Consider the following 72,089-nt stretch of genomic DNA (forward strand, 5'->3'; position numbering starts at 1 on the left):
GCGATAGCCGTATTACAATAGCTGGGACTTTGGTTCATCACTTTTACTGCCTCTGCCAGACATATGATAGCTCTGTGGTTGCCAAGGTCGCTAAAAGTCCGTTTGTCGATTACATGATCGGACAGTTACGACCTTCTTACTAACTGCCGATTTTCTACCTGTAGTCTATCGTCCACCGATTGTGTTCCGAAAAAAGGATCTTTAAGAGGAATATCCGCAATCAGTCTCGGTTAAATTGACCGAGTAGCTTTTAAAAAGCTATCAGTGGGGTGGAGTTAGTAGAAAGTCTCGATACGCGTCCTTTTCTCTCTCGTTCTCGCTCTCTCTCTCTAAGCTGTCCTTTCATCGTTCTGTATTGTCAAATGTCCGGCTTAGATTAATACTGTCCTTGGGAAAAGGATAGGAACGCGATCGTCATTTGTAATCCGCATCACTCATCCAGTGGCCTGTTTAACTTTGACCGGTGGAACAGTCCTGAGTCAACATCGGTGTCGTGTAGCTATAAATTCACCGTCCCTTTCTATTAAGAGATTACAGGAATCGCCATGCATTCCATACATCACCGACGTTTCAATGGAATGTGCAAAGAAGTCCAAAATAATTTAACTTCTTCCTCCTCCTTCATTTATCCCACTAATACGCCAGAGAAGTTTTAACTACCCTTCTACAAAGTGTAGTACCTTTGTAAACGACAAAATTTCTACATAACTTTTCTTATAAATCCTTCTCTTTCCCGATTAATTCTTTACGCAAAAGAAAGAGAATAAAAATTATTTAACAAGTTCTTTCTTTTTATTTTAACGTTTCTTCCATAAAAATATATCTCGCTTCGAAACTATTATATAATATTTTTTAGTTATAATATTCCTAACTTCTCACAAGAAATAATATACTTAAACGGGCGAGAAATATATCTCAGTAGCAAAATACGTACGCGAAACTTCCGATATTTAAATTTGTTTTTCCAGAAAATCGCATCATATCCACAGCCATATTTATTTATTTATGCGGCCAACTGAGCATTTCCGTTTACTATATCAGACATTCTTATAGGCTACGTGTTATTGCCGTATAGTGTCGAGTGTTTATTCGCGAATTATCTTCTTTCAGATAATTCAAAATAGTTCTTTTTAAGTTGTATTTAATTCAAATCAAACTTTACGATTTCAAAAATTATAAATCAATCGAATAAATTCCCGGATAAATGTTTTTAATTTAAAAGAATGCGAATCTTTAAGCACGTCCTTGACGTCGGGTGAGTTTAAACAAGCGTTATACAAGAAGCCTAATAAGAAAACTTTCGATGAATTTAACTAAATAAAAGATTAATATGACATTAATTATTTTATTAAGTCGGTAATTGATACGAGAGAATTTACACTTTTCCTCAAAACACTAGTTTTTTTTTTTTGTTTTTTTTTATTAAAAAAATATTAAAATTTCACCTATTATCTATTCTTATTTTCTTAAAATATTTATTATTAACAGCGAATTAAGTCATAGTAACGACTCGAAACAATAGCCTGGTCATTAAAAGTAACAAATGGGCGATTATTATTCTATACGACATCGAGCGAATTAAGCGACGTGTAGGGAAGAAATATCGAAAAACGGCGAGAATAGGTCAATTCGGCGGTTTATGACGATTTCTGGATTGGGAGAGAAGTACTGTCCGAGGGGGACAAGCGCTCCTTTCAAGATTTATGTGGGTCTATTTACGGGATGCTTTCCTCTGGGCCACGAGATTGTAACCTACAATACCTGGCAACCACCGCATTTCGCTTTTATAATTTAGCTTACGCGCTTCACAAATGCGTTTTTACCTCTTATGATGAATGCTCTCGAAGCTAAAATTAATAGGCCTATGATATATTGTTTAATTCGTCGGCTCTCATTATAAACAGAAAAAAAAAATTATATGAATATATAATTCAAATATAAAACTATCGTTAATATTATAAGGAATAAACTTATTAATTTTTACTTAATGGATATACTTTCCCAGTAAGAAGAAGAAGAAGAAGAAAAAAAAAATCCAATAACCTGTTTTCCAAGTCTAAGAATTATTCTTTTATATTATAATTAAACTTATAAATTATATGAGATTTATATACCTGTATACTGATCACAATGGGATAAATAGCATTAATTTGATAAGAAAATTCTCAGATTTTCTTAAATTTTACATATACTGTAAGTTCTGAGAAGGTATCGCTATTATTATTTATTTTCGTTTTAAACAACGTTTCGGTATTGGCCTACGTAATTATCGGTTAAAATGAATGGATTATAATAAACTTAAGTCAGCGATTAATATCAAACCATAAGATAAATATATTAATAAGTAGGCCTAGTTGCGAGAGAGCGCCAACAAATATGAAAAAAGGTGACAAGGAAGAAGTTAGAAACTCGTATTTCTTTACGATTGGTTTAAAATATATTTCCGGTTTTATACATTCTGAATAAAGAAATACAGCAGTGATGATATAAAAGTAATTCGGCATAAGAAATGCATTTAATTTAATATATTAACACTATGAAACGATATTATTAAACTTAAAGGACGGCAGAAATCGTGAGTATAATGATTTATTAAAATTAATTTATTTATATTTTAAATTATAAAAGTTAAAAATGTAAATTGTTATAGGAAAAAGTTACCCACTTCAGTTTTTCCAGATAATGATTCGGGTTTATTCTAGCAAAAAAAGAAATAAGATTTAGTTTCTTATTAATGAAGTTATCATTATAAACTATGTGGATTGGCAAATTTATGTTCTTTATCAATCTCGATATTGAAGGAGAAATTAAACTATGGTAAAATTTTTATCATTTATTAATTGATTCGATCAGTTAGATTCGATTTATTGATTAATAAACAAATCACCGTTTCGAAAAGTTTACACAATCTAATTGATCTTTTCAATTTGTTTAATTACTACAATTGTGGTTTTGCAATTATTAGAAAATTAGAAAAGTCTATTTTTACGAAATTGTCTTCTCGTAAAATAATCTACTTTTACGAGAAAATTTTCAGTCATTTTTTCCCTCTTTCTTCTTCTTTTTCTCATTCCAACTGAAATAATTTTATAAATTGATTTTAGTACACAAAAAAAATTGCTTTATAATTTAACTATTTCAATACCTTGTATTATTTTTAAAATCTTAAAATAAGCCTTAGTGGTTAAGCCATCAGAAAACTCTCATAAAAAGGTAGTTACGGTCTACGGGTTTCTTTTTCTTTTTCCTATTATACATAATTAATAAATATTTTTGTAAATATATCTATAAATTTGTTTTGTTTTTTTTTTGAAACTCTTCGTCAGATAGTAATTTTAAATTGGCCGATTTTAAACGGATAAACACAAAATAAACATAAATTATTAGTCTAATTCGAGCGAATCTGTTGTTAAATATTTTCATAGAAAAAAAGAAAATAATAATAATGGAATCAATTTTTCGTTCGGGATTTTTAATTTACAATTAACGTATGCATTCAATGGTAATTTGTATTAACGTTCTTCGGGGTGTTCGTTTTAAAGTTACATCCCAATGCGGTTTTATTGGACTGGCGATATAGATCTATTCTTGTAATGATAAGGTCCATACATACCGCCGTGCCCGTGGACAAAATGTCGATAATCCAGGGATTTTAGAGAAAAGTCCTTTCTTTCAGCTCGGAGGGCTTCTTTCGTGTTTCTATCCTCCATTGAGTTCGTCCATTTTACGAATACGGACTAGAATATAGATAAATTATTACAATCGTTATCCAATATAACGTAGAAAATTTTTACCGACGGAATTGCTTTCAATTAAGCGCATTTAAATAATGATATTCGATGAATAATGTAAAAAAATTTTTTACATAGAGTTCCAATCGGGATTTTATGCGCGCTTCAGGCACACAGGGTTGTTTTTAGAAGAAATGTTGTTAAATGAAGTGAATATTGGTAAAGTATTGCTGTATTGATTGTTATGATGGCGAAAGAAACTTCCAAGAGGAAACGCTTGCTTTCTTTTTTTTTTTTTCTTTTTTTATGATTGACAAATCGCTTATTTGCATCCACTTTCTGACAGCAGCCTTTCAATTAGCCTGAGCGTCGTCAGAATGTCCAAATGACGCATTCTTTGCAAAGCTTATCGGAAATGAAAATCGTCATCCTTCGAAAAAAAAAAAAAAAAAATAGGTTTTAGCTGGATTTTGTCGTAAAATCACGTTTGAATCAATTCATTTTGCCAGCCGAAAGAAATATTTTCATTTATTTATAACTTCCCATCGCCAAATACTAGAAATATTATGTTTGTTTATGAAGTAACTAAACAAAATACACCATCAACAAGTTTGTATTGGTTTTTAAACAAATAAGAAATATCGGAATAACTTTTATAACATCCGTTATTATATCTAGGATACGGTTTGAATTATTTATTGAATAATCATGCCGGTGACAATATATTTTCCAATAGATCTTTTTTTTTTTCAAATTAACCTATTTCAAAAATTCAAAATGGTAAATACATCATAAAAAAAATAGATATTTTACCGAATGAAAATTTTAAAAGAATAATTTATATAGTACTGTACATACTTATAGATTAGCCTATATTTTATAAATTTACTTCGATTTTTTTACGTATAAAATCTAATTTTCAAATGTTTAGGGCTTATATACCTAATCAGATATTGAAAATAAACAAGTGAATTACTACGAAAAGAGGAAAATAATTCTAAAAGAGAACAATAAAAAGAAAAAATAAATAAGTAAATTATGATTTTTTAATGTAAAATAATTATATAAATAGCGAAATAATTTTTTTTAATAATAATAAGAAAAAAAAAACGATAAATCAGTTGCGAAAAAGTCAATAATAACGTATGAATATTGTCGCGGTGTTATCATTAATCAAGGTCAATAGGTAGATACCAGAAAGTAAAACTAACGAACTGTACAGACTTATTTGTGATAAGTGACAAATTATTGTTTATTTTCTAATGTTAAGACAGTAATTCAACGATCTACACGTTAAGATAATAAAGCAGAATATAAAACGATGCAGTTTTATTTTACAATGGCACGTTTTTGCCAGCGATGTATTCGATTCGAAAGCAGACAAAAACGAGGAAACGAAACATAAAAGTTGTTAATTGGACAAAGCAGAAGCGTTCAGGCCTCGAAAAGAAAAATCGCTTGATAAGTTGTTTCGGGTTGAAATGCGATTTTTGTTTTAATTAACGGTACCTGCAGGAACCAAGGGGCGATGGAGATCATCGCTCATGCCTACAAGACATCAGACAAAACTGTGAGTTTTTGTTTATGTATCAAAAACACTTCTCTCTACACTCGAAATGAATTATTCGAGCGGAAAATCTCCACTTCCGGCAAAATTCCCCAATCTAATAACGTCGGGTCGTATCCTAATCCGTTTAATCTAAAGCAAAATCCGGTCCCGTTTCGAGCGCGAAATAAAGGAGGGAGAAAGAAAAAAAGCCGTTAAGGTGCGATGGAGGTATAATTATTTACGGTACGGACATTTAATATAAACATTTACAGGAATGTTAATTGATACTGTAAGATAAGCTGCAACATCCATAACGTTTTCTAAGCCGGCAGCAGATTCTCAGATCAGATTTCCATTTTATATCATATAGTCGGAGCAATCCGATATTCCGAATACCTAGCGTGTAGGCGAATTAATCGAAAGATGGGAAAAGTCGTCGTCGAAGGAAATTCTTTAATTCCCATTCGTTGGGGTTTGCGCCACAAAGGCTTAATCGGCCGTGGGAAAAACCGCTAATTCCACTTGTTTATCGTTATGGATCGGAACATTCCGCAGACCGAATATATTGAGCTAACGGTAATTTGGTTTAAAAAGAATAAGAACGAAAGTAAAAGGAAGAGAAAAAAGTATAGTGTCGACGGGAGTGTGCATCCCGATGTTGCTTTTAAAAACGCGAATGCCGTAGTGAATGACGTCTGCCTGCCATAACATTTATCATTAAAAGAGAGAGTGGTGGCTAACACCACCCCGGTTCGTTTGTCGCTCACCTGCCATTAGAGGGCGCGCCAACACAACAGGGGAGGTGATCGGCGCCGTCTTCATCCGCGCGCACTTCGGTCCGGATAACGGGCGACTTTGTCTTCTTCCAACGACCATCTTGGGCCGAAACGTCCGAATTATAACGAATGCACGTGTACTACGTCACCGCATATTATCCGGCCTGTCTGTGACGTCACGGCTGGGCGTCTATCCCACCCGCACTCATTGCGCTTGCGCGATAGTACAAGGTGTCGTTATGTGTGGTGAGGTCGGCACAGTCAACAAGGCGTCATGGTTCGAACTCGTCACTGCTAAGAGGGACAGGGTGGGACATGGTTTCCGCGTGGTCCACGTAAACATCGATACAATCACATCACCATCCGACTCAGCATGGATTTTCAGTCGGCGATGGAGACGTTCGCAGAAGCTTGGGTGGCTGCGAACACCCAAACACCGTTGACAGAAGCAGCTGAAGCTCAGGTTTGTTCAAGGACTAACCTGAATAACCCTCAAGAACTAGTGAGTAGATATGTAGTTAGTAAGACGTCTTTAGTCTTGTAGATACGCTTAGATCGCTGCTTGTAGGCCTGACTTGATATTGTGTTGCCCGGCTCGAAAATAGCTAGGTCAAGTTGTTGTTACCGCAGCAGGGGTGTCTCTTCGCCTGTCTCTCTCTCTGCTCTCGATTTGGGCGGAGTTTTTAAGCTTGTAAATATCCGACTTCGATTGGCAAATAAACAGCCCGAGAAACAGACATCACGCTTTATTGTGCCCGATATCCTGGGCGTTAGATTACTGCCTTCGCACGGATCAGATGTGTCGTGGACGAACGCCGAAATCTTTGTTGTTGTTCGTCTTAACGTTAAGCCGTGGATCGAGATTACCGACTGTTGGATGTCGATTCAAATTGGCCGAGTGGCCCCGCCGTATCAATCCCCCTTCGATCCGGGCTCGAAAAAGTCGATGGTGGATGGGAAAATCGTTATTTATCGATATAAATCCGCCGATTAAGCAGAATTTTTCATTTAGGGACCTACCAGGCGATTCGCTGCTCGCCGAACATCTCAACTGCCTTCGCTTGCTGTTGGTCGTCGGCTTCGCCTGTCCAATGTCCACGTGTGTTTCCGTACGAACGTGGATCGAAACGATTTTATCTCTCTCCGTGCACACTTTGTCCTTTCTTAACCTCTTCACGCTTCTTTAACGTGTCGTACGTCGAAAAATTAAATCACCGACTGTAATTAACGCGTTTTTCGCCCTTCTAACCGTTTGTTATGAGTTAGCTAATAAAATTATCCGGAGATTATCGAAGATTAGTTTTGTATGCTAGATGTGAGCATGCAGTTTTGTCTTTTCGTTTCTCCTATCTCTACCGGCGTATTAATAATCCCTAACTAAATATACCTTTTTCTATATCCTTATCCGTCATCTGTTGTCTGTTTTTTGTTATGTTTCCATAGCCGGGTTTTGATTAAAAAAAACTTTTTATATATTTTTAATCTGATTAAATTCAAGCGTTACATTCTAGAACAGGCCTCCACTTTTCCTTCTTAACGTTTTGAAATCTTTAAATTTATTGATCTGATTGATTGTTACAACTCGATGTTTTGCCAATTATTAATTATATATGCAACAATTACATGCAAGGACGTCAACTTTTCCGCTTTACATTTAATTCTAAAAAAGTAGTTTCATGGTCACTTAATGCTGATCTGATATCACGAAATATAAGTGTGTTCCACACGAAAATCTAGAAGTTTAAATTTGCTTAATTAATTCCTTCAGCAAATTCCCTATTATGTTTTCATTCTTACGTTCTTGATTTCATAACATACTTTTTTTTTTTTTTTTAGGCCTTTATATACAAGTTCTGCTCTTAACTAACTGATGTAAGATAATTCTAGTTTTAAAATATATTTTAATGATATTTCATAAGGTAAAAGGATACATTTGAAAGTTAAATAGTACTCTTAGGATTAATTTGTATGTTGTTAATCTGTGATTAATAAAACGATTTAACTGTAAAATTAAAGACTCAATTTATATATATCAAAAGACCATTATGAGATGGAAATAATAGCTTCGTTTTTGTTGCCATTTTAAGAAAAAAAAAATTCTCAGCAAGCTAAGTAAGTTCGGAGAATACAATTGAACTCCTTAGTGTGAGAGCATATAGCANTAAAGATTAAAGATGTAAAAATATAAATATGTTACATTTTAAAGTGTGTTTTTTTAAAATACATATGAGAGATCAGAAATAAGAGAATTATAATGAAAAAATTTCTCATCATACTCTCTATTCTATTGTTTTTATTGTTCGAATTTATAACTGGAAGTTTGTCTTATATAAAAGAGTAAAATATTTATAATCACGTTTGGTTGTTTGTCTGAATTTTAAGATATTTAAATTGAAAAAGTAAAACGTATCAATTTTATATTTCTAGAAGTTTTACAACTATTATAAATTTATAAATGACAAATATACAGTAACTACGCACTTTATATATATGTTTACAGATTTAAACACAATTATAAACGATACAGTAATTAAAAATGTTGTCATGTGGAAATTAAATTTATATAAATCAAATAAGTTTCTTTGTTAATTATTGACTTTTGTAACTCATAAAAATTTATTTATGCAAAATTTATTTTTAGTTTCTAGTATTTTCCTTTATTTTCAAAAGTTATTTTCATCTTCTTTTAATAAATTTAACATATTAATAAAGTATTTACAATATACTTCTTCAGTAGCTAAGAGACCTGTGGTTTAATGTAGTCAAGAAGCGGACAAATTTTCGAGTTATTTTAATGCTTTTATTATTGTTTAGCAAAATGCCTGTATTTGAATTTTTAAAAGTAAAATTGTAATTATTCCAATTTTAATTTTTATTTATTTACATATACAGAAATTGAGTATTTAAAGACAACTGAAGTGAAGTTACCGGAGGTTTTCCGTACGATATTAATCGTTAAAGATTTTCTTAATTTTGTTATATAAAACTAGAAAGTTTTAAAAATGACTTTTACATAAAACATAACTGGTATTAAATTTCTTGGGACTGAGATCAATTAAATCGTTTCTCCAGGCTCAGCTCGCCCAGTAATACATCCTCAACAATTAATATAATGAGAATCATATTTCATTCAAGTAAATAATTAAAATAATTCACCCGAAGTTCTTGGGTTAGAAGAATTAACGTGAAATCATAGAAATTAACAGAAAAATCCATCTCTAAGTAAAGAAAACACCGCAAGAGTCGCTACGGAACAGAATGGGAATGCGGCTATAGAGGGCCTTTGGGTTTTAAAGACCCAAAGGCCCTCTTTAGCTGAGAGGAGAAGAGAAAGAAACTGCAAGATGAACGATTACAGTAATTCTTGCAACAGGCCTTTCAAAAATTGTCAACTACAGTATACTCGTTTAGCTTAATGAACGCTATAAATAGACTTATAAAACATAACTATACATTGGCAGTAGCGCTTTATGTCTTCTAAAGACTATAGCTAGCTTACTTCACGCCTTTCATATATTACATTATAAATATTATAGTAGAAATTTACATATCGATTAAAGATTTGCGATTCGAGTTTTCAAATTACGTCAGCCGTTACGAACCGTGTCGTCATCGAGTAGGTTAAGGAAGGATTCGATTACAGACGAACTTTTGCGTAAAAAAATAAACTGTAGTTACGTAGATTTAATAAAATGATTGAATAAAATATGATTTAAAAAAAAGAGGAGCGATTTCATATCCTTAAAATTTGATACGTAACGCTAAATTTAACCGGTACGGGTTAAATGACATCATCGAATGACTACGGCTGTTGATAGTTACGCAAAATTTAAAGCTAGTTAGATGCAGTTTATATTTGTAAAAGATGCCAAAAATCTGATTAATTAGCAATTTAAATGAAGAAAAGAGTAGAACATTTATTTACTTATCCAATGAATTCGACTGTTTTCTCCACTCTAACTCTGGTTCGCCAATAATCCCCTCATGGGTACTGTATGACGTCAGATAATCCCTTCGTTGATTATTAGCACGAGCGAACAGGAGCACTGCTCTGGCCTCATCCAGGATAATCCTAGTCGCGTCTGACGCCTAACTCATTCGTCCTGAAAACACACCATTAATCCCAAAATAATATTTTGATGGTTTTTGCTTACTCATTTGTTCCACTCATCTAGTTTTTTTTTTATTTTATTTTTATTTTTAAAGATATTAGTTCGTTTTGTCATTCGCTTATTAATCGTGTTAATTAAAGACGGCTTAAAGTATTCAATTTGTTTTTGCCAAGTTTCTTTGCAATTTATTTAATTCGTCGCTCTTTTTTTTTTCCTCTTTAGTTTTCCCCCGTCGCGCATCGTCCTCACGTCACTCCTAACCTTTAATTCCGACGACGGTCACTAGATGGCATTTTCCAATAAACGTCTTCTTTTGTTTGAACACAAGCATGGAAGTGTCGGGTAGTCGGTGCGATTGTTTTTTCTTTTTTCTCTTTTCGCCGCTTATTTTTACGATTTTAAAAATTACGACCCGGTAGAAAATTTAGACGGGATTAGGAATATAAATATATTTAAGCTAGAAGTTCGCTTAATAGATTGGAAAGATTGTTGGGCGTTTAGTTCTAAACAGTAGTTACGTCATTCGTTATAAATATATTTGATAAAGGAAAATTTGTATAAAAAAAAAAAAGTTTCGTCTTGGCTTTTCCGTCGTAAATAGGTTGTAGTTGCATAAGCAATTATTATTTAGAAATTGACGTTTGATTGATGGTAGCCTGGAAGGAACGGACGAGTAGCAAAGGAGTAGTGTAGTTATTAGGGACAATATTATCGAAAAATAAGACGATTTATAAGTAAAAAGTTGCAATTTGTTTAATGGGAGACATTCGTCAGTTAAGTTTTGCGTAGCCCATAGCAATTAATAGGTTAACCTTAGTTGGAGTGGTTGGCCCGTAAACGAAACGAAAGAGCTCGGAGGCTGCGGGGTGAAACAATTTCTTAGCGTCGGAGTAATTTCCGGTGGTCAGAAGAGTTTGTCGGAAAAGGAACCCAGTGGATCTTTTAACGTTTCTAAATTATTTCAGTAGTCAGTTAAAATCGGCCACAAGCAAAGTTCTTTAAAGTCTCATTATAAAATGTATCTTGGCGACGCACTCCCATCTGTTATGTAAAACACATTAGAAGACATACATTTTTGTTCATTGCAGCAAGACAGATAAGGATTTAAGTGGGGAATTTTGTGCTTCAGGCACACCATAACAACTTCCAGCCATTAAATAGTCCAGCGATAAACCATCAGTGAGACTACCGTCATGACATTCGCCACAACCATCTTTCACAGCTCGCCTCATAATGACTGGCGAGGTGTAACATACGACAAAATTTTCATTCACCTCTAGAGAGAAACTTTTTCATTTCACGTCTATTTGGTGACGATTCTCAGCCGTTCGAGGAACAAGTTCTCTGGATAAAGAGCCTGTCACTATCAATCCAGGCTTATCGGGTTTTGCCGTAGAGTCATTATTGGGAGATTACGGGTGGAAAGATTTGAATTTTAATGCTCAAGTCTGAGGGGCAAGTTGTGGTGGATATCACATCACCATGGCCATTTATGCAGTACCAGCTTATCAGAGGAACGAAATGTGACAATAGGAAATGGCAATGATTCAGAGCTACTTCGCCGTGAGGTATACTTCATTACGTGAACTTCTGCACTAATGGCGTACTTTTCTTTCTCCTTTCATTCCTTTATGATGTTAGGTTTAGAATGAAGTTGGACTCCTATCTCAAGGCAGCACACCCAACATTTGGAATCGTTAAAACTGGATAGTTTAAAATTAATGGCTTAGCCTGCTTTCAAATTCATCCATAAGTCTTATTTATCATTGGAGTCGGTCGTACTCCGTTACTTGGGGCAAAGAGGTTTTAGTGCGACAAAACGGTTTCGGGCACTTTTTCCGAGAGGAACATCAAAACTTTTGAATAACTCTTTTGCATAACAGCTAGTCAAAAATGGGTAAATTCCCCCATCGCTACATTTGCATAGACGGTGACCAAAAAGTGGCCGTAGGGTTGGTAGGAAAGAACACAATATCCATAGATAACATAGACGTAGATAGGCTATCCAGTCGCACCAAGGATAAAAATCCCGGCTTTCAATAATTGTACTTACTATCTGCATATTATCTGCATCGTTGTCGTAAAGAAACCAAATGTCTGTCCCTAGTCTGAAGATAGCAAACGGAAATATTACTTGTAATAGATTCAGTTTCCAGATAGCTTCTCTCTTGTTCTCTCCAAATAAAACCAAAGTAGCATCAAGTGAATGCTTTTACCACGACTCGAGAGACAAACTGAAAGATACTGATTTTTTTTAAACTATCGATGCAATTCTTACAATTATGGATTGTTACAACAGTGTTGTGACCGCTTGATACGCTCTCCTTTTCTCAAATAGGATATTTTACAACAGTTCATTAGTTTATTTTGATATATCGGGGATCTTTAACTTCTCAATGCAAATCTATATATTTGTATTGAGATAAAATTCGTACGAGCAAGCAAAGAAAAACATAATAAAAACACATCAGCTCTAAATGATTAGCGATGACGATTTTTCTACTAAGGAACAAACTCAGATTTATCAATGAGAAAGAAAGAGTAAAATACAGAATTAACGAACCTTTTCTTTACAAAGAATGATTAATAAAACAAGATGACCATTTGCTGAACGATGCGATGCAACATTAAATATGTCGCTGTAATGATTGCGACAGAGGTAGTTCTTTAAAGATATTTATTTATCGCTTGACGCTAGTTTTATTTAAATCTTTGATTTTCTATATTATTCTAGACCATGGTTATATAATTCGACTCTTTAATCGAGTTCACCATTAAAGAAATATGCAGGGATGAAAAGACTTTCTGCATGTTTATTCCCAGGTCTACTGTTTTAATTTATTAAGATGGTCAACAATTTTCTATCTTCTTGAAATCGTCGACTGTAAATAAGTTTAATGACGTAACGGAGCATCGTTAAAAACACGACACAAGTTAGGAATTTTATAAAAGTCGGAGTTAAGAACAGAATATTTGATTGGTGAAATGACGAAAGTTGAAAGATATTTTATCGCTGATTCGTTGTCTGTAAAGTGACACTACTAATCATTGTCACAATATTCTTCGGTGTTCGTAGGACAGCCAGTTTACAGAGGTTGCATTTGTGGTTCTTATATATTTCGTCCATCCCAAGATAATTAATTTCCGTAAGTTCGTTAGCAGACTTTATAAACCGTAAACGGAAGAAGCGGATCGATATTAACGCTTTTCCTTGCAAAACTTTGACCAATCTCCGTGGAGAATTAAGGGAATTGCATTCTTAGAATTTGTTTAGAACAGACCGAATCATTTTGTTGCTCAATACGCGTGTTTTTCCGGTAGCGTTCCCCAGACGTAAGCGATTCGCTAATTGTTTGTAGATCCCGAAGGCGAACGATCCATTCACCTGTTTATGTATCATCTCAGGCGATCGTGTTTCATCCTCTTTTCCCATTGAGAATTCCTAGCATGTAGTTTTATGACATTGCCAGCTTTAGTTGACAATCCCGAGCGAATCCTGTCCGCTGTCGGCAAATGGTGTGTAGCGATAGCCGTATTACAATAGCTGGGACTTTGGTTCATCACTTTTACTGCCTCTGCCAGACATATGATAGCTCTGTGGTTGCCAAGGTCGCTAAAAGTCCGTTTGTCGATTACATGATCGGACAGTTACGACCTTCTTACTAACTGCCGATTTTCTACCTGTAGTCTATCGTCCACCGATTGTGTTCCGAAAAAAGGATCTTTAAGAGGAATATCCGCAATCAGTCTCGGTTAAATTGACCGAGTAGCTTTTAAAAAGCTATCAGTGGGGTGGAGTTAGTAGAAAGTCTCGATACGCGTCCTTTTCTCTCTCGTTCTCGCTCTCTCTCTCTAAGCTGTCCTTTCATCGTTCTGTATTGTCAAATGTCCGGCTTAGATTAATACTGTCCTTGGGAAAAGGATAGGAACGCGATCGTCATTTGTAATCCGCATCACTCATCCAGTGGCCTGTTTAACTTTGACCGGTGGAACAGTCCTGAGTCAACATCGGTGTCGTGTAGCTATAAATTCACCGTCCCTTTCTATTAAGAGATTACAGGAATCGCCATGCATTCCATACATCACCGACGTTTCAATGGAATGTGCAAAGAAGTCCAAAATAATTTAACTTCTTCCTCCTCCTTCATTTATCCCACTAATACGCCAGAGAAGTTTTAACTACCCTTCTACAAAGTGTAGTACCTTTGTAAACGACAAAATTTCTACATAACTTTTCTTATAAATCCTTCTCTTTCCCGATTAATTCTTTACGCAAAAGAAAGAGAATAAAAATTATTTAACAAGTTCTTTCTTTTTATTTTAACGTTTCTTCCATAAAAATATATCTCGCTTCGAAACTATTATATAATATTTTTTAGTTATAATATTCCTAACTTCTCACAAGAAAAAATATACTTAAACGGGCGAGAAATATATCTCAGTAGCAAAATACGTACGCGAAACTTCCGATATTTAAATTTGTTTTTCCAGAAAATCGCATCATATCCACAGCCATATTTATTTATTTATGCGGCCAACTGAGCATTTCCGTTTACTATATCAGACATTCTTATAGGCTACGTGTTATTGCCGTATAGTGTCGAGTGTTTATTCGCGAATTATCTTCTTTCAGATAATTCAAAATAGTTCTTTTTAAGTTGTATTTAATTCAAATCAAACTTTACGATTTCAAAAATTATAAATCAATCGAATAAATTCCCGGATAAATGTTTTTAATTTAAAAGAATGCGAATCTTTAAGCACGTCCTTGACGTCGGGTGAGTTTAAACAAGCGTTATACAAGAAGCCTAATAAGAAAACTTTCGATGAATTTAACTAAATAAAAGATTAATATGACATTAATTATTTTATTAAGTCGGTAATTGATACGAGAGAATTTACACTTTTCCTCAAAACACTNTTAAATAAAAATATATTAAAATCAATTTATGCATTACATCAAAATAATAATAACATTTTTTAAATTAGCTTTAATTTTGGATAGTAAAAAGGAAGCAGATATTCAGAATTTGTGGAGAAGGTTATTGAGTCCAGATCATAAAATTATTGTAAGTATTATTTAAATATTATGACTATATAAAAGTACTATAAGAACAGTTTTTTAGATACAAAAGTCTTGTTTTATACTTAAAAAGAATACTACTATCATTAAAAAATTATAATAGTATGTTTATTACATCTACAATATTTTTGGGAAAATCTTGATTTGCAATTCTGTTAATTTCTCTCACAGAGAAATAACATTTCAAGAAGCTCTTTAGATGAGTGTGTTGAAGTTTCATTTTTAAACTTTATTATATTTAAAATGATTTTATTTGTAAACAAACTAAGATTAATAAAATAGTACTTAATAAAATGTTAACTAAATAGCAACGCCATATATAAAATAAAAATAAATTGTTAATCATAATTAACACAAATTATTTATACTACTGATTAATGTTCAAATTATGTTCATTAACCCCAGACTTCTTATGGTGATCGACCAATGTCAAGAGTTACACCCCTGGATCTAACTCATTATGAATCTAACATTTCTTATTTAAAATTGGAATAGGAATCAAAATAGATTATTATTATGTTAATGACCAAAATATGAAAGTATTTGCTGGTTTGCTGATCAGTCAAAGGCAGGTTTTTGTAATGCTTTAATGTAATGTATTTTGTAATGACAAAAACTAGAGATTATTGCATGAATGAATTAAAGTTTTTATTTGTATATTGCTTTTACAAAAATTAAGTTAAAGTAACAATGTAATACAACATTTTCAATGTTGTATTATCATTTTAATTTCATTTGTATGAATGTGTTCAGAAAGAGAGACTAAGTTAAAAATTAATTTAATTGAAATTTATTTTCTTGAAATGAAAATATTTTGCTTATGCTTTTAGTGTTTGAAATGAATTTTGCAAACATATTCTGATGCACTTCTTTTACAGTTGTAATTTATTTCTTTGATTCTAAATATGTTTAATATACTGTATTGTTTGATAAAAAATTGCCAGGAAAAAAATTTAAGAAAATTCTTAGAAAAGACAATTCAAAAACTGTTTAAGAATGTTTTAAGAAAACAATACTGTTATTTTCTTAAAATATTTATTATTAACAGCGAATTAAGTCATAGTAACGACTCGAAACAATAGCCTGGTCATTAAAAGTAACAAATGGGCGATTATTATTCTATACGACATCGAGCGAATTAAGCGACGTGTAGGGAAGAAATATCGAAAAACGGCGAGAATAGGTCAATTCGGCGGTTTATGACGATTTCTGGATTGGGAGAGAAGTACTGTCCGAGGGGGACAAGCGCTCCTTTCAAGATTTATGTGGGTCTATTTACGGGATGCTTTCCTCTGGGCCACGAGATTGTAACCTACAATACCTGGCAACCACCGCATTTCGCTTTTATAATTTAGCTTACGCGCTTCACAAATGCGTTTTTACCTCTTATGATGAATGCTCTCGAAGCTAAAATTAATAGGCCTATGATATATTGTTTAATTCGTCGGCTCTCATTATAAACAGAAAAAAAAAAATTATATGAATATATAATTCAAATATAAAACTATCGTTAATATTATAAGGAATAAACTTATTAATTTTTACTTAATGGATATACTTTCCCAGTAAGAAGAAGAAGAAGAAGAAAAAAAAAATCCAATAACCTGTTTTCCAAGTCTAAGAATTATTCTTTTATATTATAATTAAACTTATAAATTATATGAGATTTATATACCTGTATACTGATCACAATGGGATAAATAGCATTAATTTGATAAGAAAATTCTCAGATTTTCTTAAATTTTACATATACTGTAAGTTCTGAGAAGGTATCGCTATTATTATTTATTTTCGTTTTAAACAACGTTTCGGTATTGGCCTACGTAATTATCGGTTAAAATGAATGGATTATAATAAACTTAAGTCAGCGATTAATATCAAACCATAAGATAAATATATTAATAAGTAGGCCTAGTTGCGAGAGAGCGCCAACAAATATGAAAAAAGGTGACAAGGAAGAAGTTAGAAACTCGTATTTCTTTACGATTGGTTTAAAATATATTTCCGGTTTTATACATTCTGAATAAAGAAATACAGCAGTGATGATATAAAAGTAATTCGGCATAAGAAATGCATTTAATTTAATATATTAACACTATGAAACGATATTATTAAACTTAAAGGACGGCAGAAATCGTGAGTATAATGATTTATTAAAATTAATTTATTTATATTTTAAATTATAAAAGTTAAAAATGTAAATTGTTATAGGAAAAAGTTACCCACTTCAGTTTTTCCAGATAATGATTCGGGTTTATTCTAGCAAAAAAAGAAATAAGATTTAGTTTCTTATTAATGAAGTTATCATTATAAACTATGTGGATTGGCAAATTTATGTTCTTTATCAATCTCGATATTGAAGGAGAAATTAAACTATGGTAAAATTTTTATCATTTATTAATTGATTCGATCAGTTAGATTCGATTTATTGATTAATAAACAAATCACCGTTTCGAAAAGTTTACACAATCTAATTGATCTTTTCAATTTGTTTAATTACTACAATTGTGGTTTTGCAATTATTAGAAAATTAGAAAAGTCTATTTTTACGAAATTGTCTTCTCGTAAAATAATCTACTTTTACGAGAAAATTTTCAGTCATTTTTTCCCTCTTTCTTCTTCTTTTTCTCATTCCAACTGAAATAATTTTATAAATTGATTTTAGTACACAAAAAAAATTGCTTTATAATTTAACTATTTCAATACCTTGTATTATTTTTAAAATCTTAAAATAAGCCTTAGTGGTTAAGCCATCAGAAAACTCTCATAAAAAGGTAGTTACGGTCTACGGGTTTCTTTTTCTTTTTCCTATTATACATAATTAATAAATATTTTTGTAAATATATCTATAAATTTGTTTTGTTTTTTTTTTTTGAAACTCTTCGTCAGATAGTAATTTTAAATTGGCCGATTTTAAACGGATAAACACAAAATAAACATAAATTATTAATCTAATTCGAGCGAATCTGTTGTTAAATATTTTCATAGAAAAAAAGAAAATAATAATAATGGAATCAATTTTTCGTTCGGGATTTTTAATTTACAATTAACGTATGCATTCAATGGTAATTTGTATTAACGTTCTTCGGGTGTTCGTTTTAAAGTTACATCCCAATGCGGTTTTATTGGACTGGCGATATAGATCTATTCTTGTAATGATAAGGTCCATACATACCGCCGTGCCCGTGGACAAAATGTCGATAATCCAGGGATTTTAGAGAAAAGTCCTTTCTTTCAGCTCGGAGGGCTTCTTTCGTGTTTCTATCCTCCATTGAGTTCGTCCATTTTACGAATACGGACTAGAATATAGATAAATTATTACAATCGTTATCCAATATAACGTAGAAAATTTTTACCGACGGAATTGCTTTCAATTAAGCGCATTTAAATAATGATATTCGATGAATAATGTAAAAAAATTTTTTACATAGAGTTCCAATCGGGATTTTATGCGCGCTTCAGGCACACAGGGTTGTTTTTAGAAGAAATGTTGTTAAATGAAGTGAATATTGGTAAAGTATTGCTGTATTGATTGTTATGATGGCGAAAGAAACTTCCAAGAGGAAACGCTTGCTTTCTTTTTTTTTTTTTCTTTTTTTATGATTGACAAATCGCTTATTTGCATCCACTTTCTGACAGCAGCCTTTCAATTAGCCTGAGCGTCGTCAGAATGTCCAAATGACGCATTCTTTGCAAAGCTTATCGGAAATGAAAATCGTCATCCTTCGAAAAAAAAAAAAAAAAATAGGTTTTAGCTGGATTTTGTCGTAAAATCACGTTTGAATCAATTCATTTTGCCAGCCGAAAGAAATATTTTCATTTATTTATAACTTCCCATCGCCAAATACTAGAAATATTATGTTTGTTTATGAAGTAACTAAACAAAATACACCATCAACAAGTTTGTATTGGTTTTTAAACAAATAAGAAATATCGGAATAACTTTTATAACATCCGTTATTATATCTAGGATACGGTTTGAATTATTTATTGAATAATCATGCCGGTGACAATATATTTTCCAATAGATCTTTTTTTTTTTCAAATTAACCTATTTCAAAAATTCAAAATGGTAAATACATCATAAAAAAAATAGATATTTTACCGAATGAAAATTTTAAAAGAATAATTTATATAGTACTGTACATACTTATAGATTAGCCTATATTTTATAAATTTACTTCGATTTTTTTACGTATAAAATCTAATTTTCAAATGTTTAGGGCTTATATACCTAATCAGATATTGAAAATAAACAAGTGAATTACTACGAAAAGAGGAAAATAATTCTAAAAGAGAACAATAAAAAGAAAAAATAAATAAGTAAATTATGATTTTTTAATGTAAAATAATTATATAAATAGCGAAATAATTTTTTTTAATAATAATAAGAAAAAAAAAACGATAAATCAGTTGCGAAAAAGTCAATAATAACGTATGAATATTGTCGCGGTGTTATCATTAATCAAGGTCAATAGGTAGATACCAGAAAGTAAAACTAACGAACTGTACAGACTTATTTGTGATAAGTGACAAATTATTGTTTATTTTCTAATGTTAAGACAGTAATTCAACGATCTACACGTTAAGATAATAAAGCAGAATATAAAACGATGCAGTTTTATTTTACAATGGCACGTTTTTGCCAGCGATGTATTCGATTCGAAAGCAGACAAAAACGAGGAAACGAAACATAAAAGTTGTTAATTGGACAAAGCAGAAGCGTTCAGGCCTCGAAAAGAAAAATCGCTTGATAAGTTGTTTCGGGTTGAAATGCGATTTTTGTTTTAATTAACGGTACCTGCAGGAACCAAGGGGCGATGGAGATCATCGCTCATGCCTACAAGACATCAGACAAAACTGTGAGTTTTTGTTTATGTATCAAAAACACTTCTCTCTACACTCGAAATGAATTATTCGAGCGGAAAATCTCCACTTCCGGCAAAATTCCCCAATCTAATAACGTCGGGTCGTATCCTAATCCGTTTAATCTAAAGCAAAATCCGGTCCCGTTTCGAGCGCGAAATAAAGGAGGGAGAAAGAAAAAAAGCCGTTAAGGTGCGATGGAGGTATAATTATTTACGGTACGGACATTTAATATAAACATTTACAGGAATGTTAATTGATACTGTAAGATAAGCTGCAACATCCATAACGTTTTCTAAGCCGGCAGCAGATTCTCAGATCAGATTTCCATTTTATATCATATAGTCGGAGCAATCCGATATTCCGAATACCTAGCGTGTAGGCGAATTAATCGAAAGATGGGAAAAGTCGTCGTCGAAGGAAATTCTTTAATTCCCATTCGTTGGGGTTTGCGCCACAAAGGCTTAATCGGCCGTGGGAAAAACCGCTAATTCCACTTGTTTATCGTTATGGATCGGAACATTCCGCAGACCGAATATATTGAGCTAACGGTAATTTGGTTTAAAAAGAATAAGAACGAAAGTAAAAGGAAGAGAAAAAAGTATAGTGTCGACGGGAGTGTGCATCCCGATGTTGCTTTTAAAAACGCGAATGCCGTAGTGAATGACGTCTGCCTGCCATAACATTTATCATTAAAAGAGAGAGTGGTGGCTAACACCACCCCGGTTCGTTTGTCGCTCACCTGCCATTAGAGGGCGCGCCAACACAACAGGGGAGGTGATCGGCGCCGTCTTCATCCGCGCGCACTTCGGTCCGGATAACGGGCGACTTTGTCTTCTTCCAACGACCATCTTGGGCCGAAACGTCCGAATTATAACGAATGCACGTGTACTACGTCACCGCATATTATCCGGCCTGTCTGTGACGTCACGGCTGGGCGTCTATCCCACCCGCACTCATTGCGCTTGCGCGATAGTACAAGGTGTCGTTATGTGTGGTGAGGTCGGCACAGTCAACAAGGCGTCATGGTTCGAACTCGTCACTGCTAAGAGGGACAGGGTGGGACATGGTTTCCGCGTGGTCCACGTAAACATCGATACAATCACATCACCATCCGACTCAGCATGGATTTTCAGTCGGCGATGGAGACGTTCGCAGAAGCTTGGGTGGCTGCGAACACCCAAACACCGTTGACAGAAGCAGCTGAAGCTCAGGTTTGTTCAAGGACTAACCTGAATAACCCTCAAGAACTAGTGAGTAGATATGTAGTTAGTAAGACGTCTTTAGTCTTGTAGATACGCTTAGATCGCTGCTTGTAGGCCTGACTTGATATTGTGTTGCCCGGCTCGAAAATAGCTAGGTCAAGTTGTTGTTACCGCAGCAGGGGTGTCTCTTCGCCTGTCTCTCTCTCTGCTCTCGATTTGGGCGGAGTTTTTAAGCTTGTAAATATCCGACTTCGATTGGCAAATAAACAGCCCGAGAAACAGACATCACGCTTTATTGTGCCCGATATCCTGGGCGTTAGATTACTGCCTTCGCACGGATCAGATGTGTCGTGGACGAACGCCGAAATCTTTGTTGTTGTTCGTCTTAACGTTAAGCCGTGGATCGAGATTACCGACTGTTGGATGTCGATTCAAATTGGCCGAGTGGCCCCGCCGTATCAATCCCCCTTCGATCCGGGCTCGAAAAAGTCGATGGTGGATGGGAAAATCGTTATTTATCGATATAAATCCGCCGATTAAGCAGAATTTTTCATTTAGGGACCTACCTGGCGATTCGCTGCTCGCCGAACATCTCAACTGCCTTCGCTTGCTGTTGGTCGTCGGCTTCGCCTGTCCAATGTCCACGTGTGTTTCCGTACGAACGTGGATCGAAACGATTTTATCTCTCTCCGTGCACACTTTGTCCTTTCTTAACCTCTTCACGCTTCTTTAACGTGTCGTACGTCGAAAAATTAAATCACCGACTGTAATTAACGCGTTTTTCGCCCTTCTAACCGTTTGTTATGAGTTAGCTAATAAAATTATCCGGAGATTATCGAAGATTAGTTTTGTATGCTAGATGTGAGCATGCAGTTTTGTCTTTTCGTTTCTCCTATCTCTACCGGCGTATTAATAATCCCTAACTAAATATACCTTTTTCTATATCCTTATCCGTCATCTGTTGTCTGTTTTTTGTTATGTTTCCATAGCCGGGTTTTGATTAAAAAAAACTTTTTATATATTTTTAATCTGATTAAATTCAAGCGTTACATTCTAGAACAGGCCTCCACTTTTCCTTCTTAACGTTTTGAAATCTTTAAATTTATTGATCTGATTGATTGTTACAACTCGATGTTTTGCCAATTATTAATTATATATGCAACAATTACATGCAAGGACGTCAACTTTTCCGCTTTACATTTAATTCTAAAAAAGTAGTTTCATGGTCACTTAATGCTGATCTGATATCACGAAATATAAGTGTGTTCCACACGAAAATCTAGAAGTTTAAATTTGCTTAATTAATTCCTTCAGCAAATTCCCTATTATGTTTTCATTCTTACGTTCTTGATTTCATAACATACTTTTTTTTTTTTTTTTAGGCCTTTATATACAAGTTCTGCTCTTAACTAACTGATGTAAGATAATTCTAGTTTTAAAATATATTTTAATGATATTTCATAAGGTAAAAGGATACATTTGAAAGTTAAATAGTACTCTTAGGATTAATTTGTATGTTGTTAATCTGTGATTAATAAAACGATTTAACTGTAAAATTAAAGACTCAATTTATATATATCAAAAGACCATTATGAGATGGAAATAATAGCTTCGTTTTTGTTGCCATTTTAAGAAAAAAAAAATTCTCAGCAAGCTAAGTAAGTTCGGAGAATACAATTGAACTCCTTAGTGTGAGAGTATATAGCAATATTAAAGAAATATTTAATATACTATTTTTATATATATATATATATGTAGATAGATATTACAGCGATTGTTTGAAGTAGTTTGAATTTGCCCTGGAGTTCTGAAAATTTATTCCCATCCGAAGTAATTTATGAAGTTTCCAGAGTATCTGCTCTCGAGCATTTTCCAATTGATCTCAAAATTAATTGTAAATAAGTACTCTGTTCAAATACGTGTAGGAACGTTACACAATATATACAATTTTTATGATGAGAAAAAAATATTATATATTATAAATTTAATGATTTAAAGGCAATAGAAAATAGAAAATTTGTAATACCGGAGACATCACATTTCTCTATATAAGTTACTACTATTTAAATAAATATAATTACAGTCACAAGTTATAATACGTCTTATTCAAAGTTTTAGGATTTAATTCGGACTTACATTACTTTTTTTTTTTTTTTTAAAGTGTTTATGCTAGATTTTTCAGAAAATGTTTCCATTTAGAAATAACCCATAAGGTCAATAGATGGAGACACTTTCCATTTTGGAATAATTAAAGAGGTTTTTATCCCATCCCAAAAAATTTAACTTATTTGTCGTAATGTATAATCTGAATGAATTTATTGAATTTCTAGGGTGTTCTTTTGGGTCAAGCTTCGTTACCTCCTTCGGCATGTATACACGACTTGACAACAGAAAGGAGAGAGAAACAAGAGGGAAATGGAGAAAATGGTAGTCGAGCCACGGGTTTGAGAAGTCCTGCTGCAGGAACATGTCTCGCAACTCTTGCTGATTTCCGTGGTATAACCACAAAACTTCCCACAGGTAGGATTATCCAATCATTGACGGTCTTTCATAATCGTTTTTACTATTTTTCTTTTCTCTCCCCGTCCTTAATCTTAACGATTCTTTGTTGGGAATTAAGTATGACATCAGTCAATCGTTTGAGAGTTTTATTTTTATTGTGCTTTATTTTTTTCTCCGAAAATAAATTTGTCACATTGATTAATTGAAAACCTTAATGTCAGATAAAAGTGACACTAAGACCGAGTGAGCATAAATTTGTGATTTATAGTATTTTTTGCCCGTGCTAGTGGATCAAAGTAAGATTTGTCTGAAAGTATCTGATTGGATTAGTGAATTAATGCAAATTAAATATCGAATTTTTAAAATAATTTAACTAAAAGTTGATTAATAAAAATGATTAAGAACGAAAGATTACCTCCTTTTTTTTTTTTTTTAACTTGATCGTTTTAATGTGGCATGCATTAATTTTATAAAAAGGACAAGAAAATCTTTTAAAAATCTAATTTATGTTAAATTGTTATCCGCGATAAATAAATAAATATTAAAATAAAATTAACGAGAATAAATAATAATAATAATAAAAAAAAACAAAATTATTATCAGTTAAGATTTGAAGGAAAAGTGCAACAAATACCCTTGATTGATTGTTAAATAATATGCAATTTTTAGGTATATGTATATGTATGTTTTTCTTTATTATATTTTTAAAATCCAGATTTCGCAACACAGTTTTGGACAAGATGGCCAAGTTTATTAAATTTAAAGTATCTTTATTTAAAGATCTATGACGAATTTCATTTATTACTTTTTTTTTTTTTTTTTTTGATTTAGTAGTCACGAAACGAGAGATCTCTCTGAAGAGAACGATGCTGTTTATCTCTTCGAGTTGATTTGGAACTGTTTATAAAGGTGTCGTTAGTTGCTATTGTTTTTGCTCGTAACGGAAACGGCGCATACTTTGGAACTGCAACTATCCATTCACATCGTTTAATGTAAAGATGGATGCATTGTTGAAGCTCAAGATAGGTTGAATGACTATTTTTAATAGGCACAAACGGCAATAAAGCAAAAGAACGCTTCCAAAAATCTGGAAATCGTATTTATAAAAAGCAAAACAAAAAAATATATATATATATTTTAATTGTATCCGTTTTCTAAATTTATCTAAATAATCGATTAGACATTAATTAGAATATTTTGACTCGTAGTTTAAAATTGTGTTATAAATATATATATACACTAGTTAAAAATAAGTCATAAATCACAACGTAAAATTTGGTTAAGTTTTAAATAGTTACGTCTAAAAAAAAAGAGGGGATTTCGTATACAGTTATGCATTATAAAAACGCTTAGCTGTGTGAAAGTTTTATGGAATTTGTTCGTTTTATAGAAAACATTTTATATTATTATGAAAAATATAGTAACAAAATGCCTTAAATCTTTTTCTATTAGGAAATATAATATTTTGTAAATAAGCGTACGTATAATATTTATTACAAATACACTTGTTTACTAGAAATGTGCTAAATTGTTATGAGAAAGTAAGTGTTTTCGTTAAGTAAAAGCCGTTTCCGAAGAAGAATATATGTATTTTTTGAAGGAACACACCATTTTTTAGTTTTATTTTTTTAAATGTAAGTACCGTGTATATATATATATATAAAAACTTCTGTTCGAATTATTTTTAAAGTGTTGTTTTATAGATCACATCTGTTCCTGTGTGACAAAAGCGAGCAACTGCGAGTTGCATTAATGTAAATATTGCAATGGTAATTAACTATATATCTAGTTTAATTAAGAATTTTCTCTAATCTTCGATCGTTTAACTTAGTTTTAAAAAAAGAAGAATAGCATCGACGATTGGAAATTGAACTGTGTTGTTATTGTTATCATCGTTATTATCCGGCGGAACATTTAATTGCCGATTGATAAATAGTTGAGAGAGAGAGAGAGAGAGAGAATATGGAAGAAGTATTCGTCCAATCTGAAGGTTCGTCCGTTTAATCGGTCGGATGCATTCGTCTCAGACTACGCCTGATTAATTCAACGATTTCGACACAACAGCCTTTCGGAATCATCCATTTTTAAATCGCTGCTGCCGAAGCGAATCGGATTTTTGAGCTATTCTTCGCTATCAGTGTCCAATTAGCATGATGCGATCCGGCCTCAAATCTTTATTTTATATCATTATTTTTTAGCTTTGCAGAATTTTCACGGAATTCGTTCGAAATAATTGAAGGATTCCGCCTGATTGTCATCGTGGGACGAGTCGGACTCGGCTTAGCTTTATCCGCGTATACACGCAGATAATTATCTTCAAAAAACGAATGCTAATTCCCCACCAGATATACGTTAACGCAATTATTAAAATGCACTAAACTTCCCTAACGAAAAATCTCTCTCTCACTCGCTCGTTTCTCTTTAATTGTCCTGCTCCCACGCTTCACTCCGCTAACGGTAAATATCCGAAAGTAGTGCGATTGCCTCCCAATACTAACAATTTTAATATTTCGGAATAACGTATGCTGATTGATAAGTAGGAAATAGTCTTTATCTTCCATCTCTCTGGCGACGACAAGTCGTAAAAATTAAAATGGAGCCGTAGCCGAGCACTTTGTCTCCCGCTAAAAGTTTCCTCCATTTGAACAAATCCGATGGCTTAAGCTTTAAAAGCTATTTAAACAGCTAATACTCGATAAATCGAATTTCACTATAACTTCAATTTATCGTTTTTTTTCCCTCGGTGACAACTCATCATTGCCACTGAGCACAGTACAGTACATTAACAGCATGAGTTTTTTTTTAAATACTGTTTTGTGCTTTTGTATATTGATAAGCCGTTAAAATACATTTTATTTTTAAATATGAAACACGAAAAATGTGGTTTATATCGACATATTTTAACGGTTAACACAAACCTTTACGGTTTTAAATATTTATATAATTCGAGATATATCTTACCGGCGGTTTTTTTTTACTCTGGTAAATATGGAAACTTAAATTGAATCAGTGCTTATTATTTTCAATTGCCAGTTGTTTTAATAAGCCACAAGCAACAAATAGAAACTTATTTATGTGCAGGTAAATTACGGATTTTTTCAGAAAATTGTATATAAAGGAAGTAGTCAGTAGATATGCATTTTTAAATTACTCAACATTGAGTGAAAAACGTGGCTTAGAAATAGATGAAACGGGAATACCGATCATTCTGTTAAGTTATACTTACGAAAAACTCTTTAATTATTTATCATAGTATTATGTCCTTCGATTGACCAATGGTTCTAGTTAAGAATTGTCGCAATAATCTAGTTGGCGTCATGCCCGGACCAGTTTTTTGATGACGAGCAAACACATTTAATAAATAAAACTCGCTTCTGTTAGGCGTCAAAAATGGCCGATTTACGCAGAATTAATTACTGAAAATTTTCCAGATTTTTCAAGCGTAAGAAGGGAACATACCGTATCTAGATTTTATGTATAAGGAAAAACGAATTACAGAATATGTCCGTGATTTTATTTTCTCTTTATTAATCTAGATAAAATATAAAAGAAAGTCGCCATTCGGGATTGGAATCGAGCGTCATATCGCAAGAATGAGACTGTATTTGTTTCTGATTGGATACAGTATGTTCCCGGCCGAGAAGATAAGGTAGACTTTCTATCACAGTTTATCTAGCCGCTAGTGAATCCCACCGTTACGACACCTTTGACAGGTGACACGACATGGATTAGGTCCACTTGGCTACAGGATTAGACTCCCTAACTCCTACTTCATGATCTCTCTTATCAGAACGACAAGGCGGATGGGAAATCCCGGAAAATGAAGTTTGTTTTTCCCCACTTCTATCGGATAGAAAGGAGGATTGAGTCTTCTTTCTCTCTTCCAACCGTCAACCCAACGTCTATCACATCTGGAAAAATCGCTGGATTAGTAACTTTAATTGACTTTTTTCGTCGATGCTTCTTCACTCTCCGCTTGTAATGCATCGTATAATGTATTGTACTAGTTTAGTTTTTAAATCCAAAACCGCCTTATAAATGTTTATATAGTCGTCGCGAACGATTACGGAATTGATTCCGTCTCCGAATTAACATTTCTCTGACGTAATGTTTGTTTTGATTGATCAAACATCTTTCACTACGATACGACCTCGAAGAAAATTGCAAAATACGCAGTCCGATATATAGAAAGTTAATATTTTCATTAAAAATAATCACAATAATAATAATAAAAAAAAGAAAGAACGAAACTTGGCTTGAAAACAGATCGCATGCATTAAGAATTGCGATTACAAGGTCAAATTTAATACCTGTCCTTCTACTTGCTTATGCCAGACTTCCGATCAGATAAATTCGAGACCTTCGATAAACCTACGAAAAAAAGAAATAAATAAAAAAAAAAGAAAGAAAAAGTCGTCGAGTGACCAACCATCCACTTGACGGATTACGCATTACCTGTTGCCATGACGACCGGAGGGGATCTTCATCCCGGTCCCCCTTTGTCGTCCGATTACCGATATGGACCGTTATTTCCGCTTTGGCCTAACGGATCGTAAAGACCTAGATCCATGGCGAATAAATAGCGCGGTTCCGATCGAAGTCAGTTTTTGCCAAAATTGCCCCCTCGCAAGAGGACAGGATGTGAGTGAGTTGGACAAGAATGCCTTCCGACCGCACAAACATGTCATCATCCGCTGCCTTTATGATCTGGCCGAGTTTCCAATCATTAAACTAATGGACACTTGCCTTGCACCGATCTTAAACCAATTAATTCGTTTAATCTACTGTTCGTTCATGTTATGTGCTTTCAATTTCCTTTAAGAGCAATCTATTTATGTAGTATTAATATATATATATATCGTAAATCAAATAATAAAAAAATATTTTATGAATTCTTAAATTGCTCCAAACGTTTCCTTTTCTTAGATTTTTAGACTTTCTAATAGTTAAAATACGGATTTTAGCCTATTTTTTTTTTCTACTTTTAAAATCTTACTATTGATCTTACAGTAGTGCTTACACGTTCTTGTTATTGCTTTTAAATTCTAGTCGTTGCTCTTACGTTCGTGTTATAGCTTTCTTGGTTTTACTATATGATATTTTATCTAGTTTTTTTCATATTCCTCCTATCCATTTTGCATATTTTTTGCATCTTTCTATCGTTTTCCTATCTTCCTAGTAAATACTTCTCAGCCCTAACTAGAATAGCGAACACTTTTATTTTTTTGGTATGTAGACAAGGTCAGTTATGGAATATTCAATTAAAAAAAAAGAAGAAGAAGAAAAAAAAAACTAATACTCAACAGTTACGATCCGGAAGAAAAACTTATCACAAAGAAATATCTCTCTTAATTCTTATTTTTATAGGTTATGAAAATCTTTAATGGAATTTCCGAAGTCGATTGACAAGGACATAGACTCACATAGCAGCGTATAATATGAGTTTAGCCATCTGGACTTGCTCAATTATTTCGGTTGTCACAATTAATTCTTTAAAAAGCCGATCGTAGTAGCATCTTTCCGTTCATTTTAAAAATTACTTTAAAGAGTTGACGGTAAAATATTTATTAAAAATTACTCTTTTATATTCTACCAGATTAATCGGCGAGAATTAATAAAAAAAAATTTTGCGAATTTTCCGTCCGTCTCTTTAACAGTTAGCAATTTTTATACGTAAGTTTTTAACTTGTTAAGGATGGCGTGTGACAGTCTTTGCTTCTCTTTAGCCTCATAGACATACAATTAAAGAACTATAAATTGAGTATTTCGTCTAGTCCGTCTGGCGTTGTCGTCGAAGATGAACTGCAGATAACAAACGGAATAGTTATGCTGATGCTACAAAACTTCCGACGGATGTATGTTAGAATTTTATATTTTCGGGAATTAAAGCGTTTTCTTTACCGTAAAATATGATAATTAACAGATGTGAAGAGAGAATTTTCGACTTTAAACAAAATTAACTTCTACTCGTCCATTATTCGACTCCCGTCTTTAATTGACGGAGTAGGTGTGTTCGCCAAACACCTTTACACGCATTTCGAGATTTAAAAGGTACTCGTACGAAACTTAATTTAATCCGCTGACAAAGGGAGTATTTTATTTTATTTTTTTTTCAATTGTACGAACAATAAAGTATATCTTTGATCAGATTTGAACCTAATTTCGGTCTTGAGTAAGAAGACTTGTTTATTAGCCGAACATAAACAGGAAAGATCAACTGGTTAACTGACTTCGTTTTAATTAAGCTTACGTGTTTAGTTAATGTTAAATTTAGCATCTGGACATTGTTTTAATTCTTATTCCCCGTCTCTTTTGTATGAATTAGAACAGAAGTGGTATTTGGTTGCTTTTTTTTTCATTTGTATTAGTTGTTTTTTTTTAATTCGCGATATCTCCTCCGGTAAGTTGAAAAGGAATTTCTTGTTTTTTTTTTTATATATAACTCTTTGACTCCATTCTTTTATTAACCGGAATTTCGGAGATTAAAAACGGGGTAAAATTCTATTATTCTAAATGCTCCTGTCGATATTAAAAAAAATTCGCAGACTCGTTTCACACTAGAAACAAATTTCTATTCAGTTTGTTTAACCAATTGCATAACTCGTTTTTATTTATTTACCTTTTGTTATATCATAAAATAGTAGTCTACGAAAATTTATTTTATATATGTATCTATTGTAATATGTTTATATAGCCCTTTTTTGTAATTCCATATAAATGTAATGTGTGAATTAAAAGGTAAAAAGATTCGTCAGAATAAAGAAATAGAATGGGAATTATAAAGTTATGTTAAAAATCTTCGATATTTAGAAGAAATTTAGAACGAGAAATTATGAATTTCTCGTTCTAAATCGCTTCAACAATTAGGTGCTTATAAGTATAATTAATTAATTAATTAATTATACTTAGAAACACTTAATTGCTTTATAATGCATCTTGATCAAAATATTTAGCTTTTTTTTTCTTTCTTTAAAAAAAAAAGCTGTTTTTGTAATATAGAAGAAACACCTTAAAAACTATGTTATCGAGACGTCCTTTGATTAAGTGTATCATTACGTATCCATACTGTAAATTTAGATATTATGCCATTCATTGCGCTAATGTGTTGATATTGCTTCTCACATTATCAATAATATGGAATTTACAAGTTTCGAAATTAATTGTAACAATGATCGTGTCAATTGAGTCGAATTTCCACCAGTTCTTGGCCTGCTGTTTCCATTAATGACGTTTAAAATATTGGATTTTATCAATAATATTAGAATTTATCCGCAATTCAAAATCGTTAATTATTCCATTTCTTTAGTAATAATTAATTTAAATATAATTTATAATGATTATATTATAGAAACTCGTGTTTTTTATATTAACTTTATTCTTGTAGCATCATCTGGAGAACGTTTGATTATACCGATGTTGCGCTTTATAGATGTAAATTCGTTTCTTTAAGAATTCTCACTTGTTCTTAAAAACGTTTCAGTATTCAAGCCACATTTTTATATTCACAAAATTAGATTTCAAATTTAATAATTCATTTCTTGTAGATTCCGAACTTTTATGTGATCAATGCGAGTCGATTGAACTTTCAAACGATCCACTTGTTTTTAGTATCGATTACCCTATGTCACCATAGGAAGAAATTAGTCTAAATTAAGTTTTCCACTTAGATTGAATTTGTTTTTATATCCAATAATCAGCTTCTGTATCGTATGATAAATAAGTGTATTATTTATGTGTATATACTTGTTAACGTTTAATTAATAAATACCAGACAAGTGATAACGATCCCAAATGTGGATACGGTGGAAAATAATCTCTCGTCGTCCCAATAAGCAGTCTAATGCTAAATCTATGGCTATCATTGTCGAAATTATCTATTGCTTAGTGATTATTGTTGCAAGAGAGAATGCCATAATCATTAACATAGTTATGCTTTCGCCACTATTAAATTCACAATCAATGAATCATAATCTTCCTAAATACTTTTACGAATTATTATTATTATTATTATTATTTAAGAGTTGAAGTTGTAGAGCAGAAAATTGTTAAACTTATTGAGATAGAAAGTTTCGCACTCTACACAATTGTTAGAACGTAGCTAGAAGGTCGAAGAGGGTCATTTTAAAAGTGTGATCCTTACATCGGACCATCGCTTTTAGTATGGTTTAATCGAAGAGTGCTTCTTTCAATGATATTAGCGGATTGGTTTGGCGCCTCAGGCCTCTTCACATCTCGTTTAGGATCACAATCGCCGAATGAACCTAAATTCAGTCGTGAATAGAAGCAGTTTTCATTCAACCTAGTTCGTGGTTTTAAAAGTATTTTTCTGACGTAAAAAAAAAAGAAATCTGACTTCACACTAACTGCTTTAAAGCAGATGTTAATTTTCGAAAAGCAAAGAAAGTCGAGACGATAAACTGGTCTATATATACAGCCTATACACACACACACGCACACACACACAGACGTATACTTATCTAGACTAATAAGATAAATATCAGTGATCTGATAGGATAGTGACCTTTGACGGTCTTGCTATGGTATTCTGGTTACTTATCCAATTGCGGTCTTACGGAAGACTCAACGATTAACATTCGGTTAAACGGTAATTTCTATATGCAGTTAACATTTCCTCCCCTCCTCTTCGTCAGTTCGACATTGTAAAGAGGTCGGCGAATGGCTAAAATATTTAACTGTTTAGTATTTTAGTTTATATTATAACAGAAATAATGAAGAATTCGTATTTCTTTTTTGTTTACACGTAAGTTTGCTACGCAAGTTTTTATGCTGATGGACCTGTATTGTAATTCTCTCTTTTTTCGAGTTGAAATGACCCGATTTGAACGGATATTTGCCTACTCTGCATAGTTAAATTGAAGAATCGGTAGGCTGTTTAGTATCGAATTTTTTGAAACTATCGTTGCCGTTTGATAAAACGTGCTTAACGAATTGATTTTTTACTTTTCCTATAAGGTTTAGTAGGATACACGGAGGCCTATCGCTTATTATGGTGATTTAGCTGGCAGGAAAGTCACATTTAAAATTCATCGTCAGCAAAGTAGATTAGAGGAAATAAGGAGAATAAATTTAATAATAACAACAACATAAAGCGGCATTTGGAAAATTTTCGTATCAGTAAAGTTACCGAATGGTAGTTGACTTTGTTGGCTTAGTCAACCTTTGAGTAATCGTTGGCTGAACTGTCTGTCTGTGGCGGGAGACTTGAATAGAGGTGATTATAGGTCACTCCAGCTCTTTAAGTATCGCCGTTTTTGATCCTAAAGGGATTGCTGTCTCCAGCCTCACTCTCTACAAATACGTATTTGTAATTTAAACTCCATTCGAAAGCATTAGTCCATTGTTACCGAATGCCGCCAAAATATTATTACATCTTACAGGGATATAAAATAATTAAGAAGTTTAATCTCGTCAAGCGTTGAACAGGTTTTTTTTTGTTTTTTTACTAATTTAGAAGTCGTTTCTCTCTTCTTTCTTTTCCAAAAATTGCTTTACTGGAACTGCGAAATTCTCTCTTTCTCTCGCTTGCCGACGACGGTAAATTCCTATCTTCTGTCAACAGAATCTTTGAGTTCACAATCTATAGTGTTTCTCTTCGAGGAATTACAGTTTGTTAGGTTTCCTGGCAGCAGTTAAAATCTATTATGATGAAATTCTTTTTGTTATTGATAAATTTTTCGTCTTTACTTAATCTTTACCGACATCATTCGAAAACTTAGTTTACGATTAAATCAATTATTTTCGTTGATATCCTGGCTATTTTTCTTTTAAATAAATAAAAAAGAAGGGTTAGATTCTTTAACTCTATCTCTATTTCTCTCAGAAAAATTTAAGTATTTTCTTACATTAATCCTACAGTTTGTTATTAAAGACGAATTTATAACCTGGTGTTGTTTTCTTCCTGTCAGTTGTAGAAACTGTCTGAAATATTTACAGTTTTATTTAGAAGAATCGCTTCTTTTTCTTCAATTTCTTCTATAAATTAATATAAATAATGCCATATTCCGGATGCCATTTTACATTTCTGTATATTAAGCTTACTTATTTTTTTTTATACACTTAGGCTATATATTATTTAAATTGTTCATTTTTTTACGTGTAAATCTATTATTTTATAGGCAAATACACTCTGTAAATTATAGGAGTGTATAAATTCGTTCAGATTGTGCCAAAATAACGACAAATGAAGCAAGAGTTATCGTCGGAAAGTAGATATGAATTGTAAAGGTGTTGTTTCATTTGAACCTTCTCCATAAGCATTGAAAGTTTGCAATATCTATATTCTGTAAAGGAAGTGTCAGAAACACAGCTCTGTATATCAAGAACGTGAAAATCTTTCTGAATAAGTCTAATGGATCTATCATTGTTTTAAACGGGAAAAATAATCTGCCAAATGATTATTCTTAAGTTTGTAGTGTCGAATTGATGTTTGTCGCGTATAGTATCACAGAAATTTCAGTATTTATGTCGCATTAGAGAAAGCCCAAGTGTGAAAAATTTGTCTCTACATTTTATAAATAATTTTCAACACATTAAATCGTCTAGCTTTGGTTTGTACCACAGTTTCTGATAAATGCACCCATTACAAATGTTTTAAGCGATTTAAATCGATTTAAAATTCGTCATAAATATTTATTGGGACGTTTAAATGACTTTTTTTTTTTGCAACTTAATATCTAATTACTTAATTAAAAATAAAAATAATAGTGTATATAATTTTATAATCCGAGTTTTATGTAAGTCCATTATAAGTTCTTATAAATTTTTATTTAATATAGGCCTATATTCAAAGGTTTTAGATCTAAATTTAATTTGTTTTTTGCTTTTGTAACTTCATTTTAAGTGATTTGTTAATATAAGTTTTTTAAGCTGAGATTCTATTTTTATTTAATTTGAAACTCATTTTTTAAGTGTTTTGTCTCACATTTTATTTATAGATTTCTCAGTTCGGGACAATTATTTACTTTATTTTCCCCACCCTCAGAGTCGAGTTTTCGTTCATTTCTCTATGCTAATTTATGCTATATGAAATCATCTTTCCCGACTATAAATACACGAATTTATTGTACTTAATTCTTTCACTTAAGAGCTACTCGGTCACCAAGAAAAGTACAGTACATGTTTTATTTACCAGATAGGCAATTGCCTGTAATTCTTATCAGTAGTCATTCAGAAATTTTGTAGATAAGATCTCTTTTTATAAAATACACGAATATTACGACAAGTTTAACGAAAATATCGCAAATAAAGTAAAGAAATGTGAAGTTACTGGGATATTAGTAGTTAAGCTGCTGATATTCTTTATGTTTTTAACCTCGAACGAATCAATGACGGTTATAAATGTATCGATTCAATTGGGAAAAAATTAATTAAATCTGTGCCATTTTTCTTAACCATATTTTCGGGAGAATCCTTTCTCACGAATCATTAGCCTCCCTTAGTTATCAGTTGGAAGGAACTTTACAGAAGAATCATTCACAAGAGAAATCCCATCAGAATATTTCTTCACAAAGACTTATTCTGAACCAATTAAACCAATAATTTTAGCTTTTCTTTTCTTAGTTAGACTGGTGATAGCTTTTGTTAACCCGTTGGTCCTTCTGATCTCGACGGAATATATATATTTATAAGACGTTTTTGATTCTTAATCTCAACATATAACTAATTTTCTGATAGGAAATCGAGTTTAGATCTTTCCCGGTTGCCTTCTCATTTTCCCATCTTTTAAAATGCTTATTAAAATCTTTACATTTCACAAGAATAGAATAATGGAATTGATACTTTGTTCCTTTCTACAGAAACCTTTTACCAAATTACTCGGATTCCTTTTTTGATCCAATGCTTTCATTTAAGTCTAACATACTTTTAGGCTTTCTCATATTTCATCGATCTCCTCGTATTCTTAATCTCGATAAATTATTAATCCTCTTCTTTATAGAACTTATCAGATTAGTTCTGGAGAGGCATCATGCCAAAACGAAAAAAAATCCTTCTAATTTATCCTTTAATAAAATATTCTTTTCTCCAACAACAGAATATTATATTTGATCAAATAGATATTTATTTATTTATTTATTATTATTTTGTAATTTATCAATTAATCGATCTTCGAGTGAAAGTTACGCAAATATTTCTTACAGGAGTGATCTTTGATTTAAATTACGTTTATTTAAGTGTAAATTGAACGGTAGTTTCTCGATTAGAATTGTTTGTAACGTTAAAATACATTTCTTTTTATATAAAAAAAAGTTATGAGCGGTGTTTATTGTTTTGGATCAGAATTTATCAATACTACATGATGACGGAACGTAGAGTGAGTCCTCTACTTCGTGACGGACTCAATACTGCTTCTCATCTGTTCACATTAACCTGATTTTCTTCCAGAGATTTAGCTTCCCCAAGGACATAGGTGATTTCATCTTTCTCCTTGTCCTTAGTTCTACTTAATGATCTTATATTTCTCACCCCATTTTCGAGAGAATTTTTTAACCCGTTAGCGAATAATTTCTTTGAGACTTAAACTCCTACCTTAAAAATATTTTAAAGTATCATTCGTTTTTTCCCCCTAGTTTGGCGATGACAACGTCAACCAGGAGTTTGGGTGCGTTAATATATAATTAACAAGTCACTAGTAGAGGTGGTATAACTCCACCGGTGCTATCAGACTTTGGGAGAGAATCAAATCCTCATAAAACCAAAATTTATAGAGAAACCACGTTTCATTAATTCTTTAGAATTGTTAGAACCTTCAATTTCCGTTACCGATGTCGATTCGGAAAAGTGTCGGTGGAACCGATTCAATTTTACACAAATCATAACTTGGTTTCTACTGGAAGAACATCAAAACTTTCTAGTTTTGATTTCTATTAGATTAGGTATTAAATGAAAGGATAGGCCTATGCAGTCTTTATACTTATATTTGTCAACGTGAATTTTTCACCTTGGTACCCTGATGAATAAAATTATCATAGATGTGACGATACTGCGAGATTTATTGAGTAGAGAAATGAATTCTAACTTTACTGTTGGAGATTTCGTACCGTTTGTTCGTCCCACATAAACATTTATTTACTGTTTATTTTTGGTTACAATTAACCTACAGAAAATACCGTTTGATTCCCTCTCTTTTTAAACAGATAAAAGTATTTTTCAGGCCAAATGAAATATTGGCCATCGCTCTAATAATTGTAATTTCGATAATGACGTAAATTTAATAAAAGTTTTTGGAACGATAACATGGATGTTAGGACATTTCTAAAAGGGGTTAGGCGGGATTTATCGTTTTTAGGCTCTAACATAATTGTAAAAGTAGTTTACCTTCGTAGAGATAACGAGAGTTTTGGTAAATCCAGGCCGGAAAAAACAGCTGATTTTAGTTAAGAAACGATTCCCCTTTTTGTTGATTGGTGACTATTTTTGGATTTTAATCGCAGAAAGAAGTGGGGAATCTTGCGTTTATCTTTTTTTAGGACACTACTTACCGGATAAGCCCTACGATCTTTAAATTCGATAAATCGTTACTCCGTGCTTTTCTCTTTCCTATAAAAGTTTATATACAGAAAGCGAGTGCTTATCAAATTCTGTTTATTTGTCGGTGATCTGAAGAAAGGCTTTTTGGTTGACACATAGAAACGAATCGTTGCGTTTCTTTAACGGACAGAAGACCTTTTACCAAAACTACTCGTTTTCGCTCTTTTATTAGATGTTTTGTAGCTTTAAAAACCATTTTTTTTCCCATTTCTTTGATCTTCATCGGTATTCTTTAGACGCTTAATCTCATTAAAATATTCCTCCTTTCTTGCGTCGATTGGATAAGAAAACTTGCCAAAATAACCCATTTTGTTGCATTCTTTCAAAAAAGGAATCTGTATGATCTGTACTAAAATGAGACTCGTTTAATCTTTCTAACGTGCGGTGTTCGAAATTGTTTTGCTATCCCCTTCGGTGCCTTCCCCCCGTTCTGTTTTTAATTCGTAAATATCATTAATTAAGAAAGCTTTATTCTTATATTGTTGTATTGTAAAACGGAGGAATTATTCTCTTTTTCATAATAAGAAATTACTATTAAGCATTCGTGATAGAAAATGAAACAGCGGAGTATCTGATGTCGGGATGGATAATGTTCAAAGGCCTGCCGCTAATTAAAAATCTTTTGCTATGGGGTCAACGTACAAGACCTATGCAAAAGAGATAATCCTAAATGTAGATTTTGAAGTCCAGATCGTGTTCCTTGACACGTTAACACCTCCCTCTCCTCGATCGTGATTTTTCTTTGGCAAATAACGTTGTAAAATTCGGTTTAAATTTTGATTTAGTTTTGTCGAAGGACCGATTGGTTTATCTGCTAGAAAAGTATGGGACCGTGAACGTTCTCTTAACTAGAAATTCGATATTACCATCTTATTACCCATCAAAGTACATCTCGTACGTATAAAAACAATTTCTAAGTACGTTTACTTTTAAATTTCTCGAAATAAATTTTGATTCGCTCATCATCCGCCGGAATACGGAGTCATATTCAATTTATATCTTAATTTATCAGCTCAAAAATAAACCCTATTGTTGTATATAACTACTGTGATGCTTTACAATTGCTAATGGATGTTTAGCGAGATGGTGTTCTTGTAGGCAACTATTATGTTCGATCAGATTAGTTGTTAGATCGGCAACTATTTCATAAGAATATTTTATTAAATAGCCCTCATTGTTCTCTAATATAATTGAAATCTTTGTATTTTTCAACCATCGATTTAATTTATGTTAATGAAATGAATAATGTTGAAAAAACAGACAATAGTTTTATTACGATTTCTTTCTAAACAATACCATTTAGTTTATTATGTCGTATACTAAACTATAATGTATAAAAGATAAATTTCAAACAAATATTTATACGAATAAAGTAGTAATGATATATTTAAAAGCGTGTATACTTTTCAAAATATTTGTTTTTAGACAACTTAAAAGCATCGTAGTATAACTTTTAATCAAAATAACTCTCTTCAAAAATCGGAAATGTTGTACGACATGAAAATAGTCTTGATTTATCAACAATCGAATTTATTTTCGACTTGGGAATTTTCTCTTTGGCAAAGACCCTTTTCATTGTCTGTATGGCATTTGTTCTTTTCTAGAAAAGGTAAGAATGAATGTATCGAGATTATTCATTTCTTTATTAATCATTTTATACAAGAAGATCTTTTCTTTTTCTGAATTGAATGATGCTTATTTTTTCGAATTATTTCTCTTATTTTACTTAGAATTATATGACTTTCTTAATTTTTTTTTTCTCGATACAAACGAGAGAAAATTGTTATTTCAAGTCTTTACAACTGAAATTATCCGAAATATCATTATTTATTTATTTATTTATTTTTAATTTAAATAAACACACTTCGGTTCTTCCTATCTACAGAAGCATCACCGAACAACTTGTTTGTCGCTAGATTTTTATTTAAGAGCGATAAGTGATCAAAAATCTGAATTTTATTAAAGCTTCGCCTTTTCAAAAACTCGGTATTAAGATTAGGTTGCATAAGAAATCCTCTTTGGACGATAGAAATGGGAAAAAGAGAGGAAAAAAAAGTAAGAAAATATACTCGAAATTTTTAATCTTTGGAGCTATTGATGCAAACACCATAATTGATGATGATATAAATTAACAATTCCCCATGGATTGTGCCATTCCTATCAAAAGAACGGACCTGTAATTACGAGTTAACAAATAAACAAAAAAGAAAGATCTTTTTTTTTTTAAATGGTAAAATTAGTCGATGCTTTTTTTTTTCTAGTCCTAAATAACTATTAACGTGGATGAAACGAACGAAAACAGTCAATTGAATATGAAATGGTAAATATTCTGTTTATATTCCTTTTATCTTTCTTGAAATCTCTAAGTCTAATTATACTAGAAATTATCTTTTTTTTTTTTTTCTATAATCGTTAAGAATTTCGTGTTAGTTACCGGGTATTTCGAATTGATTGCGAAAGTATTTTTAAGTAGTCGGTAAAAATTTTCGAATGTTTAGTAGTAGAAATTTTTAATGCGATTAGGAAAAATATAGAATTTAGTTAAAGGAAATTTCTTCCATTAATCGGAAAGAGCAATAAATAGATTAATAGGAATTTTGAGGTTATCGGGGAAAGAATGTTTAGGCGGCCAATAAAATCTTTGAGGTGTTTAGTGGAAATTTTGAGACGATTAATAAAACTTTTCAAGTAGCAAATTATATCGATAGGATAGCAAATAAAACTTAAAAAAAGCTTTAAATTTTATAGTAGTAAACGATTCTAGAACGAACAGTAAAAATTTCAGGTTAATAACAAAATATTCTATAGATAATTGAGTATTAATTTGCCGCTGTTGCTGCTGCTGATGCTCCGGAAGATGCGAAAGAAGTCAAATAAAAATGTTAAGAAAAACTCATTCATAAGTTATGAATAAAAATATTAGAAGGAGTAATAAAAGTTTTTACTGAAAATATCAAGGCACTAATAAAATATTGAATTGATTAATAAAAACTTTCACATTGTTGGTCGACTGCGATGTCGAGATGGTCGAAAAATTTTTCAAAGGACTAATAAAATTCGAGACGTGATATAGCGCAGATAGTTGTTTAGTTTATATATATATATATAACTGATATATTTAGGGGAAAGTATAACTTATATGTGTGAGTGTGTATCGCATAGGTTATATAAATATAAAAGTGGAAGGAAAATATGGCAAGATTAAGATATTAGAATAAGAGAGGGATATTTGATCAGCAAAGCATAGTACAAAAACAGACTTAGATGCATCACTCCAGACAATTCGAGATTAGAGAGGAAAGGGGAAAGAAATACCACTTTCTTAGAATCGGCTTTGGCATCGGTTGCTAGTGTAGTTATGCCAAGACAAAGTAAAGAGAAGATAATGCCAAGAATAGATTGACCGTAGAAGTATATGTTAAATTGGAAATGGCGATATAAGGTATGTTCTGATCCACTTTCTTGGAAAAATAGACGGGATCAAGTTTTCGAAGCTTTAAAGTTGACAAGATTGTCTAAGCTGCAGACAAGACAAACTTTACCGTGGATCAGTAAAGGAAAAACAAAAAAAAAAAAATAAAAAGAAATGGGAGTAAAAATCTTTCTTTATGCAGTATTTTATTATTCGTAACGACAAAAACGTATTCTACCGCACGTAAAGAAATTTTAAACTAAAGACATTTTATTGGAAAAATTTAATTAGGCCGCATTACGTAGTATTTCTGTCGTAGTTTTGCCGGTAGGTACGATAATGTTAGTTGATTCGGTTTATCTCTTCATCTCTATATGCTACAGAATGATCGCGTGGAGGAAAAAAAAAGGCGCTTTATGAATGTAGGAGACGAGACAAAAAATAAAAAAAACATTCGAATTCCGTGTTAATTAATATTTGACGTTGGAAACAAACGAGATATATGAAGTTGATTTTTAAGAGTTAGATGACCTCGCCTAGATTTAATTATAATAAAATCAAGCTATTATTTTGTTATAAAATAGCGAGTGAGAAATTATTTAAGCATAATTGCAGTGCACACATTGCACAAACTGCATTGTGTCCGACTTAATTGGATATACCAAAGCAAGTTTTTGCAAGGCACGCTCTTCATCTCCATACAAAAGTCGTGGGGGAGATAATATTATATCATAGGATTATTATTATCCCGCCGTCAAGAGTCGAAGAATTTCGGAAGTACTGTTAGATAATTGAGAATGCCGAAAAGCCGCCATATCTTAAAATTCATCTTCCCGTCAGGTATTTTTTTTGGGGGGAATTTCTAGAATTTCGGCGAATCAGTCGATATTATTCGAGGTTGGAGTAATTAGGGGTGTCTACTCCATTAGTTTCCGAGAATTGTTTCCTAATTAAAAGATGGAGGCATGTAAACAACACAGAAACGTTTGGAATCGGAAGGAAAAACTCGTTTAGTCGAACGTGAAGTCAGGTTGGAGCGAGCGAGGAGGAAGAACGGTGCCGTCATAAAACGTCAATTGGGAGGAAACAAACGTCCGGGTCTAATTCGATTCGTATGTTTCTAAAACAAGCAGCAGCAATCTTCGATTCCTTTGGAGCGGCAATTCCGGTGTGACATCTATAATCGACTGTAATCATCAATTGAACGGAAGCAACCAGATGCCGTCTTTCGTCGGCCATTCAAGGACGATACAATCTTATAAAGCAGCAGTCCACATTTAATTATTATCTGCGGATGATGGAACGAACTGTTTACTGTAAATAAAACAGGTTTTAATCTCCCCGTTCCGTCTGTCAAGTTCTTTTGTCGGAATTTTTGTCCGAAGTTTTGGTCAATTTGTTAGTAGCGTCTTCAATGTTGACAGGTGAGAGAAGAGGTTTCTCTACCTGATGGTTCGGGAGACGAGATAATAGGATTACACTCCAGTGGCAGAGATGCAAATGACTTAACAACCTGCCTTGGTACTTTATTAATTTGTCTCCGTCATCAGCTGGTGTTTTTGGGGGGACGTCACATGGTAGAAAAACGTCTTCCCCATTTCCCTTCCGCTCAGTAATCACTCCATGTCACTTCCTATCACCGTACGGCGAACAAGACGTCGTTTCCAAAGACAGCCTTCTTAGCCGGTCTTCTTGTCAAATTTTAATCCCGAGTCATCATTTTCCAATGGTTTCACATCAGCCACCCAGATCGGCCTGTCTCTCTCGATCCACCAGGATTAACTGGCCCCAAATGCAATTACTAGTGGCCACGGATTTCATTTCCGAGGGATTAGGTAAGAAGGCCAGCACTGGCGGGCGCTGACTGTCTTTACCTGCCGCCCTGGGGGGAGACCAGCTATTCCTGCCAGATAATAAACTTGTTTTATTCTACATCTTGTCAGACAATACTTTTTACAGTCTCTTCTCTTTCGCTCGGAAAGGGCCAACGAAGTGCGATTCCGTGGCTGACGGATAGAAGGCAGCCGAAGGGAGATTAGGCTGATCCAGTCGAAGAGGGAGAACAGCCAGAGATGCGTGCTTGTCTGTCTCTCTGTTTGCCAGCCCCGGGTCAATCTAATCCCCGCTCGACATGCCGCTCCACGCTTAGTCCCGATGTTCCATTAGCCTCGCTTTACCATAGAAACTGCGTGTGATCACACATAATTATCATGCCCATTAGTCGTGTATGTCTGGTCTAGCACGTTCCAATCTGAGCTTTTCGGAATTAAGCGTTTCTTTTACATCACAATCGCCTAATTGTGTCTTCCCCCTTTTTTTCCTGCCTGCAAGAAGCAGAATGCATTACGCGCCGATCGGCTTCGGAGGATGCTCTCTCTGTTTTTTTCTATTTTAAATTTGTCTAAAAGAATTTCTTTTTTTCGATAGATCGACAATGGGAAAAACTCTGCAATATATGTATATATATTTTTCTTAATTTATTCTGAAGTTTTCAATCGAAGTGATTCCCGTTAAGAAGCCGAAAAATCAGATTTAGCCACTCCAACCGGAGGTAGACGGTCGGAGCATGCGTACGACGAGCCAAGAATTTGCGGCAAATCCCGCTCGGTTTGGACCCGGGCCTATTATTGACGAAGTCACTTAAACCACAACATATAATTCGAGGGCATTCATGTGATAATCGTTAGCGAACATAAAACCGGAGCAGACACACACCGCTCGTCTGTGAATAACTGAAAGTTGGAGTTGGTGAAAGCGCCCTCTCAGCGATGAGGATTAGGCCGGGGGGAGGATATTGACTTCCTGCCCGGCTTGGCTCCTTTTTTTTTATTTTCCCTCTTCTCTCTCTCTCTCTCTCTCGTGCCTATCCGCTCGTTCTCGGGGATCCCCGGGCTTGTCAGTGGCCAAACGAAAGGGAATTAGCTGGCTGGTGCGCGTCATTAGAAAAAAGTTTTCACCACTGCAGGTTAGCAACCTTTGTCCCGGAGTGATTGGCAGTGGTATTACGCGGCGATAGATAGATGCGCCCGCTAAACGCCGGCGTTAGGGAAATTTTGATCCACTCCCTCCCACTTTGCATGATTTGTAGTTTTTATTGTTCGATTGGGATGTCCGCATTTGTTCCCGCCATCAACTGAAAATCATCATCGCCTTCCTCCGTCTTTAAAACCTGCTAAGGGATTGACTTTTGTGATTCTACTGTAATGCCGTGCCAAGCCAAAAAATTTTTTTTCTTTTTTCTTTTTCTAAAAACTTCTCTTATTTCTTTCCCGGAAAATTTTCAGTTTTCTTCCACTTCAGTTGGAATTCTCCCAAAAATGATTTTAATAAAGTTATATCTGAACACTTAATTTACGCGGGAAAACCTATTTCGAAACGTCGGAATACCGGCCTAAAAGGAAAATTACATTGATTTTTTTTTTCTTTTGGCAACTTCGACCGTCGATTCACTTCCAAAAATCAACCGATTCAAGGTCATAAACGAAGCTTTTTATCACTCAATCGAGCTTAGATAATCTTCGGCCATCTTTCATCTCGACTTGTCGTAAAGCATTTTCTTTCGAATTAATCCTTATTCATCTACTGTTTTCCCATTCAAATTCGAAGAATTAAAAATAAAATAAAATAAAAAAAAGAGTCATACGCCCCACTTGAAACTAGAATTTATTACGCAAGTTGTTATGTCGGAACCCCGAGGCGGCCATTCTTTAGACTTGACCCGTTTCACTTGACATGGTTACTAAGACATCATCTCACTTTCCGAAACAGAAAGATATCGCGGATATCAAATCAGATTGGTGTCATTAGTCTATCTGTCGATCGAGTAGCCATTTTATTTACTAATTAGATGTACATTCACTTTTTCCATAAACTTTTAGACGGGAGGGTGTGGGAATTAGTTTCGCGCGGCCATTATGACTAATTACATTTTTCGTAAAGTTTGATCAAAAAATATTAACCGTTCCATCACTGACAGAGCGAGTGTGCCTGTCTCGGAACACGTCTCTAGCGTATTGTCTCTTCTAGTCCCTAAGGACTCGAACACCAGCAACGAAATCATATTTTTACAAAATGTCTTTTCGGTTTTTTTTCTCTTGCTCTTTATTTTTGTAGTGTTTTATTCTGGTAGTTGACACGCGATTTTTTTGCTGGAGTTTAATCAATAATGCATTTCACTTATGAACGGGCGATTTCACTCGCCATGTTTTGTTGTTATGCACAATATTTGATTGGAGGAGGAAAAACTCAGTGGAGATATAGCACACAAATGACGATCGGAATTAATTAAGGGATCTTTATCACAAACGAAACAACTTTAGAAGAGGGAAAAGGTAAAAAACTTGCTAAAATCCTTGTTTACACCTGAAGAAAAGAAACTGGCACGTCTGAGTGTTCTTTTCTTTTTGCTGTACTGTCGTCGCAGTTTCTGTTTTTTTTTTCCTGTTTTGTTAAGAGCTGAATAATTTAGAACAGATGGAATTCGAACCAAATTACCGTCCGATTACTCAAAGATTTCGTCCTATTTGATATATTTTTCTGTTGCTATATTAGATAACACGCACTTAATGAAGACAGGGAAAGAATCGCTATTGTCTAAAGGACTGAATCGTTATCTCCTTCTCGTCTGTAGATTACTCTGTGGACGAGATGTCACCGTATCATAAAAAGTCAACTGGTATTTATGACTGATTCCCCGGTAGTAATAATATGTTTACGATGGGATACTGTAAAGACCCCTGAGTATAAGATGCAGTTTGGCCTCAAGGAATTAGCTGCCAGTTGTCTAGTAATTAGTATACTAGTCAACCTTGATGTTTCTCATCTACAACATTCTTCACTAATACAGCCTTGAAGGCATCGCTTGGTCTCGATTGAACGGATCTAGTTAATGAGCGGAAGTAGAATATGTACAGAACTTCGGTACGTTTTACCCGTATTATTTATAGATTTATAAATAAATATAAATATCCGGATTGTAGATATTACTAGAGAAATTTAGAAAATCTCCTCTGACAGTAGACTTCTTTGGCGACAGGTGTATAAATAAATTGCCACATGCCTCCTAGGCCCGTTCTCAATTAACGAAACATCCGTGACTTGTTACAATTAATTCTGCTTACGTGACCATACATCCAAAGATTAAACTGAAATATCTAATATCCACTTTTGTTAATACCATTATTTGCATCAGTTATGCGTTAGTTGGCCATAAGCGGGGCCTACTTATCGGTAAAAGATTACATCTTAAAAGAAGAACGTTGCTCGAAACTGCCAACCCGTTCTTTCGGAAGTCTGGTTTTAAATAATCGTGTTTTTTGTTTTCTTTTTGTTTTTTCTTGCAGGTAAAAGCATTCCCATCCATTGCGTGGTCGAACAAATTCAGAGCTGCAGTCAAGGGGGAGAACCGGTGGAGTTGGACAGTTATGCCATCGTGCCGGGAAGCGCCGTGTTTTCGGACTTAGTTCGAACGGCCCTCATCAAATTAGGGTATTCTTCGTCCGAGGCCGTAGGCGCAAAGGGTAAGAATAAAAATTAAACCGTTTATGCTATTTTATTGCTAATTAATAATTTTGTCTTTGTAGCAGGAAAAATGATAGCCATTCGATTGTTAAAACGTAAATTGTTTAATAGGATTTATTAAGTTAAGAAGTTATTTTGGAAGTCGGAATCCTGTAGGGACGAAATAGTCAAATTAGCTGCTGTTAGTAATCTTTAATAGGATTGAGCATTTTACGGAAGTTAACCAATAGCTGACGAATAAATGTTGTTACAGATCTTAATAATTCATCGTTTCGTCATTCTTATTACTAATATCGGAATATTATTTTCTGGAAATGATTTTTACGCTGTTTAGAAGGAAGGATCTGTTTGATTGGGAGACTTTAATAACATTAAGTGAAGTGAAAGAGTTCGGTGTCAAATTTATTCTTTCTTTATTTCTACGTAGTATTTCTTGTGCAGAAAAGAGTAAAAAAGGATACCGCTTTTATAGCTTTAATCCTATCCATATATAACAAGACGGTTGTACTGTAAACAAGACGGTTGTTTTATCTCGGGGATTTTTCTTATCAGTATTTATTTGGTACGGAAACACTTAAATATCAACAAGGCGACAATTAGAGAGAACCGAGATAGACGAAAAGCCAATATGTTTTTGAATTTTGCTCCGGTATCCGTTTAGAATCGGCTCCGGTAACTGCGGCGAATCACTTTAATATGAAAAGAAAAAGTCTGCAATATATTCAATAGCTCGTCAGCTTAATCAAGCGAGAAAGAGCTTTGAAATCTATGCATTTTATAAGTTGTAAGGTTTATTCTGACTCACTGTCGCATTTAAGAAAACTGGGAAAACAAGATTGTTACCGAAATACTCTTTTGCTTTATATATATCACTAAAGGTATCAAATATTTTCTTTTTCTTTTTTTCGTCCAACAGTCTACTGGGAACAGATCTTTCTTTGTTTGCCATCTAATCAGATATGCACTGTTACAGTTCTTGGAAGAGTCAGACTTACAGGATTAGGCTACCCTTCTCTACAGGATTCGCTCTTTCCATCTCTGGAGTTTCCTGCATGCACGTCCTTAGTTGCCACTTTAATACTTACTCCAGTCTGTTCCGAGAGGAGATCAACAAAAAAAGAAAAAAAATCTAATCTTTAGACTACATTAGAGTGGAGATGGAAGTTTATGAGCTTACCAAAGAAGCTGCTGCTACATGTGTGTAGAGCCCTGTCAAGGAGTTCTACCGCAGAACTGAGGAACAGCAAGGTGCCCAAAGCAGCTTTACTGTTAGGTCCATGTTTTATTTAAGGCTGGATTAAGCACAGGTCCTGCTGCATGCCAGCTTAGGCAAAGCAGGGAGCTGGTAGTGGAGAATCCCAGCTTAAGGCCTGACACACGTCAGGTGTAAGAGGATTAGGGGGAGCCGGCATGCCAAGGGAAGTGACAGCTCTGTGCTGCTGCTGTCTTATCACACCACAGCTGGAGATGCATATGTAGACCGACAAGTAACTTTCACTTAAACAATGTCCCAAGTAGATGTATTTTCGGTATTTACTAGTAAAATCACCTAGACATTTTTTCTTCTCGTTCTTCGATGCGTTTTCAGAAACCAATGGTATTTCGATCGACTAATCAACATGGTCAAAAATCTGCAAATCCTTCTTTAATCTTCTATTTATAAAAAAGTCGACGGTAGTTCTTGTCGTTGCGTACCAACATCCTGTTAGTTCGGGGTAATTTTGTTTTTTATGTTGGGATTTTTTCATCGGAATTCGCGATCAAGACGAAAATGAGTTAATGGGATTCTTTTTCTATTCTTTTAAGAGCCAGCTTAACTTTCCGGGAAAGATCTTGGTTTTTTTCTTCTTTGACAGATGGCAGCATTTAATTTATTAGAATGATAATGTGGGATTTTGTTTACTGTCCATATGTTGAGCTACAAAATTTACACAGACTACATTATTGTTGGTGATTTGTCATTTGAGTAATTAACATGCCTGTCAAGTAGATGCCAAATAAACAGAAAGTGCCCCAGTGGACCGGGAGTTGATTATGCAACTTGCAATGACATTACAAACGGAATCTTTTTGCTGTCACCTTAACGCTTCCGTCTCTCTTTTCTCCCAAATGTTAAGCGATTACTCGCTAAAAATGGTGTGCGTTATGACGTTATTAGTGCAGAGTTTGGGGACAGATCTTCCCGGTTTATAATCAGGTTTTCAATGGAAAAACACGAGTCCAAGTGGGAATTGCGCTTCCCACCGTCAAATGCTTCTCGTTAACGTCGTGTCGCTTAAATCCTCGTCTTGTTAGCGCGTCCGTCTTCCGACTTGACCACCGATTGACCCCTTTTGGGCCGCTCCGTCGACCGTAAAATTAACCCACTTTCGTCGTTAAACACTTATTAACGGGCGACTAACGAATTCGCGCTGCGCATCTTGTTGTTTTAGGGGAGGGGAAAAGACGGAGAAAACAGCGTTTGTTTTGTCTGCCCTACAGAAAGGGGAAGGAAAGAAGTAGGGCACGCGTCAATAGGGAAATGGACATTTCGTATAGAGAAACGCTAGTTTCTTCTAAAAGATAATCGAAAGTTACGGAACGACGCCGGTTGTCGTTCCATAATAAAAGCCTCAATGAAACTGGAAAAGATAATTTTTTCCCATCCATACTAAAGAAAAAAAAAAGAAGTTATATCTGTCTATTCAAAATGCTATATTAGTTTCTGATGAGATATTGAAGTGCATCGCATACAGCACGCACGGTATACGTGTGGCATGATACACAATACGCTTTTTGAATGATAAATCTTTCAAAATACAATCATAACAATGGACAAATGAAAAAAGCAAAAGTGCGATCTGTTGATTGCAAATATAGCCGTTTGCAACTAGTTATGTAACGGATCTTTTTTCCTATATCTATGTATATACCTTGTATATATATATATATATATGTATATATAGTTATATAAAGTTTTTTTATTTTTGCGAAAAAGAAAAAAAAAATAACCGATTTGAATGCATTATTTGCAAAGTTATTTTTCTACCGGTGCAGACTCGGAATAGTGTTAATCTTAACGCTTGACAGTTGGGCAAATAATGAATAAGGAGCCAATCTTGTTTGAATTCCGAGAGGATTTCCGCGGAAATTCTCCTTTTGACAAGGTTATGTCATCTCGACTGACAAAATGTGGAAATAAGGAGGAGGATAACAAAACTAATTCTATAGAAATTTAAAAACAAAAACGACTTAAACAATAGATAGCTTAATAATAAACGTACCGTATCTTAAAGATTTTTTTTTTAAACTATTATTATTATTATTATTACTGAGCGATCTTCTTTTCGACGTAATGCGGTTTTGAATATGCATTTGATAAAAACTTAATTAAAGCGAATTATAATTTATTTTGTGTTTTAGCTGATTAATTCCATGCAATAATTAATTTGCCAAATATTAAATACAGTAAATTAATCAGGTAGATTGTTGAGAAATTCCAAACCGTGTAGGGTGGAAAAAAAAAAAAATGTGTGAACCCGTTCGTCGGTCTGTTCGTCAAGCTCCATTCATTAGCCTGTGCCATTTTGAGGCTAATGATCGGAAATCAACTAAATATCGTTTTCACGCTGTTTAGGAATTAAAAATCTTTTTGTTATCGGAAAACTTTCTACCTTTATTTAAAATATCTTTTCTTCCGTTTATAAAATTTAAAATTATAAATGCAAAAGTTGGAAACTTCTGAATTGTTATTTAAATATGTTTATGTATATGTATGTTTACTGTACATACATAAAGTCGTAAATAACTGATACATTCAAATGTTAACATTTCAATACACTTTGCATTATCATTTATGATCATCCTTCAATTTATTAAAATTATTGCCTGTTTTATTATATAGTTCCTTTTGTGATGACACTAATTTTAATTCTTATTTGATAAAGGAATGAGTAGACCTAATTCATATTTCCGGTAATGATGGTAAAATTAATGACTGTAGCAGATACAATTATTCAATGAAATGAATATATTAAACCACTAACAAAAGTTCAATCAAACCATTACCATCATTGAAAAATACAGTATATTCCATCCCTTCCATTCTTTATTACAAGAAAATATGAATTTATTTATATATATATATATATTATGGTAATGCATTTATTTAAAAAAATCTTTATTGGATTGTTTTAAATAATAGCATGGATTGATAAAGATGATAACTCATTGATTAGTGGGGTGATGACTGGTTGATCAGTCAACCAGTCGTCAGTTGACTAATAAATGTTAAGTTTGAAATATCATGTGTGAAATTGACTGATTGGATTATAACAGCCAAGTAATATCAAACAACTTTCCTCTAAATGGTCATCATTTAACAATTGAGTAAAGATTGATGATGATAACTCTCCCAAATATTCCATGCTATGAAGATATATATTACATATATTAATATATTTGGTCCAGAATAATAGTTTTTTTTTTAAATAAAGGAGATTAAATTTTACATAAAATATGAGTTTTTAATGCTAAGAAATTATTGATAGTTATTTACAGTAGATTTTGTTTACTTTTTCTTCCATACCAATTAATTATAATTTCAAAAAAAAAAAGAATGTTTGAAATTTGTATGTATTTTTTAATGGATATTAAATATTTGAATTATTTATTTACTTAAAAAAATATGAGTTTTTAGAATATATAATTTTATAAAAATATGTCTAATTAAAAATATTCAAATAAATAAATTTGACAGTTGCAAAAATTTATTTTTACAATTAAAAAAATGATTTTTTTATGACAGTTAAATTGTATTTCATAATTATTTGTGAAAGTTATTGAGCAAGTTTTAAAGTTTATATCGTGTAACAATTTATTAAATTCTAATTAATTAATTATAATAATAAAACTTTGATCAGGAAAATAATTATTTTTAGTAATCAAAAATACAATTTTAAAAAATTTTATTTATAACAATTTATTTTTTAATTATACAAAACAATTTATTTATATGTTTAAATAGAATCTATTATTCTTATTTATTTAGTTTTTCTTTTGTTTATTTGCTTTATTTGCTCTGTTTTTCTTATAGGTGCTATACATATTAAAAATTGGAAACCGCTGACTCTGGACCAGATTACTGAATCACCAGAAGCTACCGTGGCTGATATTTTAGGAGAACTTGCATCTGTAGCAACTCTTCATATTCGTCTCTATAGGTGTCTAATAATTGCTTAATAACTTAAATATAGCATTATAATAATTAAGACCTATTTCAAATTTTCTAAAAAAAATAATTGCTTTTTAGATTATGGTATTTTGTATTAAGTTTTAGAGTATGTCCTATTGCAATGCATGAAATTTGATTTCAGTCGACCCAAGATGAACACGGCTAATGAAGTTAAAGAAAAATTACTTCAAGTGCTTTTGGCTCAATCCCAAACTCTTTTAATCAACTCAGGTTGTCCTATTGACCAAGTAAGAAAGTTTTTACAGATACTGTATTTATAATTTCTAATAAAATAAAATAATTAATTTTCATAAATATTGGATTAATGGGTTTAATTTTTAATTATGTATTGCATAGCATTATTAAATTTACATTTTATTTTATATTAGATGCATCTGTAATTTTTTAAAAATATTTTTAAAGTAATTAAATAAACAGCAATGCACGTAACTATTAATTGATTTTAAAATATGCTAATAAAGTAATAGAATAGAGAAAGAAAGAGGGGGGAAACAAAATAACAAAAACAAATTAATTCAAAAAAATTTAATTTAACATAATAGCTGCAAATATTTAACATTTAATTGTCATTGAGTAATTAATAGAAACAAAAAGAGAATATAAATAAATGGTTAGTTCTTACTAATATGAAAAATTTGCAATGTCCTATTTCAACAAACAGCTTAGTTGAAAGAAAGTTTTTGTCATCTATTGAAATTCTCTGAAGAGACTTCTCTCTTTTGTGTCCAGTCTTGTGAGAAATGAGCTCAGTGTGCATTCTCTGTGAAATCTAGAGACATGTTCCCCCTTTTACGCAGTGCCCTACTAGATCATCGCTTGAGTGATAAGCCGAGGTCTGAGTAAGCGACACAGTCTGCTGGGGATGGGATCTGATTGTTGATGTTGGGATTAGAAAAGCCCAACTCTGAGGAGTTTGTCGTTCCGGCCAGCTTACTCTAGAGTGTAGCAGTCTGTGTCTTGGTGCTGTGGGAGAAGTCATGACTATGAATACTCAGTACGACTGCATCAAGGAGGAGGATTAACTTCAAGGAGAAGTTTTTGTTGTGCTACTTGCCAGGTCTTGACTGCCAACTGAGTATTTTATCATGCATGAATGCTGCCAGAGCCTTAACTTTCCACTGCAGACATCGAGAACTATAGACTAATCACAAAGAATTAGGCTGTTGGAAAAGAATTCTACCTGCTGTGATTACTCGGCATGATTTGTCAGCAGTCGCAGTGAGATGCACTAAGCTCTCCAAAGACTTTTTTTGCTATTATATTGTTGCCAGTTGTGAAAAAGTACACTTTGAATCTATTGAACTGGAACTACTAAAACAAACCATATATATTCCAAGACTTATTATTTTGAAGTATAATGACTTATGTTGACAAAAAGTCTCGATCTCTTAACTTTTAGTGACTGCAGGGGAAAAGAATAAAAATCTTAGATTTTGAAATGCTATAATTTTTCAGAATAATTATAAAAACATTAACTTGCAATTACAAGTTTATTTTGCATAAACTTAATTTATTATTCTTATTATAGAACTAATAAGACTTTTTATTTGATCAGTTCAGAATTAAAGATTTGAAGTCATTCCAAAGAACTAATCATTTATGCAATAAAAGAACAAAGTATGCAGAAAATAAGTAGTGATAAAAATTAGTAATGATGGCCCATGTACACAACCCTGCTGTTTACTAAGCCAATCTGCTTACTCCATAATCTTGCAACAATTATACAACTGCTTTCTCTCAAAGGTTTCCATCTTTCAAAAGATGCTAATTACATAAACCTGATCAGTTATTCCACAAATTTTAATATCATTATACTCCTCACATGAAGGAGAATTAATTCTGTAAACATTAGTTCCTTTTTGTATGACATAGCTCAGTTCCCTAGCTTCACATCAGTAGGTGTAATTTAATCTTCATTATGGGGGATTACTTTGTACTGAAATTTCCTTTCATCAGTGTGACCAGGATAGAATCCTTGTTGTCGGAACTTTTGATCTGCAGATGACATCTCATCCCTTAGGCTTGGCTGAAATTCATACATACTCCATTCATAAAGGAAATAGAACTTTTAAAACATCATGATTATAATCTTTTGTCAAGTCTCAAAACAAAAATGAAAAATTTCAGTTTTATAAAAATAGAAAGAAATGTTTATGAAAATCACATTACTGAGATTAAAATAGATTGATATATCTTTCAAAGTATCAAATTCCATTAGTATTAAGAATTTTTTGTTACTTTCAATATTTTAATTAAAACTAAGTTTTAAAAGTAAAAATTGATGACTTGTAGAAGTATTTGAATTCTTAATAATCAAACACAGCATTAATATATCTGAGTGATGACAAGTTAGGGCAGAAGTTTCTCAACCTAGTGCCTGCAGGCAAAGGATTTAAGGTACCCATTTAGAAGACTTAGAAAAACTTGTATAATTAAGTAAAGTGATTTTTTTTTTACTTTATTAAAAATAAAATACATGTATATTTGAATTTCAAAAATAATTTATTTAAAATAAAATTATTTATTATTGTTTTTTTTTTCATTTTTTTAAAATATGAATGTACTTTTAATGTGTTTTCATATCAAGTTTTAAGAATTAATATTAATTTACACTTGTGTCATACAAGCATATTAATCTTTTTATTTGATATATATATATATTATTTATGCTTTACATAATTATTTTTTTACTTATGATTTATAGTTTTCACTGGAAAACATTAGGATTGATATAATAAAAAATATTGAATAAACATAAATTTTTAATTTGTTATCAAAATTTTAAAAATAAATATAAATGAAAAAATATCTGTAGTGAACTGCTATTACAATTTATTTTACTTCTTAGTAAATATTATATCATTTGTTTTAAAATTTTTTACTTAAATTATTTTGGTTGATAAAAATGAATTGAGATTCTGTTATTTAATGAATAAGTATTGATCAAAATTCTTCAAATGAGCTCAGTTTTGGATATAAAATATAAATTAGTTCTGAAATATTTTTATGTAAATAATAAATTTTAATGTTATAAATTAAATACATTTACTATATTATAGTTTATTACATTTAATATTACATTAAAAAAACAAAAACATAACAGTTTGTCAAATTCTGCATTTATGATTATAACATGGCCTTAATTTGAATATTTCATAATTTTTCATATTTAGTTATATATGATCATTCAAATTTATATATAAAGTGTATGAAAATTACTTTATATATTTTTTGAAAGAGAAAAATTGTACAAAATATGTGTTAAGTTTTATTATTTAATAAGTTCTTTTTAAGTATTATTTTTTGATAGTTAATTGCAAGATAAAAATTATACGTATTGCAAAACCAGACGTTCCAGTAAAATAACAAATTAACAATTTAACTTTTTATTGATATTAAATTGTTGTTTTTTCCTCCTTTAAAACCTGTAATTTTTGCATTATATAATTATAATGTAAATAATAGAATTTTTTAATATAATTTATGTTATAAAAAAGCAATATCAGATCACATTAACAGATCTGTATATAACTGAAAATTTTTAATTAATTACATTCATCAATATTTAAAACATTATCTGAATTTTATTTTGAAATATTTCATCAATTGCTTTGTTAGTATTTATTAAATGCGTCATGTAGATGGCACTTCAATCAGATTCATATATAAGAGAATTTATAATAATTAGTTTTACATTAATTTTATTTGTCAGGAAAATTAAAATTTATTATTAAGTTAGTTTTTGTGTACTGTAGTGTAGTAGTATGAATAAATATAAACAAATAAATATCTATAAATTCCAAAAAAATAAATAGTTTTAAAGTTGGATCATTAATCATCAACTAGTCAAATAATTACAAAGTAATAGATTGGCTAAATTGATAAAAGATTTATAAATTTAAATAGAAAAATTATTTTTATAATAACTTATTAATCAAATGAACTTATTTATATAGGTCTTTAATATAGATATAATTATCTAAAAGGATGTACGGTATTTTACATAAAGTACAGTACAATTTAATATATAATATACTGATCATCTTAAATTTTCACATTTTTAATATATTTATAATTTAGTATATATTAATTATTATAGTTAATTAATTTAATTCTTGTTTCATTCAAAATTAAATTTGAAAAAATGCTTAATAAATATGGTAAACTAAAATATAGTGTTATTATTTTGTTAGTTTAATACATGCAACACTACTTTTTTTAATGGCTTTAAAGCACCCTGAACAATGAATTGTGAAGAATCTACAAAAATGTGTAGGTCTAAAGATCAATTAAAACTTTCAGATCAATAGAAACGTTTGAAAAGATTTAATATTTTCATTGTTTTAACGATGAAAACTCTTGGCTAATTTTAATGCCTCCAATACAAGAGGAAAATTCTTTCAATAAAAGTTTCAAATTTATTAATATGACTTGTTTTCATCAGTTAATTTTTTATTCTCAGTATATTTACTTTATACAGTAGAGATTTCTAACATGTTATTTAATAGTTAAGAACATTTTCTTTTAATTTAAAAATATTTTACATTTGATAATTAATCAGTTGTTTCAAGGAATAATTTGTGTCATTATTTTAATTATTCTTTTCTCATGAAATTTAACATTTTCTAAATAAAATAAATTTTTACAGATAAAAAATAAATGTAAGCAAAAAAGTAAATAAAAATATTAATCAATAAATTTTTGACAATTGGTAATTGACAAACATGGTGATTCTCTGATTCTCACCATGTTTGTCAATTACAAATCTTAAATAGTAAATAATTTGTGATTTGAAGTTTTAGGAGATTAAATGTTTTATTTTAATAAGCAAAGAATTGAAACATTTTTAAAAGTTCCGATGAAACTAGGATTTATATCAAATGTTTAATTATGCCAATTTCAACATATTACTATTTTGTAACAGAGACAGAACTAATATTACAGTGGTTACATTTAATAACTAATGATTTAAACATTTTATTAGCTACAATCATACTGAATGTATGTTTCTGTTATGTTTAATAGAATAAGCATAACCAAAATATAAGATATGCTTTTTAAAGTAAAATAATTGTTACCCATCATTATTTGATTTTAGTTTAACTTTTTACAATATTAGTAAATTTTTAGCTTGTCATAATATCACTTAATATAGTAACCAATCTAACTATTCTTAATTTCCATTTCAGTGTCATTTCCTATTAATTCTGCTCTATTTTGTTTTAAACTATTTTTATAATGAACTGTAAATATTTTTGCTGCAGTGTAGCCATTTATGTTTAAAAAAACATTGTCATCAGAGTGTTTTGTTTGTTTATGATAAGTAAGAATAACAATAATTTAAGTGCACTACTTTTATATAAAGTGTCAAAATAAAATCAAATGTATGATCTATTGAAAGGAAATAATAAATATATTTAATATGTTATTAATTTACGTNTATTAGCTACAATCATACTGAATGTATGTTTCTGTTATGTTTAATAGAATAAGCATAACCAAAATATAAGATATGCTTTTTAAAGTAAAATAATTGTTACCCATCATTATTTGATTTTAGTTTAACTTTTTACAATATTAGTAAATTTTTAGCTTGTCATAATATCACTTAATATAGTAACCAATCTAACTATTCTTAATTTCCATTTCAGTGTCATTTCCTATTAATTCTGCTCTATTTTGTTTTAAACTATTTTTATAATGAACTGTAAATATTTTTGCTGCAGTGTAGCCATTTATGTTTAAAAAAACATTGTCATCAGAGTGTTTTGTTTGTTTATGATAAGTAAGAATAACAATAATTTAAGTGCACTACTTTTATATAAAGTGTCAAAATAAAATCAAATGTATGATCTATTGAAAGGAAATAATAAATATATTTAATATGTTATTTATTTGCATTAACTTAATGCTATTTTCTCTGAAATAAAACATATTGTAAAATATATTAAATTTTAAATGTCTTAAAAGTTAATTTTTTCAAGAAAAATTAATTTACTACTTAATTTTCTTCTATTTTCTCTATTGCTTTTTAGATGTTCTTTGATTTAAAGCAAGTTTATTGAAATTGTGATATCAAATTCACAATTAAAATAATTTAATGTTATTTTTAAAACTTATAATAATATCTTACTTTTTAATGAATTGCATGCAAATTATTTATTATAAATATAATGATAAAATTTCAAATTTAATGATCAAATCTCTAGTAGTACTTAATTCTAAATTGTTGTTCTAACTTTCTAAAAAATATTAAAATATAATTGATGTTTTTAATATTTCTTTAGAAAGTTAATTGAACTTTTCTTAGTAATTGATTGATATTTAAATTATATTTTATCTTTACTAGTGTCTAAGAAATTTTGTCTTGTTAATGTTTTTTATTGACTGAGAAAAATATTTGAATTGGCAGATGTCAGATTTACAATTAAAGATGATCTAAATTTGAATTTTTAAATATTTTATTTTGAATAGATTGAATTTAAATTTTCTCATATTGTTTTTTATCTGATTCATCTGCAATCAGCTTTTCATCACTAAGTTAAACCCATTCTAAATGTAATCTAACAAATCCTCAGCTCTAATTTTTCTTATTGGTTGAGAAATTGTTTGAATTGGCATATATATAAAAGAATAATCTTGTTTCATATTTTTAATTATTTCAATTTGTTTGTAGTTATTTATTTAAGTCATGTTTCTTCTCTTTGTAACTACTGTATTGTTGTCTTAGTTATCCTACTATATACATAGTACTGGAAGATTGATAGATTACATTTGAGCAAAACAATATTTTATCAAAAATAGATCAAATTATGTCATTCATTTTATAGTAAACCTACTATTAGTTCAATTAAAAAATAGTTATATTATTTATATTCAAAATAAGTTCTTTTTCTGTTGTTTCAGTAATGAAAATCTTACTTTAAATTCTTATGATGATAATCAGCATAAAATTTCCCAAGAAACAAAGGAAATATCCTTCACTTTTTGAAATAAGGTCTTAAATTTAAAAATACATGTAAAATTTAAAAAAGTATTTGCAAAAATAATTTAATGTAAATTATACAATCCTCTAGGTATTAATTATAATCTTAAAGTAGTCTATTTTAATTATCATTTAAATTACTGAATGATAAAGGAATATGAGTATAGAAAGTTTAAAAACATAATAGTTCATTTATTATATTGTTCCAGATGAAATACTGCTAAAGAACTAAGTGATAAATACCCACTAGTATATTTAAAATTTTGTTGAGTTTTAATATTACATTATATATCAGTAATTACTTATGCAAAAATAAATGATTTAACAAATTCTAGATAGCAATAAAAAAGTATTTTTTCTCTTCTAGTTAAAGATTTAATTGTGTGCATATAAAAATTTGTAATTAAACATATCATGTATCTTAGTTTCTACATAAATCTTATAAACAACAAACATTTATATTTTCATACATCTTTCATGTTTCACATATTATCATACATCATTAACACTTTTATAATTCTTAAAGATCTCTTTATAATATTTCTGATATATAAATTTCCTTATAAAAACTATCATGTAATTTTATATTATTTACAAAAATGTGATGTTCTTGATGATTATTATTATTTAAACAATATTATATGATATCATTTATAAGAAAATCTCTGTTTAAAAATATTTATAAAGATATATTTGTGATGATTTAATATCCTATTTATGACCTTTAATTAAAGGGGTCACAACTTTCAGTAAAACAAATCATGGCTTTTCAGTAGTCAATATTAAAAATCCTGATCTATTTGTTATTTTATTTTTTAATTTTTAACTAAAATAAATTTCACCTTATAACAATTAAGGTAACAAAGTATTTATAACATTGTGTTTTATAAATCTGTCTTCAAAACTTTATTTTTGTAATTGTTTTGGCTGTTTCATAATTTTTTTTATTAAAAAGAAATTTTAAAATTATAAACTATAAATAAACTTAAAAAATTATTTTTTATATTTAGTTATAAGTATAGGCAGACTTTATATTTTTAAACTAGGATAATGATAATATAAGTAGAAAAATATTAAAAACATCTACATTTTTATTGTGGTTTATTGCAGTTGTGATTATTATTGTATTTATTGCAATTATTGTGATTAAGTGAAATCTGTTGAAATAAAATAATTACATCAAAAGACTTCCAGGTTAGGATAAATAACTTCTATGGTTAAATACTAATTAAAAACTAATATATATCTGGGTTGATTTTTGTTAAGACTCGATAATATAACGATATGTTTGCAAATTAGGCAAGATTGTTGGTGTGGATCATAACTTGCAGATCTTTTTCAAAATGCATGAAATAATTAATTTTGAAATTTATTAAAGTTATCAATAGATGGCAACACATCTACCTATAGTTAAATTCATGGATCATTAAATAATTTATCTAATCAGTTCAAATTTAAACATTTTCAGCATAATAATAATTATTATTTGATATTTAACTATCAAAAGTTGTAACATTGTTTTATTGACTAAATTACATTCATATTTTCCTTATTAAATAATGATTTCTTTTATATGAATTATTTTATATTTTAAGGGTATTATGTAATAGTTAATAGGAATTGACNTTACTAGTGTCTAAGAAATTTTGTCTTGTTAATGTTTTTTATTGACTGAGAAAAATATTTGAATTGGCAGATGTCAGATTTACAATTAAAGATGATCTAAATTTGAATTTTTAAATATTTTATTTTGAATAGATTGAATTTAAATTTTCTCATATTGTTTTTTATCTGATTCATCTGCAATCAGCTTTTCATCACTAAGTTAAACCCATTCTAAATGTAATCTAACAAATCCTCAGCTCTAATTTTTCTTATTGGTTGAGAAATTGTTTGAATTGGCATATATATAAAAGAATAATCTTGTTTCATATTTTTAATTATTTCAATTTGTTTGTAGTTATTTATTTAAGTCATGTTTCTTCTCTTTGTAACTACTGTATTGTTGTCTTAGTTATCCTACTATATACATAGTACTGGAAGATTGATAGATTACATTTGAGCAAAACAATATTTTATCAAAAATAGATCAAATTATGTCATTCATTTTATAGTAAACCTACTATTAGTTCAATTAAAAAATAGTTATATTATTTATATTCAAAATAAGTTCTTTTTCTGTTGTTTCAGTAATGAAAATCTTACTTTAAATTCTTATGATGATAATCAGCATAAAATTTCCCAAGAAACAAAGGAAATATCCTTCACTTTTTGAAATAAGGTCTTAAATTTAAAAATACATGTAAAATTTAAAAAAGTATTTGCAAAAATAATTTAATGTAAATTATACAATCCTCTAGGTATTAATTATAATCTTAAAGTAGTCTATTTTAATTATCATTTAAATTACTGAATGATAAAGGAATATGAGTATAGAAAGTTTAAAAACATAATAGTTCATTTATTATATTGTTCCAGATGAAATACTGCTAAAGAACTAAGTGATAAATACCCACTAGTATATTTAAAATTTTGTTGAGTTTTAATATTACATTATATATCAGTAATTACTTATGCAAAAATAAATGATTTAACAAATTCTAGATAGCAATAAAAAAGTATTTTTTCTCTTCTAGTTAAAGATTTAATTGTGTGCATATAAAAATTTGTAATTAAACATATCATGTATCTTAGTTTCTACATAAATCTTATAAACAACAAACATTTATATTTTCATACATCTTTCATGTTTCACATATTATCATACATCATTAACACTTTTATAATTCTTAAAGATCTCTTTATAATATTTCTGATATATAAATTTCCTTATAAAAACTATCATGTAATTTTATATTATTTACAAAAATGTGATGTTCTTGATGATTATTATTATTTAAACAATATTATATGATATCATTTATAAGAAAATCTCTGTTTAAAAATATTTATAAAGATATATTTGTGATGATTTAATATCCTATTTATGACCTTTAATTAAAGGGGTCACAACTTTCAGTAAAACAAATCATGGCTTTTCAGTAGTCAATATTAAAAATCCTGATCTATTTGTTATTTTATTTTTTAATTTTTAACTAAAATAAATTTCACCTTATAACAATTAAGGTAACAAAGTATTTATAACATTGTGTTTTATAAATCTGTCTTCAAAACTTTATTTTTGTAATTGTTTTGGCTGTTTCATAATTTTTTTTATTAAAAAGAAATTTTAAAATTATAAACTATAAATAAACTTAAAAAATTATTTTTTATATTTAGTTATAAGTATAGGCAGACTTTATATTTTTAAACTAGGATAATGATAATATAAGTAGAAAAATATTAAAAACATCTACATTTTTATTGTGGTTTATTGCAGTTGTGATTATTATTGTATTTATTGCAATTATTGTGATTAAGTGAAATCTGTTGAAATAAAATAATTACATCAAAAGACTTCCAGGTTAGGATAAATAACTTCTATGGTTAAATACTAATTAAAAACTAATATATATCTGGGTTGATTTTTGTTAAGACTCGATAATATAACGATATGTTTGCAAATTAGGCAAGATTGTTGGTGTGGATCATAACTTGCAGATCTTTTTCAAAATGCATGAAATAATTAATTTTGAAATTTATTAAAGTTATCAATAGATGGCAACACATCTACCTATAGTTAAATTCATGGATCATTAAATAATTTATCTAATCAGTTCAAATTTAAACATTTTCAGCATAATAATAATTATTATTTGATATTTAACTATCAAAAGTTGTAACATTGTTTTATTGACTAAATTACATTCATATTTTCCTTATTAAATAATGATTTCTTTTATATGAATTATTTTATATTTTAAGGGTATTATGTAATAGTTAATAGGAATTGACTTCAAAATAAAATACTTTCACTATTTTAACTTCATTAATTAATAATGTATCAATTAAATATGATATATATTTAATACAGCTATATACAAATTTTGAATTATTGATAGCATTAAGTTATTTTAAATTGGCAATTTGATTGCTTGGAAAATCATAATAAAAATTTTATAAGTTTAAGATCACTAAAATTCTTAAGATTCAATTTAATTCTGGTAACTTTTCTTCTTATTTTGAAGGATCAGTTTGAAAATTATCAGCTATACATTCTATTAAATATAGTTTGTTTTTACTGCTTTTCTTTTTATTGTTCTTACTGCTCTATTTTACTGCTCATTTTTTTCCTCTTTCTCTATTTTAGAATCATATTTTTTATTTTTATTCTTTACTTATCATAAAAAATTTCATAAATTTACTAATGAAGTATTACCTAAATGTTAATTGATAATTAGCTATAGATTAGTTAATTGTTATTCAAAAATTGAATCTTCAAATATTTTAAAAATGTAAAAAACATTAAATAAAAACTATTTAATAATAAAATTAACATTTCAAAGAAAAAAGTTGAGAAGAAGATAGCAATAACAACAATGATCCAAACAGTTCTAAAAATAATAACAACGATACAGATAGCTTGTTATGCTTTTTGATAACACTTGTTTTGCTTTTTGACAATATCATAGATATTGTCAAAAAGTAAAACACTGAATGTTTGCTATATGTTCAGCAAAAATAATTTACAGTATTTATTGTATAGATCCATCCATAAATTATAATCTATATAAACTATTTAAGCACAGATTTGCAGTACTGCAGATTTGTGTATCAAAGGTCAAGAAAGTTATCTACAAGATTAATGCTGGAAACAATATTCTGAGCATATATTAAAATGACATTACTAAAACAGTGTATCTATATAAACAATGCTAATCGATTGTAATATTTCATTATTTTAATTTTATTTAGTTATTAAAAAATAATTGCTATTGTTTTGCTTTTTGATCCAGTGTTCATCTGAACATATATTTGTTTTACTTTTGCAGTTTTTCATTATTTTTTATTTGTTTATAATAATAAATATCATTAATGATAACTTTTGAATTAAGTATTTTTAACAGGCATTTATTTAAAAAAAAAAAATGACATCAGCAACTCATTTAATAAAGTAAATCAACTCTCCCTGTTAAGATATGTTTTATTGTTTATTATTGTAACAGAAGTGATTAGCAGAATGCCTGCATTATATATTTATCGATTTAATGTAATGTATAAACATGCAACTTGTTTTATAACATAAACTAACATATAATAATTTTAAAAATGCAAAATGTAGTAAAAGTGGATAATACCTCCTGAAACAAATCAACATTGATTAAAAAGAGTTGAAGTTAATTATTAAGGTGATAACATAAGGTGTTAATGTGATATAGAAGTTTTAAGATTGTATACTAACTCCATCTTAAATATATTCATAATGCAATAATGCTATTCATTATGTACAGATAAAGATTTATGTAATACCTTCTAAATAGTACCACTCATGTAATAGCAGCAAAATACATGGTTTAACTACCATAGCAAAGATATACTGCATTTCAAGAACTGCATTAACAGAATGGATTGGACACCTAAAATTAGGAAGGAAAGAAAAATTATTTACTCCTCTACATCAACATAGAAAAACTAGATTTAGTCAAAGTCAATTTGAACAAGTGTAGGTGTCAATAAATACTTTGTATATGGATCTTCATCATAAATATTAAATAGTGAACCCTTCAGCATCTGTGAATTACTAAATTTACAATTTTTCATTACAGTCAACATTGTTGTCATCAAAGTTTTCCCTCTCTCAAACTTAAATTTGTGTGTAGATTTAATTCTGATTGTCTGAGGTTCTTCAGTTTAGCATCACATTTCATTTGGTGGTAGTTTTAGAGGAAAACAAATTGTGGCACTAAATTGAGGTTTAATTGTGTATAAAAAGGACTTTAAAACATATTCATGAATGGATAGAATTCACTGGTATATCAAAAGAAGTATTAACATGTTACTTATGCAGATGGTTTCAAAAAACAGAAGTGCTCTTTTGTCTATTTTTCATTTGCATATTTTAATTTAAAGATTATTTGAATTGAATTTTTTTTGGATAACTATTTTCAAACAATTAAAAAAATAGAGATGAACAATGTTTTTAATTATTAGAATAACCACTTTTAATTTAACCAGTTACAGTAATAAAAAAATTTTTATAGTTGCCTTTAAAAATGTATGAATAAATCAAAGATTCTTAAAGATATCTTTTGCTTTAAAAGAAGATTTGAATAATTAAAAGAATATTTAAATAAATTTTAAAAAAACATAACCATAATTAAATATACACACTGTTATCATCAGATATATTTGATAATAGCTACAAACTTATAATTTAACTGAATATTTTTAAAATGTGACTCAGATTTGGATAATTCAGATTATTAAATTTAATAATAATATATAAAAAAAATAATAATAATAAAATAACAACAACAATCAGATAATTATATTTATGCATCACTGTAATAAAATATTATGGTTAATAATTTATTGTAAATTTTATTAATTGTTTTTGCAGTCTGATCACTTTAATTTGAATAATTACTAAGAATCAAATGTTTTTGTATAGAAACTTCAGTTTCATTTAATAGAAAATTAGGAACTTTTCAACTGTAGCAAAAATCAAATACCATATAGGCTGGAAAATATATATATATAAATGAATTTCAATTTAATCACTTACTTGGATTAGGAAATTATCCAAATAAGTTATTTCCAAGAAATACTAAAAAATTTTGATTGAAACAAATGAAAATTTAGTACACTAAAGAATGTAATAAATTCAAACATTGATTAATTTATAATTTATTTTGTTTATTTTGACTTTGCAATAGATTTTATAATACCTGTGTTAAATTTTCAAAACAAGAATAACAGAAAAAGCACATAGTGAACCATGCAACTTTAATTTTTTCTTTTAGATAAATAATATTTTCAAAATAAATTTATAGTTTTTTATTTATGCAGATTTTATCTAAAAAGATTATCTAATTTTAAGCGAAATCTCTACAAATAATTTTTTTTACAGGTGAAAGGAAATTGATTGTATATTTTACAGTTTTTATAACAGTTTTTAAGTTTATATTTTTGTTATATTAACATCTGATTTTCTAGAGTTTTATTTGCAATTATAACAAATAGTTTATTAGGTTATGCTACTATCATGAACCCTACTTTGTAATATCAAATTAAATTTACTTATTTTAAACACCAAATATCACATTGAAATTTTCCTAAGTTAGATTTGATTATTGAAGTTAATTAATGATATGAGCCTTTGGAATGTAGATAAGTATGGCATTATTTGTTATTAACATTAATAATTAGTAAATTTTAAATAATTTAATAAAATTTATATATATTTGACAAAAATCTTGATTTGAAATTAGGATTATAGTCTTAATTTTTGCATGACATGATATTGTTAGTTGTGCTATCTGGACTTTCAAACTAAAATTATTTCAAATTAATATAAATGTTTTACTGATATTATAAACATAACATTTAGTTACTGCTATTGCTGAAGATAATCTAAAATTAAAATACGTCTACACAAACTTTGATTTGGAGTTTGGATGATATAATTAGTAATACACATTACATAAAAATCATAGTTTGAATCTCATAGGCCACTTTTTTTCTGAATATAATTGGAAAAGATATGCAATTTAGTCTAAATCTAACCTGAGAAATTGCTACATAATATTTAAAAACTTTAATATTTTGAGGATTTGAATCATTTTTTATTAAATGGATTTATATTAGACAAGAATATGTAATGTTTAATGTATTTTGCATATGTCTTGATAAAACTTGTTATTTGATTTATTTATATATTTGTTTTGCATATATATCAGTTTTATAGTTTTAAAATGTAAAAAATTCTTATATGGTTTTATGTAATTGTATGTATTTTGAATGCCATTAAACTGTTGAAAATTATATTATTAGTTATTGGATTATCTATAAAGTTACAATTTGATCAAATAAATCAAAAATGATTTAAAATTAGTAAAATATTTAACAATTTTACTATTTCATAAGTAATGGCAAAATCTAAATAATTTAGTCTAAATAACAGTAATACATTGATATCTAAAAAATGATCAAACTCTTTTATTGGATTCAATTAAACAATCTTTTTGTTGAATTAATTTGTTCCATTTATTTTATTTCTTCAACTGCTTCAATCTTCCATCCATTGTTTTGCTACTGGCAGTAGGCTACTACTAAAAAATTTGGTGGTTGCTTTAGTCCTAAAGCTCTCCTTTCCTACCTATGTTCCTGTATTGAATCATTGATAAGTTTAATAATTTATAATACTTTTTTGATTACTCCATCTTGATATCAATACCAGATGGTATTGATATCAAGATGGAGTAATCAAAGTTAGTGTTAAAGATGAATTGCTAAATGCAGTGATAAAATAGAAGTGATAAATTAGAGTAATGATTATAAATATTTTTATACAAAAATAAAAATCACTTTCATACTTAAGATTTATTAGATCTACAGATCAACTTTAAAAAACGAAGTAACAACACAAAATAATAATTAATTAATTAAAGATGTAGTTCTTTATTAGAAAAACAGTAATAATACAAAAGAAAAACGTATTTTATGAAAACATATGGTGTAGCTTATATCCTGAGCTTTGTTATTAGAAAACTACAACCATCAATTTTCTAATATCATTAAAACTATTAAAATTTTATTAAGAGGATGGATCTCTTCATGCTCTGTAATTTTCCTAGAGCTTATAAATATAAAATTGTTTTGAAAGGTTAAGAAAGTAAATTGTTACATTCCCTGTGAGGTATTGATGTCTGTACATTTGATGTTATCAAGATTACCATATTTTTGCCTTTTAAAACATATCATTGTATTGAATGCATCATGTTTTTCATATCAGTTTTTGGGAATTCTCTGCAGTCAGTATAAGACACATTCTACTTGTAGGATGCATCTTAATTTTCAGATAAATTTCTGATATGAGGTGAAAAATACAGTGATTATATATAATAATCTCAACAGTCATAATTGATAGACAATCACAGAATTAAAGAATGAAGAAATTGAATATTTCTTATTTTATCTTCTGACAATAAAGACTTTTATAATGATAGCAATAAGATAAAATTTAAGTATAATAATATAATGTAGTAAAATAAGTATATATGTACAGTTTAGAATGTGTATATGTGTATATACTGTATATACATATGTACACTTGTATTTTACTTTATTATACTTTATATCAATACCTAAAACTTTTATCTTACTACTGATCATTACAATATTTTATTGTTACTGATTATTATATTTTCATATATGGGATATATTTATATGAATTTTTAGTGATTAATGAAAAGTATTGTTTAAATGAAAATTTCATAGTCATACCACTTTCATAGTCTAGAATTTTAATATTTTGATAGGATTTTGACCTGGTTAAATGTTTCCAAATGATAAAATTTAAAATCAATTACTTTATAAATATTAAAATGAATAAACTTTTGTTAAATTGTTAGGTATTGATATAAAGTATAAATTATAGGTTTTTATTTAAGAAAACTTGATTTACAGTATTTAGAAAAATTAAATATAGAAATACATGAATACAATATATTATAATGAATAGAAAAAATGTCTCCTGTGCCATGTAATTTAATGCAGCAAAAATAATTTATATCTTGTCAATTCTTTTACTTAGGATAAACTATTCAATTTGAATTGATATTTCAAGACATTTGGTTATTTGAAATTAACTTTGTATTCAAAAGTAACATTCACTACTTGCCAATAGTTTTACTAAAAGTGATATATTTATTAGCCATTAGTGATGTAACAAATATTCGGTTACTATTTGGTATTCAGCCTATTTTTTGCTATTCGGCCAAATACCAAATACCTAAAAACAGGAGTAAGAAATAACAAAAACACAGTAAATTAATCATTTTGGTATTTAGATTTAATGTTATTCGGTTAGTGTTGTTTGTTTATATTTATTTATAACTTATAACATGCACAAAATAAAAAAGAACATAATATTAGTCACTTGTATTCACAATTTTTAATTACAAAGATCAGCACACGTACACACGTACACACCTATTCGTTTGAGAATCGTCGCACATCTGAGGGTCTGACCCTGCCTATCCTTCTTTTTAAGTGCTTGTTTTTGCTCTTCTCTTTCTCTTTCCTCTATCGCTCTAGTTCACGTATGCCTATGCATACATCATAATATGCGCTCACGATACTTTCGATTCGTCACTTTTCCATCGTAGATTTCCCATTTTACAATTACGTGACTCGTAGCCTGGTGATAACAGAGAAAAGAGACACATAGGACGTCAGAATAAGTCACAGTCATGATTTCACAAATTTGAGACAGCTTGGTAGCCCGAACGGCCCCAGGCTTTTGCCCATGCATGCTAAGTGACTTTCATTACAAGCATTTAGCTTTCTGAAGTCTATGACAACAATTGTTTGGCATTGACAGCTGCGAATTTTGCGCCAATAAACTGCCTCCACTTGTTCAATTATGTTATCAACTCAATTTCATATTTATTTTCACATTTTCACTTTGTGGTCCTTCTCTGTTCTTTTTCCATTATTTACACATGTAGGTCATTTCATTGTTATTCACATTTGATATCATCATTTATCACATATTGCCATGACACTCTTGTCTGTCCGCTACAACTGTCAAGAATTAACGCGATTGGCGAAGCATAGTGACAGCGGGCCAATAGAGAGCAGGGTCCTTGCCATAATGCGGTTTGCACGCCAATTTTCGTACATGCGTTTATCAAGCTGAATAGTTTGGCCAAATATTTGGCTATTTGGCCACGCTCCTGGCCGAATATTTGGTATTCGGCCTGAGGCTGAATATACTATTTATTGCAACACTATTAGCCATAGAAATAATTCAATATGTTTGTTTTTAAAAATCAAGAAATGAAAACTCAAAAATATGATTACCGTAAATAAATTATAAATTCAATACTTTATTAAATGATTAACTAGCCATTGTAACTATTTTAATTAAATGAATTATTCTGAAGCAAAATGCCAATGTTAAAAATAAATTTATATTGATGCTAAATTTTATTTTGAAGATGATTTAGAATCTTTGTAAGACTTTCATTACTGTAGGACATCATATTCTCTTAGATACCATTATTAGTGATACTATTATGACAATATGAAAAATGAGAATTTTGTAATAATTCTCTCTTTCTACTAAAAGCTATTTTACTATTTAAAATATAGTGAATTGTTATTTTAAGAAAATAACATTCTTTCACAAATCAACATGATTAAGAATTAGTTTGAGATTTCAAATGTGCTAGAATGAAAATATCTGTTGTAGGCAGTGGTGATATTCAGGGGGTTCGCACAGGTTCGGCCGAACCCGTTGTTAACATTTTCAAAGTTTTCCGAACCTTGTTAAACACATGTAACATTTCTCAATGGTTTTGATTCTTTTTAAAAACTATATTAAAATATACGTATTATACTCTGTACTACTAAACTAGAGCCTTCCGGTGCACCATTTGAGCGAAAAAAAACTGTTAAGGAAAAATTTTCTGTTAGCGAACCCTTTGTTAAATATTTCGAATATCACCACTGGTTGTAGGGCAATGGATCAATATCTATAATCAAGATTATGACATTGTTTTTTTACATGTCTCAATGAATTTCAAGTTCTGTACAGGAAGCTCTTTAATTTTATAAAGGTTGAATGGAATAGTGTTATGATTTATTTTAAATAGTTTGATTATAAAGCAAGCTACATAAATCATTTCATGAGGATTAAACAATCAATGTGTTTTTGATCAGTTTTCTTTTTTTCAAAAAATAGCTTAACATTTTTCTTTTGTATTGACTCCATATTCCCTATTATGTTTTCATCTAAAATTAACCAAATCCCAATCCCAATTATACTTTTTTACTTCATATATTTTTTTTAAGTACACAAAGACAAAATTATCTAATTGTCCTAAATATAGCTTGTCCTTTTGTCTTTGTGATTTGCATTAATAACTTAGCCAAATGAATGTTCATCAAACATTCATTTGGCTAAGTTATTTTGTATTTGATTTTTTTTCTTGCATTATATTAATAACATAAAAATCCTAAAATTTTAAATTAATTTTATGATGAAAATCATAATTTCAGTATCATACAGTGAAATATCAAGATAATTTCTTTTTCTTTCTATAATTTCTAAATATCAGTTAAGAAAATGAAAATGTTTTTTATTATTCACAATATCTTTGTTACTAATAAAAATATATTAATATATATTATGTCATTCAAATATAATTATAACATATACATGTATAAATAAATTATACATATATTAGAACTCTGATTAATCAAGGTTTTGCATTATTCCAGACAGACCTGTAAGTGAATACACTTCTTTTCTTATATTGTATTTAATAAAAGAAATTTTAGAATGATAACTTGGATTGTTAACATTTTAAGCTTTTGCAAAATGATTTGTTTCTGTTATCTTTTATCATTTAACTTCAATGTGAAACAAATCATTTATTTTAAAGTGTAACTACAATAATACACATTATCTTTAAAACTATTGTATGTACTACATTATCTGTATAAATGAATAAAGTAAGAATTGTTGTTATTATGTACAATTAAATTCACCAAGGTATAAAAATAGGCTTTAAAATGATGCCTTGTAAATCGTTTATATTTGTAATTTTAATCCGAAATGGCCATGGCTGTCCGTTTTATATGAGTTTTCAGTTATCCAAGGGAGTATCAGTCTACATTATCTTGGATAATTGAGGTTCTTCTTGTATACATAATATAGTATTCACTTAAGCATAATACAGTAGTTTATTTTTTACAGTATATATATNTTAACATTTTCAAAGTTTTCCAAACCTTGTTAAACACATGTAACATTTCTCAATGGTTTTGATTCTTTTTAAAAACTATATTAAAATATACGTATTATACTCTGTACTACTAAACTAGAGCCTTCCGGTGCACCATTTGAGCGAAAAAAAACTGTTAAGGAAAAATTTTCTGTTAGCGAACCCTTTGTTAAATATTTCGAATATCACCACTGGTTGTAGGGCAATGGATCAATATCTATAATCAAGATTATGACATTGTTTTTTTACATGTCTCAATGAATTTCAAGTTCTGTACAGGAAGCTCTTTAATTTTATAAAGGTTGAATGGAATAGTGTTATGATTTATTTTAAATAGTTTGATTATAAAGCAAGCTACATAAATCATTTCATGAGGATTAAACAATCAATGTGTTTTTGATCAGTTTTCTTTTTTTCAAAAAATAGCTTAACATTTTTCTTTTGTATTGACTCCATATTCCCTATTATGTTTTCATCTAAAATTAACCAAATCCCAATCCCAATTATACTTTTTTACTTCATATATTTTTTTTAAGTACACAAAGACAAAATTATCTAATTGTCCTAAATATAGCTTGTCCTTTTGTCTTTGTGATTTGCATTAATAACTTAGCCAAATGAATGTTCATCAAACATTCATTTGGCTAAGTTATTTTGTATTTGATTTTTTTTCT

The 72,089-nt window shown here is 30.3% G+C and overlaps 1 protein-coding gene across 1 annotated transcript; it reads left to right on the top strand.

Moving 5' to 3' along the window:
• Positions 1-20,870: 20,870 nt before the first annotated feature.
• LOC111631137 (DNA-binding protein SATB2-like) lies at positions 20,871-51,787 on the top strand (the record flags this gene model as incomplete). The annotated part of the gene is made up of 5 exons (XM_023375338.1): positions 20,871-21,331; positions 23,653-23,842; positions 46,127-46,303; positions 51,379-51,505; positions 51,659-51,787. Coding segments are annotated over exons 1-5 (713 nt in total), but the record flags the coding sequence as incomplete, so codon positions are not given.
• Between the last annotated feature and the right edge of the window lie 20,302 nt (positions 51,788-72,089).

The sequence above is a fragment of the Centruroides sculpturatus genome, unplaced genomic scaffold (genome assembly GCF_000671375.1).
Source record: "Centruroides sculpturatus isolate CEXI.00-Female unplaced genomic scaffold, Cexi_2.0 scaffold632, whole genome shotgun sequence".
In the NCBI taxonomy this organism is placed as follows: domain Eukaryota; kingdom Metazoa; phylum Arthropoda; class Arachnida; order Scorpiones; family Buthidae; genus Centruroides; species Centruroides sculpturatus.